Source organism: Quercus lobata, chromosome 5 (genome assembly GCF_001633185.2).
Source record: "Quercus lobata isolate SW786 chromosome 5, ValleyOak3.0 Primary Assembly, whole genome shotgun sequence".
NCBI lineage: Eukaryota > Viridiplantae > Streptophyta > Magnoliopsida > Fagales > Fagaceae > Quercus > Quercus lobata.
The window spans coordinates 74,092,190-74,164,278 of NC_044908.1; the positions used below are offsets into that span (position 1 = coordinate 74,092,190).

A 72,089-nucleotide genomic window follows, 5' to 3' on the forward strand; every position below is an offset into this window, starting at 1 on the left:
GACAATGCTTACTCCTCTTCGGACAACCTTTCGTCCTCAGATTAGGCCCCAGACCCAATATATACATAGATAATGAGTTCCTGGGTCCAACACCCCTACAATAGCCCCTCAAGATTCTTCTTTTTGGCTCCTCGGGAAGAAAGAAGGATTTCGATGTAATGATAGTTCCTCCGCGCCCATTTTGCATCACCTTTAGTAGTACATATGCCATTTTTAACTTCAAGGCCCGCTCCTGACGCTTCGGCATTCAAGACTCTCCCTCATTAAATTTTTACGGCTCCATGTTCCCTAAGTTCTATGGCGCGATGCCAACGGCTGAGGATTTTGCTAGAACCTAGGCGGGAATTTTCTCACTTGTAACTTTCTCTTTGCTATAAATACCACTCAAATCAATCACTCATCTCACTTTAGCATTCATTTCTTTTTAGCACACATACACTGAACCTGTTTTCCCAACTTACTCGTGCCCTTACAAATACCAAAAGCTTGTCCGATGACACTTTTATTCTTTTTGTAAGTCTACATAAACCTTTACTCTTTATTTTTCTATACACGCTCTTTTCTTTGTGTCTTTTCCTCCTCGGCTCTTCTTTCATCTCTTTATTTTCTTAGCACATCCAAGTCTTTCTTAGGAATGGGTAGATTCGCTCATTTGGTAGACTCCGAGAAGGGAATAGAGAGTTTTAGAGCTCTGTATAGGATTCCTCCAGGAGTGTTTATTAGATAATGTAAGGATGGAGAGTGGCACGAAAAAAGGTAAGAGGGAGAAGTAGTGATCCCAATGATTGCCTTCATAAATGGTGGGATAAGAATTCCCATGGGCACCATAGTTAGGGACTACCTTAATGCTCATAGATTAGCTTCCACCCAGTATGCCCTAGACATGTTCAGATTTTTAGGGAGTGTAGATACCCTTAATGAAAGAATGGGTTTAGGGTTGACCCACCATATCGTCTATATAAATCTCAATGTTTTTCCCTAGCTGTGGCTCAAACAACCTAGTCATTATCCTCTGATAGGTAGACCTCGCATTCTTTAGAACAAAGTGTATCACATTGTAGTGGTAATTCCCAATAGGAGTGACAAAAGCTGTTTTCTCCTAGTCATCCAGGGTTAAAGGTATTTGATGGTACCCTTGAAAGGCATCCAAAAAGCTCATTCGAGGAAGGCATACAGTTGCGTCCACTAGCTGATCAATCCGAGACATGGGAAAAGAGTCCTCTGGATAGGCTTTGTTCAAGTTTGTGAAGTCTACACACACTTACCACTTCCCATTCTTCTTCTTTACTACCACTGTATTACCCAACCATTCAAGATAGAATACTTCTTTGATAGCCCCAGCCTACTTAAACTTGTTCACCTTTTCCTTGATAGCATCAGAATACGCTTTGGATGAACGCCGAGGTGGTTGCTTTCTAGGAAGGACAGCTGACATTCAAATGGTGGCAAATGAAGTCAGGATCTATCCTAGGAGCCTCATAGGCATTCCAAGCGAACACATCATTATTCCTCCTAAGAAACGCTAACAGTTCTTTCTTCTCCTGAGGAGGCAACTGAGCTCCAACCTGAAAAAACTTCTCTGAATCACCATCTATAGCAATTTCCTCCAACCTCTTGCACTTTGCCTCTCCTAACACCACATCCATAGATAGGACCGAAATCCTTGATTGCTATGAGCTCCCCTCAATAGAGGTCGAGGACTCAGCCGTAAGCTGATGCATGATGGTAGCCACGAGGCACTACCTAGCCATGGATTGACTCCCTATAAGCTCCTGAATCCGATCCCCTGATGGATACTTTATCTTTAAATGCAGAGTTGAAGAAATGGCCTCTAGGGCATGAAGCTAGGGTTTGGCCACAATGGCTGTATAGGGAGAGTATGCATCCACCACAATGAAGTCCACTTCAACCACCTCTGAACCTGTCTGCACGAGCAACCTAATCTGACCTTTTAGGATGACAACTTTCCTATCAAAACTTACCAAAGGTGAATCATAGGCTATCAGATCCTCAGGCTTTAAGTTCAGCCCTCTATACAAATCAGGGTACATAATCTCTACATCACTGCCTTGGTCTACCATCACCCTTTTCACATCATACCCTCTTATTCTGAGAGTAACCACTAAAGCATCATCATGTGGCTGGATGGTTCCAATTTTGTCTTTGTCTGAAAAACTCAACGCCGGTTGGATCTCCACTCTAGCCCTCTTCGGCTTAGAATTAGAGTCCTCAGCTGGTAGTCGAGCTACAGACATCACCCTGGAAGGATAAGAACTAGTTCTCTCAAGTGCAGCAAAGATGACATTAATTGTGCCTAATAAGGGTCTTAAAGAAGCATTCCCCTGAGCCCTTGACCTCAATTGGTTTCCTTGCCTGTTAGGTCGATATAAAAACTGTTGTAACCTTCCCTCTTTAACCAGTTGCTCCAGATGGTTCTACAGAGTTTTGCAGTCCTTGGTGGTATGCCTCTGTACTTGGTGGTATTGGCAATGGAGGCTCTGGTTGCACCTTAAGGAATTTTCCTCCCATTTTGATTGGTCATTTGAAGTATGGCTTGTTCTTGATCTTCTCCAAGACTTGATGCACTGGTTCTCGAAACACAGTATTAACCACCTGAGGAGCTGTAGATCTAGATTATCCCACAAAGTCCCTTTAGGGTCTATTATTGTTGTATCTGTCTAACCTGAAATCCCTCCTTTCTTGAGGGATAACCTTACCTTTCCCTTTGCCTTGTTGTTGGTCTTCCTCGACCTGCTTGTACTCATCAATACGATCCATAAGCCAACAAACACTCCTTATCGGCTTCTTGGTCAAGGATTTTCTCAAATCATGCTCAGTGGGCAGTCCAAACTTGAAGGTCCTTATAGCCATGTCATCAAAATCCCCATCAATTTCATTAAACATCTCTCAGTACCTATTTGAGTATGTTTTGAGGGTCTCACCTTCTCATATGGACATGGACAATAGAGAGTCTAAGGGCCAAGGAACCCTACTACACGTAATAAAATGAAACTCAAATGCTCGGGTGACTCCTTAAAGGAGTCAATGGAACTTGCACCTAGGCTATCAAATCACCTCATAGCCACAAGCCCTAAATTGGAGGGGAACACCTTGCACATCAAAGCCTCATTCTTGGAGTGCACAGCCATTCTCTGGTTGAAGTGGCTCACGTGCTCCATAGGATCTATTCGACCATTGTATATGGTGAATGTGGGCTGGGTGAACCGTCGAAAAAGTCTCTCTCCCTCAACTCTGGGCGTTAAGGGTGACTTGGAAATTTGGTTGAGTGCTCTACTCATAGCATCATTTCCTAAGCCTTTGGAAGATGAATTTCTGTTTCTGTACTCATAATGGTAGTCCTCATCATATAAGAAAGACTCACTAGGAGGAGTCCTTAATCTGCGTCTATAACTACCATTCTTTTCACTGTTAGAAAAGAAGTCAAAAATGGAGGGAGTTCGCCTTCTCCGTTCATGGCACAACTTCCTCTTTAAATGATCAATCTCCAGCTGCATGTTCTTATCATTTTTCTCATGAGAGATGCGGCTCCCACCCCGAGACTGGCTCCTACTAGTATGGGTAGTATGCACACTTCCTTCCTAGTCCCTTCTTCGCTCGAGATTGACAAAATGATCTTCATGTTGGGACCTCATAGATTCTGCCTGGTGTGGATCTGAACCTACCATAGTTGGATGTCAGACTCACTATAACATCAGAATTTCCCACAGACAATGCTAATTGTAAGGACCAGATTTGAGTTCCTAATCCAAAAGATGGATAGACTAAGGCCCAAAAAGTCCAAAACAATGAATTTGTAAAGAGTGAGTTGGAAAACTAGGTTTTAATGAATCAGATAACCACTAAAGTAGATTCAGATGACAAGAGAATGAAGATAAACAAGTTTAAACTAAAGAAAATCGTTTTCGGCACAGTTCGAGGAGATCAATTCATATATATATATCTCAAGTTTGATTATAGATACAGTTCTTAATTGCTATAGTGTTTTTCTCTTAATTTCTTGATCCCTCTCTCTCATTGCCTCTTTCTCCTTTTATACTCTCTTTCCCTTTCATCTTTACTCTCCACGTGTAGACCAGATTGTTGGTGTTGATACTTGTCCCATCAGTACCTTCTTGAAGTCTTTATGTAGTAGTTATAAGGCTGAAAACCACTGTTCAGGTATCATCTCCACATTAATGCGGCCAGAGGATTAACTACAGAGCATTAAATGTGATGGTAGCAGTTTTCTCCTTAGATATTTTATGACTCCCCCCTATTCTATGTTTCTATAATGCTTATCCGTATCAACAAAATTTCCTAAAACGTTTCCCAGGATAGCAGACCATCTCTCCGGACCTTGGCTTTGGTTAGCCGAAAAGGCATTTATTCTCGGCCCACCCTTCTAGGCCCTTATGACCAAAAATAACTTTCTCATTTACTAACACGGATTTCCTTGACAATACTCACTCCTCCTTGGATGACTTTTTGTCCTCGGATTGGACCCCAGACCCTATATACATAGATAATGAGCTTTTGGGCCCAACACCCCTACAAGATTATTTATGATATATTAGAATTTTTTTTTTCCTATTTTCATTGTATAATTAATTGAGTTATTTTTCTAAAAGTACTTTTTATTTATTTATAAAACTAACTTATTTTCCTATGTTTGGTACCAAGCTTATGAGTTGAAAAAAAAATCTCCTAATTTCCCTTATTTAGCTTGCTGTGAATAGAATTGTTTTCCAAAAAAAAAGAAAAATGGTTGAAAAAAATCTCTAAAAATAAGGGTAGGGACAAAGTTTGGAGTCCAAGCCCAAACTGTATGGAATCCTGGTCCAAAAAGCCCAATACAATGAATTTTGTAAAGTATGGGTCAAAGAACTAGGTTTAGATGAGTTGAGCAACGGCCTGTATGGAGTTAAGAAGCAACCAGACATGAATAAAAGCTATTATGATCAAAGGACCTTCTGTCCGAGGAGACTAGAATTTTAAGAGATAAGACCAATTAATTTTTGGTTCACACATGCGGGAGTGGTTGCTTCTGACGCGGTGTAGATTACGAGGCACTATTAATTACTCTAGGCGGCTTTATGTTCCCCACATCCAATGGCGAAGCACGCATCCAACGGCTGGCATTCCTCCTAGTATTTTGAGCAGGAGCAATCTTTTCCATCCTCTCCTGCTATATAAATCCTTGAAGAAACTTTTTTACGAACATCCAAGAACTTCAGAGAATTTGAGCGCCCAGTCTTCATAAAACGCACCAGACCTTTGAGTTTCCGTAGTCATTCTTGTGAGAAATTTTTCTTTGAAAAGATCTCTAAAAGCTTCAGAGATTATTGTACAGATACTCGTAAGTTCTCATTCCTTTTCATTACCTTATTTTCATCTCGGCCTTCCTCCTCGGCCCTTCAATTCATCTAGATGGGTAAATTCAAGCGTTTAGTAGATACACCAGCCACTATAGAGGTTTTTAGAGCTAGTTACCGCATTCCGCAGGGGGTGGTTTTAGATTATTATCCTCCGGACCGAGTACTGACCGATAGAGATGTGGGTCAAGTCATCATTCCTATGATTACTTTCATAGAGGGAGGAATGACGCTTCCCATGCGTAGGATTACCCGAGATTACTTGCTTAACCATATGTTGACACCTTATCAGTGCGCCCCCAACCTATTTAGGGTCTTGGGCTGCATAGATGCCCTGAACGAGTAGATGGGCTTAGGTTTCACATGGCACGGTGTGGTTCATATATACGATTGTCACAAACTTGCCAACGCGGGGTACTACCTTAAATCTCGGTCCGAGGTCGTTAGGCTAATATCCTGTCTTCCTAAGTCCAATAAGGGTTCGAAGGATGACTATCTGATTGCCTCGGGGGAATGGAGCGACGGTTTTCATTGTCCAACTCGGGTAGGATATCCACGTGCGGTACCTTTAGGATCAATCCCTTGGGAATGGGATTTAACCTTTTAGTTTTATTCCTTTTGCTTGGAATTTCAGATTTGTAGAAAATATCTTTTTAGCGATCTGACCATAATTCCCTTCTTGGCTGTTTTGCAAATAAAGCCCACGTTGCTCCTCGGCTCAGCCATACCAACGTTCAAGCTCTTAACTACCTCCTGAGATCGGAGATCTTTGTTCACGAGGACGGCCAATAGCGTGCCGTTCACCTGATCTTAGGTTAAGAGCCCTTGTCCCGCGCTTTCTTGGACGTTAGCCAATCAATAAGAGCTGGTAGTTCGAGGTTATCTCGGATTGATGTGTCGAAGCCAGGGTTCTTGGCTCGAAGGGACCTTCCGCCGATTACCTTGCCCATTCTTCAGAATCCTTCACTAGTTGCACAACCACCTCCATAAGACCATCCCGAAGCCGCAGCATCTGTTGAAGAGGAGATTGAGTCATCTCGCCTTTCACTAGAGGGGGAGATAGACGAGTTCTATTTTGAGGAAGATAATCCAAAAGCTCCTCTAATTGTACTCTCGGACGCCGAGGGTGAGCCAGATAGAAACTCCACCATTTGCATTTCTCCCCTTGTTATTGCTTGTCCGGACGATTCCTCCAACGAAGAGGTAGACAACATGGCTTCAAACAAAGGCAATAAAAGCTTAAGGGAGCTTATGGCTGCTCGGGGTAAAGGGTTAACCTCGAAGGAGCCTACTAAGTTTTAAGCTCCCTCCAACCTTCCTCTAGCCCCTCCACAGGTCCCCACCGACCTCGGCCTGAAAGTTAATCCCGACTTGAAGAAGAAAAGGCCGGTCGAGTCGCTTGAGGAAGGCGAGGTGGGTCCTCGCCATGGCGCAAAACAACAAAAGGTGACCCGAGAGCCTTGGGACAAAAGGGCTCCATTGGTGGAAAGCCGTGATGAGCTGGAAAGGGCTGAAGTGTGCGTGGCACAGCGTACTTGGAGCCCTTGGCTCGAGGTGGATAGGGCACTAATTCCCTATAATGCCTTGGTCAGGGAATACCAAAGGGGCCGAACAGGGTACATTGCTGAACAGGGGACATGGACGCTTACAGGCATTTTTCGTAGAATGAACTCTTCCTGTCCCTGAAGAGGGACCTTACGATGGTAAGACAACTTATCCTTTCACAGGCATAATTATTGAATCATACTTTATTCTAACTCATGTCGTTTTGTGATCTTTAGGTAGATTACTCAGCAGGTTTTTGTGGTTGAGGAGTGGTATCGCGATGCTTGCAAGCTGGCCGACGCTGAAGCCCTCTCTCATGCCGAGATAGAGAAGATGCTAGGGGCCATTAAGTAGGAACATCATGAGCTGACTGAGAAGTTTAAGGAGGTGGAATCAGGCCGTAAGAGTGCTGAGGCTGGACTAAAAAATGCTGAGAAATAAGTTGAAGACTAGTGCCAGAAGCTGCACGTGACTGAGATCAACCTTGTCATTGAGAAGCAAGCCGTTCTAGATCTTAAAGTCGCGTTGCAGAAGGCTAAGGAGGAAGTCCAACTAGCCAAGGAAGCAGCCGAGGTCGAGAAGAGGGCTGCTTATCAACTTGGAGTGGAGGAGATGCAAGTAAGGCTTACCGAGGAACTGTCAGAACTATGCAGGGACTACTGTGGCATTACATGGGATAAAGTTCTCAACGTTGCGGGTGTCCTTGCAGATTTTGCTTGGAGGCTGCCTAAAAACGTCTTCTATCCTCCAGAGATCCAGGAGGTACCTACTGATGCCCTTGAAACTTCTGAGCAACCTGCGGCTATCCCTGATGCCATCCCAGTAGCCGAAATTACTAAGGGCTTTAGCTAGGTCACCAATCAAGGTGAGGATGCCGAGGGAGAGAAGGGTAAAGGCAAAGGCAAAGGGAAAAAACCCTCTTCCAAATCAAAGGATCCCTCCAAGAAGAAAGTTACTGAGGCCGAGGGTCATAGGGTTGACCCAAAAGCCAAGGATGTTCCTCATTCTTAGCCAGAGCAAAAAGAAGATCCCCCTGCTAAGGCTTAGCACCCAGGGTTTTTCTCTTTTTTCTTTTTGTATCATTTTGAAGAGGAGTTGTATTTTATTTTTGTTTTCAAAGACTTCTCATCCGATAGTATTGTATTATCTTCGTTTCTTAATGTGAATGCTCTTTCTTTCATTCTTTGTTCTTTTGCTTGATGTTGTTTAGATTTTATTGCATTGTTCCAAGTAAATGTAACTATTCCTTCAGTTGATGTTTACAATAACATTTTGCCAATATAACTAAGTTTTAGGAGTAGGATTGTGCAATGAATCTTAGGTAGTGAAGGTTGTCATACAGGACTTAGGTTCTGTTTAAAACTTGGATAGATGCCATAAGTTATTAATTTTCCCTAAGCCTGTGGTCCGAGGAGCCATGTAGGACTTAGGTTCTGTTTAAAACTTGGATAGATGCCATAAGTTATTAATTTCTCCTAAGCCTGTGGTCCGAGGAGCCATGCAGGACTTAGGTTCTGTTTAAAACTTGGATAGATGTCATAAGTTATTAATTTCCCCTAAGCCTATGGTCTGAGGAGCCATGCAGGACTTAGGTTCTGTTTAAAACCTGGATAGATGCCATAATGACGCGCAATTACCATGAAATATAATGTAGGCAAAACCACTTTTATTAATAGTAATACCTTCTTAGGTTATTTACATTCCATGGGCAGGGTACAGCTTTCTCATCTAAGTCTTCCAAATAATATGCACCTATTTCTGCTACTGAAGTGATGCGATACAGGCCTTCCTAATTGGGTCCCAGCCTTCCCCAGGATGGGTTCTTACCGTTACCCAAAATTTTTCTTAGCACCAGGTCCCTTGGCACCAGTGGCCGTAAGTTTACATTGGCATCATACCCTTGCTTGAGTTTCTGGTGGTAATAGGCCAGTTGGATCATTGCCTTTTCTCTTTTCTCCTCGATTAAATCCAAACTTCTTCCTAGCAGTTCGTTGTTGTTGCTTAAGGTGAAGGTGCCTATTTTCAACGTTGGAAAGCTAGTCTCTAGGGGGAGTACAGCTTCGGCCCCGTAAGTCATAGAAAAAGGAGTCTCTCCTGTTGATCGTCGTGGCGTAGTTCGATAGGTCCATAGGACGTGTGACAGCTCTTCCACCCATCTTTCCTTTGCATCATCCAATCTTTTCTTTAACCCATTAACTATGACCTTATTTACATCCTCAGCTTGCCCGTTTCCTTGAGGGTAGGCCAGAGTGGAATATCGGTTCGTAATTCCCAGGTTGCAGCAGTATCTCCTAAAGGTCTTACTATCAAATTGAAAGCTATTGTCTGAGATGAGGGCATGAGGAATTCCGAATCGTGTAATAATATTCTTTTAGATGAATTTCTTTGCATCCACGTCCCTAATGTTGGCCAGGGGCTCAGCTTCGATCCATTTGGTGAAGTAGTCTGTGTCGACCATCAAGTATTTCTTGTTTCCTATTGCTTTTGGGAAAGGGCCTACAATATCCAGGCCTCATTGAGTGAATGGCCAAGGACTGGAGAGGGGATTAAGGACCCCTCCCGGTTGGTGGATATTTGGGGCAAACTTCTGGCATTGGTCACACTTCTTGACATATTCTTAGGACTCTTTTTTCATACTCAGCCACCAGTACCCTTGAGTGAAGGCTTTGTGTGCCAGCGATCTTCCTCTTGTGTGACTCCCGCAAATTCCCTCATGCAATTCTTGAAGCAACAGCTCTGATGCTTCGGGATGTATGCATAATAGGTATGACCTAGAATAGGAGCGCTTGTACAGCTTGTGATCCTTTGATAGCCAGAATCGAGGGGCTTTTCTTCGTATTTTCTCAGCTTCTGATTTCTCTTCAGGCAGTACATCATCCTTGAGAAAACTCACTATGGGATCCATCCAGCTCGGACTCACTCTGACTTAATGGATTCGAGCCATGTCCTTTTTGATTATGTCTGCCTCATACAAATCCTCGACGAGGATGATTTGAGGTAAACCCTGCTCCGAAGACGTGGCAAGAGTGGCTAATGAATCCGCATGTTGTTCTCGCTTCTAGAGACGTGCGTCAAGTTGAAGAATTCAAAGTCCGATTGCAAGCGCTTGACCTGACTAAAGTATTCCTGCATTCTTACATCTCTGGCTTCCAACTCACCCCTTACCTGGCCTACAACCAGTCTGGAATCTGAGAATACTTCTAATGCCTTTCTTCCCATTTTCTGCACCATGGCCATTCCTTGCAATAAAGTTTCATACTCGGCTTTGTTGTTTGTGGCCGAGAACCCTTATCTCAATGACTTTTCTATGATTATCTTCTCAGGGGATATTAGAACCAGCCCTACACTGGATCCCTTTTGGTTTGCCGCCATCAACATACTCTTTCCAACGTGAGGCTCCTTGTGCAGAGATAGTACCAACCGATTTTCCCTCTATGTTTTCCTCCTTTGCTATTGCTTTTATTGGGGGTTCAGCAAATTTGGCTATTAAATCAGCGAGAGCTTGGCCCTTAACGGAGGTTCGAGGCATGTATTTAATATCGAAAGCCCTTAGAAGCGTGCTCCACATGGCAATTCTTCCTGTGTAATTGGCACTTTGGAGTACCGACTTGAGAGGAAGTTGAGTTAGAACAACGACTGTGTGTGCCTGGAAGTAGTGAGGGAGTTTCCGTGTAGCATGCACTATTGCCAGAATCCCCTTCTCCAATGGTAAGTAACGCACCTCGGCCTCATGTAACGATTTACTCACATAGTAAACTGGCTGTTGTATGCCATTGTCAATCTGTATTAACACCAAGCTCACAGTGTGAGGGGCCACCGCGATGTAGGCGAACAGAACTTCGTCGGCTTCAGGGCTAGACATGATGGGTGGCCATGATAGGTATTCTTTAAGTTGCTGGAAGGCTAAGGCACAGTCCTCGGACCACTCAAATCCTTTCCATTTGTTCATTAGGAGGTAGAAAGGACGGCATCGGTCTGCAGATCATGAAATAAACCGATTCAAAGCTGCGATCATTCTAGTGAGTTTCTGGATTTCTTTTGGGTTCCGAGGAGTTTGTAAATTGTGAATCACTTTGTTCTAATCTGGGTTCACCTCAATTCCCCTGTGAGTTACCATATAGCCCAAAAATTTGCCAGACCCGACACCGAATGAGCACTTAGAGGCATTGAGACGCAGTTTGTGTTTTCTAAAGATGCCAAATATGACTCCGAGATCTCTCACATGCTCGGATACCACTTTACTCTTTACTAACATGTCGTCTATGTAGACTTCATTACTCTTGCCCAGTTGTGGTTCAAACATTCTAGTCATCATCCTTTGGTAGGTAGACCCTGCATTCTTCAAACCGAAAGGCATCACTTTGTAGTGGTAGTTTTCGATAGGAGTCATGAATGCTGTTTTTTCTTGATCTCCCGGTGTTAGTGGTATTTGATGATAACCCTGAAAGGCATCCAAGAAGCTTATTCGCGGGTGGCCTACAGTTGCATCTACTAACTGGTTTATCCGTGGCATTGGGAACGGGTCTTTTGGGCATGCCCTGTTTAAGTCTGTGAAATCTACGCAAACTCGCCACTTCCCACTCTTCTTTTTTACCACCAATGTATTCGCCAACCATTCGGGGTAGAAGACTTCTTTGATAGCCCCTGCCTTTTTTAGCTTTGTTACTTTGTCCCTAACAGCGTTGGCATGCTCTTTTGATGGGCATCGGGGTGGTTGCTTTTTGGGAATGGAGGATGGATTAACATTTAGGTAGTGGCAAATAAAACTCGGATCAACCCCTGGGGCATCGTAGGCGTCCCATGCAAACACGTCAACATTTTCTCTTAGAAACCCAATTAATTCTTCTTTCTCTCGGAGGGATAGTTCTAAACCAACTTGAAAGAATTTCTCTGGATCGTCGTCAACAATAACCCTTTCTAGACTTTCGCATTTCACCTCCTCGGCTGGCTCATCAACGGGTATTGCCGAGGTGGTTGATTGCTATAAGTCCTTTCTTATAGAGGCCAAGGACTCTACATTGGATTGGCGTGAGATGGTAGCCACCATGCATTGTCTAGCCATGGCTTGATTTCCTATAATCTCCTCTACTCGGCCCTCTGTCGGGTATTTTACCTTCTGGTGAAGTGTAGAAGAAACGGCTCCTAGGACGTGGAGCTAAGGTTTGGCCACTATGACTGTGTACGGCGAATAGGCGTTGACCACAATGAAATCCACCTCCACCACGTCTGAACCGGTCTGTATGGGTAGTCTGATCTATCCCCTTGGTGTAATAGTCTTCCCTTCGAAACTCACCAAAGGGGAATCATACGTCATTAGGTCTTCAGGCTTTAGGTTCAGCCCCTTGTACAGATTAGGGTACATTACTTTCACAGCACTGCCCTGATCTACCAGTACACTCTTCACGTCAAACCCTCCAATCTTAAGTGTAACTACCAGAGCATCGTCATAGGGTTGGATGGTTCCAATCATATCCTCGTTCGAGAATCCCAGCACAGGTGACCTTTTGGATTCCCGATCGTTGTCCTCGGTGGAGAGCTGAGCCACAGACATTACCCTGGAGGGAAAAGAGCCGGTTCTTCCCAAAGCAACAAGGATGACATTTATCGTGCCTATGGGAGGTCTTAAAGATATGTCTCTCTGGGCTTCTTGGTTTGCCTGACCCAGATGACCACTGGAAGGATGTAAAAGGTGCCGCAATTTTCCTTTTTAGACCAACTGATCCAGGTGGTTCCATAGGTTCCTACAGTCTTCGATGGTATGTCCGTGGTCTTGGTGGTACTGACAATACAAACTCTGGTTGCGCTTTGAGGAGTCTCTGGCCATCTTATTCGGCCACTTGAAGAATGGCTCATTCTTGACTTTCTCCAAAACTTGTTGTACCAGTTCTCTGAATACGACGTTAACCGTTTGCGTGTTGGTTGGTCCAGATTGCCCCGCAAAATCTCTCCTCGGATGGTTATTGTTGTATTGTTCCGACTTGAAATCATTCCTCTTGTGAGGGATGATCTTCTCCTTTCCTTTCCTTTGTAGTTGGTCCTCTTCCACCCTTTTGTATTTATCAATCCGGTCCATAAGTTAACGAACGCTGGTAACAGGCTTACTAGTTAGGGATTTCCTCAAACAATGCTCAGTGGGGAGACCACTTTTAAACGTATTGATGGCGACGTCGTCGTAGTTACCGTCCATCTCGTTGTACATTTCCCAATATCTGTCCGTGTATGCTTTTAAAGTTTCCCTTTCGCGCATAGACAATGACAACAATGAACTTAGAGGTCGAGGAACCTTGCTGTTCGTAATGAAACGAGAGCCAAAGGCTTGGGTGAGCTGCTTGTAGGAATCTATGGAGTCTGTTTTCAAGCTGTTGAACCACCTCATCGCCACAAGTCCTAGACTGGACGGGAAAACTTTGCACATCAAAGTCTCGTTTCGAGAATGGATGGCCATTCTTTGGTTAAACTGGCTCACATGCTCCACAGGGTCTGTTCGACCATTATAAATGGCGAACGTAGGTTGGTGGAAACGCCGAGGTAGTCTAGCCCCTTCTATCTTGTGTGTGAAGGGTGATTTAGAGATCTGATCCAGAGCTTTATTCATGGCATCATTACCTAGGCCCTTACCAGATGGGCTCTTGTGTCTCTGTCCATGACGCCGCTTTTCTTCATAAGAGAAGGTTTCGCTTGGGGGAGTTCTTAATCTCCGCCTGTGACTGACGTCCTCCTCCTCATTAGAGTATATGTCGGAGCTGGAAGGGGACCGCCTTTGCTGTGCATGGCACAGTCTCTTTTTCAAGTCATCTATTTCTCGCTGCATGGTCTGATGGTTGTTTTGTCTTTGGGATATGCGATTGCCTACTTGGGAATGGCTTTGGCTCGTCTGGGTAGTATGCACACTCCCCTCTCGATTCCTTTCATTGCCTCGATTTTGCTCAGGGTCAGGAAGATTACTCTGCCATTGAAGCCCTATGGGTTTTGTCCGCTGGGGATCGGTTTGGCGTGGGTTTTCTTGGTATGGACTTGACCCTACCATGTTTAACCGTCGCACTCACTAACACACGAGTTCTTTCCCACAGACGGCGCCAATTGTAGGGACAAAATTTGGAGCCCAAGCCCAAACTGTATGGAATCTTGGTCCAAAAAGTCCAATACAATGAATTTTGTAGATTATGAGTCAAAGAACTAGGTTTAGATGAGTTGAGCAACGACCTGTATGGAGTTAAGAAGCAATCAGACACGAATAAAAACTATTATGATCAAAGGACCTTCCGTCCGAGGAAACTAGAATTTAACGTATAAATACAGATCATCACATTAGGGTTATTTAGCATGCTACAGTATTCTCTCTCACCCTTTTTTCTGTCTTTTCTTCATGGGGGTTTTTCCACATTATATAGGCTCTTCCTAATCATCTGGACCTTACACTTGTTGATCACCTGGATCCTTACTTGAGTACCCATTCCATCAGACACCCCTTTCAGTCTTCTGTGAGTTGCGGCAGCTAAGGCAGTACTGTTCAGGGGGTCTTCTCCACATTAATGCAGCCAGAAAGGTAGGTGCAGTGCATTTAATGTGGTGGTGGCAGCTTTTTCTTAGATATTTTGAGTTTTCTTCATTCTCACGTGTTCAGGGGGCGTACTTCAACTGTTTGAGTATACACTTGGTCTGCGTTTGCTGTGTCCGAGGAGGAACTGTGTCCGAGGAGGAGTTCCTCCTCGGACCTTCTTTCCTTTGTCTCCCACTGATGAAGCTTGTAATGTAGATCATTCAAGTTGTGTTCCTCTCCTCGAACTTGTTAATGTCCTCGGATAAGACCCAAGGCCCAATACATTATTTTGGGCCCTAGCCCCCACAATAAGTTATACTTTTTCTTTTGACCAGAAATAGTTTTACTTTGACTTATTTTTTCTTATACTACCAAATACTGGAACACATGGAAAATTATCTTTACACAAAGTTTTCTATTGAAACAAACAGAGAGTACATAATTACTTAAGACCAATCAGAACAATAAAATGCCAGTTATGTGAATATTTTAATGTTAAAAACCCTATACAAATATAGCATATTCATTATAGTTGAGATTTTTTTATATGAGTAAGCATTGTTGTACTTAAAACAATTTAAAATCACATGTTATATTATAGTAACCATCATCTAAAACCTTAAAGTTTAACATGAAAACAATATCAAGTTGTGAATATTATATTATATATTTTCAAATTTCATTACAATATACTCATTTTTATAATAATAAAAAAAAAAACAATAAATTATTACATCAACCATTTGAATTTTTAACACTTTTGTAGAGTAACAATTTTTCTTTTGTATTTTTCCTCTTTAAAACTCTTGCATCTTTATTTTCCTTTTTTTAATCCTTATTTTTCTTTTATACAATTTCAACCTTAAAAAACACAATAAATGTCCTAATGCTATTCATAGAAATCGAGCATGGAACTTTAGCTAAGTAGTAGCTTGTTTGCTCCTTAACATTCCAAAGCAGACCTACAAAGGAGCTAAACTTTGCGTTGTACTTGTATCAACTATCAAGCAATTTGGTTCACACAATGTGCCAATTTTACCACCGTGAGGTGTGATTTGGTGGTAGAAATTCTTGTATCACTTCACATGATACTTAATTGAAGTCGAGCAATTCGAGCAATGACACTTTAACGAATGTGTTGAGCCTATAATAATAATTTTATCAAAGTCCTAATGATATACATGGTATTAATTATACCGTCATGTGGAGCGGGGTTCACACTGGAGACTGTTGTGGGGCCAATGGAGATATATGGACTATAATCTCCACATATTTTGTGGAGCCCATAGGGGTCACTCGCTTTTGTCAATCCTCTAAAAGGGTGCACAACTTCACATATTGGCTCACAAAGAGCAAGATTTAGGTACAATATTTAAATGATGTTCTTTAAATTTTTCTTTTAAAATTTTGTAGTGTGGATTCTTTTTCATGAAATGAAAATATATTTTATAATTAAGTAGCTAAATAGCTGAATCTTAAAAAAAAATTTAAAAAATAACACCTAAACTATTATATCTAAATTTTGTCCGTTAACAAATGTCTTAATGCATCCCTTTTTAAGATTTTCAGAACAGAAAACACTCTTGGGTTGTGATCGATGAAGGACAGTGTACTCGATCGTCACTTATGTAGTTATGCCACGGGTCTACCACTCTACCGTGTTGTTTTTCGCTTCCTATATGCTAAGTCATTGATTGCGTAACCTACTGTATACCCTATAACATTAAGCCATTTACTCGCCAAATAAATCAATTCACCGACCCAATGTGTCATTGACCTCAAGTATTCAAACATAGTTATTTGTTTTAGTGGTTCTTCTCTACTCTCTAAAGAATTAGTTTTCTGACAACACCATTAATTCACCCATGGCCCTGCTATATCAGATCGTCAAAGATAAAATATATCCTACGCTACATATAGTTAGTCAAGCTAGCATTCACACATGTCTCTCGGTTCAAAGTTGTCAAGTTGTGGTAATTCAAGGCATAAAAGCTTAGGGTGGTATGGGTAAATTGAAATTTTTTACTGTAATAAATAATAACTAAAGAAAGTTCTTTCCCCTTAGAAAAAAGGGAAAAAAAAAAATGTAAATAGATTAGGCTATTCATTTTTTAGGTTCAATTTCTCAGCTGTAAAATATTACCGGCCCTCTTAGTTCTGGTTTTTGATTTTGTGTTTTCCTAGAATTAGATGTATTAAACATAACAATCATACAATCTAGGGCATCAAGCCATCAACAACACTTTGATGCAAGGAGTAAGTCTCAGCCTTTTGACTAAGATATTTACTAGAACGTGGAAATGTTCATTTGTGTTTTCACTTCTGCAGTTTCTTATACCCTATAAATTAGGTTATTCAACAATTTTGCAATATAAGCTGGAGATGAAATAATAAATGTCCACTTGTTATTAATTAGTTTTGTGGAAACTGGTTACTGCCATATATAGTGAATTGATACATTTCCAACTACTCAAAGAATATTGTTCCCTTATTTTGTTTTTAAAGTTAATGGATGTTCTAGGAATATTGGTTTAATAAGTATTTTTAAAAACGTTTTATGGAAAAATAAAAAAATTAATTATTTTAACAGCTTTTTATATTTTCAATGGAAATGATATCAAAACTTTTTAAAAATATTTTATTAACAATTGTCCTAAGACCATTCATAAATATGACCCTTTGTTTTTTTTTTTATAAGATTAGAAGGAAAAAAAGTAGTTAAGAGTTTTTTCCAACTTAGATTTTAGGGTTTTAATCTCTTACTCCCAAGTCTCAACCAAAAAAGAAAAAAAGAAAAGAAAAGAAAAAAGTCCCAACTATCAAATTATAGATAAAAAAATAGTTTTTTTTTTTTTTTTTTTAATAAATAGAAAGAAAGTAATAAATGAACGTCTTAGAGTTGTAAGAGTCATTAACTTCAAAAAAGGAAGATAGTTATAAGCCTCATATCCGACCATATCTACGACAAACGGACACAATGCTATAGTGTATATACAACGTTGTAGACTTGTAGTGGTGTGACAATGGAGTTATATAATAAGTGATTATGCCATATAATTCTCCGGGTTTGGTAAGGTCGTAATGATGACAAAGCCAATTCGCAATGGTTCTTCTGCGCATTAATTGTAGCTGCAGGGACAGAGCTAGAGGTTTCAGTATTGGGTGGTTTTACTGTTGACTGTATGTATTGATTTCAACATTTGATTTTGCTAGTACTTAGTTGCTGAGATTGATTTTTTTTTTTCTTTTTTGTGTCGATAAAAACAAAATTATTTTTGTTTAGAATTTTTTAAATGACAGGGTTGTTTATTTTAGATAAAATTGGTTAATTGAGTTTAATTTTTTTTTAAGTTTTACTATTGGTAATTTTTGTTGTTGAACTATTTTTTTGGGGCTTGTATATTTTGTTTTAGATTTTAGATCTATAATTTTTTTTATAATCACTAAAATAAGGAAGATACTAGCACTACAAACTTTTTATTATTATAAAGGGTCCGGTTCTTAGGGCATACATTAAGCCATCTATTTTTGGAAAAAATTTCTCGAAAATTGAAAAAGTTGTCAATACTTTTTCAATTTCCGAAATTTTTTTTTCCAAAAATGAAAATTATTGTGTGCCCTCAGGGCACACGTTAGTAAAATCTTATTATAAATTATTAATGTAATAAGTGGTTACTAGTAAGTAAAAAAATGATGTGAATGGTGGGTCTATGTGCGAACCAATAAGAATTTGCTATCAAAACAGTTCGTAAAAATGTTATAAAAAAGTTTGTGAGTATATCATTACTCTTAAAAGAATCAATGATATTATTTAAGGGAAAAAAAATGTAATTTTATAGAACAAAATTGCTAAAATTAGTACACACATAATAATAATAATAATAATAATAATAATAATAATAATATTATTATTATTATTATTATCACTTTTAAAAAAAATTTGGGGGGGGGGGGGGTGTGCATTCCCCCCTAGTCCAAAGCTAGCTACGTCCCTGTGCAGTTGATATGCTTGTAAGCCTGTTCATCGACCACGCATGCATTTACATTGAATACATTATGTTCTAACGTAAGTATTGTACAAGACTCAAAAGCTGGTCTCAAAAAAAGAGTAAGTATTGTACATTGTCTAACATGTCAAGAGTATTGTAGTTGATCAGTGATATTACTTTTTCTCAACAAGAACTTAGATAATTCCGCTTATTCTCACATGGAGGAAAACTTGGATTTGAATCCCACTTGCCTCGCTTAATGTAAATGAAAAAATAAAAATAAAATAAAGAGTAAGTATTGTACATTGTCTAACATGTTTTTGCCATGTGACGTATGTAACTACATCACAAGTATTAACATAGATTGTTTTCAATGAAATTGAAGAAGTTTAAGAAAAATACTTTAATTAAAATTACATTTTCAAGGATTCTAAAATATTATTTGGATTAAAATTAATTAATTGAAGTTTCATTATGTCTTTAGATTATTTATGAGATATTAGTTTTTTTTTTTTTACCATTTTCATTGTTTAATTTTTTTTTTTGAGGAAATTTCGTTGTATAACTTGAAGTAATTTATTGTTATTATTATTTATTTTCTCATTAAATCCAATTTTATTCTTGGATTTTTAAAAACTTTACATATGATGATAAACCCAAATAATTAGTGGCGACGCCACGTTATGGTCAAGGTATTCCCAGGAACACGCTGACTTGAATTTTTTTTTTATATATAATAATTAATTTTTTTAATTTGTTTACCCTTAAAAAAAAATAGGAACACCCTCAAAAAAAAAAAAAAAATAGGAACACCCTCAAAAAAAAAAAAGCCCAAAAAAAAAAAGGAAACTAAATTAAAAAAAAAAAAATTGTAACAGAGCAAAACAACGGACGGCCAGCCCAATATCAAGCCCACGAAAAGCCCAACAGAGCCCAACAGATTACAGAGAAGCACACCCACGGATTTAAAAAAAAAAAAAAAAAAAAAAAAAACCAAAACCCCAATACAAAGCAAATCACTAAATCAGAAACCTCAAATCAGTAAACCAGTACATCAGAAATCACTAAAGCTAAAGAAAACCTAAAAACAGAGCAATAGAGCAAGTGCGCAACGCCTCCCCTTAGAAGTTAGATCGGTCCAATCACACCGTCGCAGTACAGACTCTAGAGCACATCGTTGCCCCTTATCGGAGATAGGTCCAGCCGCAGTCCAGAGCACATCGTTGCTCATCGGAGATCACTCGCACATCGCGTCGTACATCGTCGCAAATCACTCGTAGATCGCTCGACGGTCATTGCCTCAGCCTTCACTCTTCTAGCCTCCCTGCTTGGCTGCTCCGATGCTCTCTCAAGGTATTTCTCTCTGACTCTCTCTCTCTCTCTCTCTCTCTCTCTCTCTCTCTCTTTATTCTTTAAGAGTAACTTTAAGTCTTTATCTAAACTGTGAAGATTAACTTTATCTGAACTGTGATTAGCTGAAACAGTGAAGCTTTTAACTTTATTAATATTTTGCCTATTTTTTGACTTTTTGAATTTGGCTTTATCTTATGATTCTTATTTGTTGGTTGGTGTGTGTAATGTGTTGGTGTTGGTATTGGTGAGTTGGTTAGATATTGTCTTTTAGTGTAATGTTATTGTGATTTGTGATTGTGAAATTTTCTGATTGGCAGTTGGCTCATGATCCTAATAATTAATAATTTAATTAATCAATACATTATAAAAGACAAACAAATTAAATTATGTTAGGCTAAATAACAATTAATAATTTTATAATTAATGAAATAACAATATAACAAATTATAGTTTATAAAAGACAAACAAATTAATAAAACAACTAAACAAAAATAATTAATAATTTTATTAATATTTCAAATGAATTTATAGTTTATTGTACAGCTACCTTTGTTCATTTATTTTCTTTTCATTTTTTTTTCCTTTTGAGGTTTTTTGGGGTACAAAATGCAAATTTGTTTTGGTTTTAAGAACATTTTTTTTTTAAAGCACAAACTTCATGCCAGCCAAATCTTGAATTTCAGCCGGTATTTACTGAAATGTCCCGAAACACTGAAATGACTCGAAATTTTTTCAAAGTGAAATAGGAATACTCTGGACAAAATTCCTGGAGTCGCCACTGCATATAATTAATGTTACATACTAAAAGTTGGGTCTTACATGTTGTTGTCATACAATGTAGCTTAATGTAAGTGTCACATTTAATACAATGTGCTTTTGCTATATGTGACTTATATAAGTTCATTAAAATTTTGATGATAAGTTACTATTGGTAAAGTTTTGTTACTGAAATATCAAGGAGTTTAATATATTAGTCTGATTAAATCTTCATAATTTTTTAAAAAACTTAAAAATGAGTATTATTTATCTACAAATATTTTTATAATGTATTTTAATTTATAATTTCAGACATTGTGATTAAGCTATGTAGCTTGATGAACGCATTGCACACATCATACAATGTGCTTTTGTTGATGTAGTCCTCTTTAATTTGTCTATTGCACATGTAATATCATGAAGGTTGGCGACACAAAGTAAAACAAAAGGACCTCCGGGCCTTGTAGCCTGGTGGTACCCGGTGCTCTATGTTACCGTTAGCGTGGGGTTCTGTCCCCGAAATAAACAATTATCCAGCCAACAAAAAAAAAAAAAAAAAAAGAAGTAAAACGAAAGGATATACCACAATTTATTCAAGGTTCTTGAATATATAGCTAGAAAGTGACAAAATAAATGTACCGTGTGCTTTGTAAAACATGCTAGAGAAATAGATAATATTGATAGTTATGTAACATGGATAAAAGAAAATCCATTGCTAATTGAATCAAATGTTACTCATGATGTATTAAATTTAACTTCTTCTTAATAAAATTACAAGTTTCTCACCAAAAAAATAATACCGTGTGCGTTAGATCTCTTTTCGATTTTCCGTTTCACATTTTGAATAACTTTCATGATTGTTGTCTACATACACAAAGTCTAAACAAATGGTCATTCAACCACAAAATTTTCCACTTGTAACAACGTGTACCTTGTGCTTTAACTCGCTTTTCGATTTGCGTTTCAAAATATGTGTTGTACATGTGATAATATGAATAACATTGCCAACACACGTCGATACTTCACTAATTTTAAAATTTATACCTTTACAATTAAATTTTTTTTTTTTGAGGGAAACTTTACAATTAAATTGATATACTTTTTTGTTACTTGGAAAATTAGATACGAGAAATTATACCACCGGGCCTTGTGCCTAAGTGGTATCCGGGCCTTGTAGCCTTGATAAGTTCGGGGGTTCGATCCCCCTTAACAACAAATTACCCAGCCAAAAAAAAAAAAAAAAAGATATGAGAAATTATATTAAAGGTTAAACTAATTTTTTTAAAGTCACCGGGAAGTTAAAAAATGACTTCCTAGCTTCTTATTCCTATTAGGAGTTTTGTAACTCAATTATGATATTTCTAATGAAAACATAAAAAATTCAAATTCTTCATTCTCCAACTATCAAATTATTAAAAAAAAAAAAAAATTCATAGAGAAAAGAGTTGGTTGATCAATAAAAGGATTGGTGATCACTTCATTAGGGTACTTATATTTGAATTTATCCTTATAAATAGTTTAACTTTTTCTTTTTTGAGAAGACAATGGTCTTGACATAATTAATTTCTTTAATATCAATATATAACTTGGTTTAAATTTCTATATTCAACTCAATTTTTTTTTTGAGAAAGATATTCAACTCAAATTTGATTGAAGAAAATTTTCAATTTCATTATACCGTTGTGGGAGAGACGAATCTCTGACCCCAAGAAGGAATTGTCCTCTTTGGAAATCACTACTACACATGAGTGGGAGGCGTCTCTCCCTAATGTGAGATTGAGCAAAACCTTGAGGATTAAGGTTCAACGCCATTTCCAAAGAGGACAATTCCTTCTTGGGGTTAGAGATTTGTCCCTTCCACAACCGTAATAACTAAGTACTGTAAATGAGTCTCTTTAATTTGAATGTTATTCTTTTGCATCATTATTATACTGTTGTCAAAGTGGAATTGATTTTAGTAAACACTAGCTAAAGTACTATTTAGCCAAAAAAAAAAAAAAAAACATTTGTTGGTGGGGATAATCAATTGGCAATTCAACCTGTGGTTGGCGTGGACATTTAAGAAAAAAAAAAAAGGTATATGCATATAGTACTTCCTCACAAAAAATATATCATGCATTTTAGATTTTCAAAAATATATAAGCTAATAATAAAATTTTACTATGGGTGTATTTAGATACTGTTTATTTTATTGAAACTAAAAAATTATTGCTGAAAGTACTGTAAATAAATATAAAAATTAGTTGAAATAGTACAGCAGGACCATAAATAATATCAAAAAGTACAGCAAAACCCATAACTAATACAAAAAATAAATTGAATAGTGAAATAAATTTAAATTTTCATTCTTAACCAATCGCACACCATGTATCCTACACTTTTCTCTTTTTGGAGAAACACTGTATAATATAGACTTAATAGTAGTGAAATATAGACTTAATAGTAGTGAATTAGGTACAAAGTGCAAACCTTCCTACAAGGCATATGATCTTGTGCCTCATAGTTTCATACAAATAAGCCCACTAGTCTAGTTCCTTTTGTTTTTTTTTTTTTTGTGTATGGACTTTCTTCTCTCTTTACTAAGCACCCAAACACAACCTCCACTAGTATAGCAAATAGTTCTACAAAGCTTATTTTAATGCACTAATTAATACCATTAACCAAACCCTCCCCAAATTAACAAGAATTAATTTATCAAGAATGATGGCAAGCATTAAAAAAAAGATTTAACCTTTCACCCTAGGCAAGATAACAGCTTTGAGAGGGTTCTGCATCACAACAGTAAAAGCAAAAGTCGCAGTCGGGTCGGGCGGAGCACCGGGAACCGGAACCCACTTGAAGGCATGAACCATCCTAGCCAGCAAGAGATTCACATGCAAAGTACCCAAAGTCATTGCTGGACAAATCCTCCTCCCAGCTCCAAATGGCACCATCTTGACCCCTCTATTCCCAGTCACATCCACATCAACCCCATCACCCACCAAAAACCTCTCGGGTTTAAACTCATTCGGATCCTCCCACATACCCGGATCCTCAGTAACCCAAGCAGTGTAAAACTCCACACTTGCATCCTCAGGTATATTGTACCCACCTAGCTTAGTCTCCTTTGTAGCCGCATGAGATAGCACAAAATGACTTGGTGGGTGCCTCCTAAATGTTTCTTTAACCACAGCACCAAGATAACTCATTTTCTCCACATCATTCTCAGTCACCAACCCTTCTTTCCCTACATGTTCAACTATTTCCTTGTACAATTTTTCTTGAATCTCTTGGTTCATCACCAAGTGAAGCAAAGCCCATTCCACTGTTGTAGCACTTGTGTCAGTCCCAGCATTTATCACTTCCGAACACAATGTCACAAGCTCTTCCTCACCTAGCTTGCCTCTACCAGGAACTTCAAGCCCAAAAAGAGAGTCTATATAAGCAGCACCAATAGGACTCGCCATTTCAACATTGGTACCACTACTTTTTCCACCGCTTTCTACAAAAGCTTTTCTCCTTCTCACCAATGGAACCAAACACTCCAGCTGTTTCTTTCTCAACTCTTTAGCTTCTTTGAGTTGCTTACGAAACAAAGGAGTGAGCACTGGCATGAAATCTGGAAGCTTTGGAGTTGTCATCAACATCACGTCCTTCAACACACTTTCAATCTTTTTAATCTCATCCTCAGAGATTTTTGCTCCGAAGCAAAGACATATCAGGACGCTACAAATAGTGAGCCTACAGTTACTCATAACCTCGACAAACCCCTTTTCAAAAGCCTCTTTTTGGAGCCTTTTGATGTGGTTTTCGAGTGCCCATTTACGTATCCAACTGCACTGTTTTACTCTATTAGGGTTTATCAACTCGGTCACGAAGTTACGCCTTAGTGTTCGCCACAGAGGACCGTATACGGCCGAGTTGATAGCACATTTTCCGACACTGAATATGAGCCGGATAGGCGAGTCAGCTGGGCGGCTCGCGAACTCGGGGCCTCGTTGAACTAGGGCTTCATGGATGAGCTCAGAACTGGTGACAATCACGAGTGTGCGTTGTCCCATTTGCATGGTGAAGATTGGGCCATATTTTGCCCGCAAATCACGTACTATAAAGATGAATGGACGGCGTTGGAGGATGATTTGGCCTAGATTTCCGATTATAGGCCAACCCGGTGGCCCAGGAGGAAGGTTTTTGGGGCCGCCGCCGGTGATGGACCAGTAGCGCCACCACAAGCGGAGGAAGATAAGAGCAAAGAAGAGGACAAGAAGGTCTTTGAAATCCATTTTTGTCAACAGGAGAGAAAAGAAGAAAGGAAGTTACTTGACCAAGTTAAAGGTTGTAAGGAAGGGGTATAGTTATTTATAAAAGGAGAAATTTGGGGTAGTGAATGAGTTTGGTCAATGGTAAGTGATGGCATTGAATATTTTGATCAGATGAATTTACTCTTTGAAGTACAGATGCACATGGTAGTGTTTGGGTTTGATGCTGAAATTACTGTGAAGTACAGGTCACTGCTGTACGTATTAATAGAGCTATATTCAGCTAGTGAGCTGTGAAGATTTTAAGAGCATTACCGACAAAGTTTTTAAAAATTTTATGATTTAGTATTTTAAAAAGTTATTTTATCAACCTTAACAACTCATTTTATAATATATTTAATATTAAAGATTTCTTTTTTTATCATTTCATTTAAAATAATATAAATTACTCATTAAAATAATAAAAAACAACTACACAACCAACCTTTTTCACCACAAGTATTAAAATAATAATGTTTTTTTTTTTTTTTTTTTAAAAAAAAGATTTAACCTTTCACCCTAGGCAAGATAACAGCTTTGAGAGGGTTCTGCATCACAACAGTAAAAGCAAAAGTCGCAGTCGGGTCGGGCGGAGCACCGGGAACCGGAACCCACTTGAAGGCATGAACCATCCTAGCCAGCAAGAGATTCACATGCAAAGTACCCAAAGTCATTGCTGGACAAATCCTCCTCCCAGCTCCAAATGGCACCATCTTGACCCCTCTATTCCCAGTCACATCCACATCAACCCCATCACCCACCAAAAACCTCTCGGGTTTAAACTCATTCGGATCCTCCCACATACCCGGATCCTCAGTAACCCAAGCAGTGTAAAACTCCACACTTGCATCCTCAGGTATATTGTACCCACCTAGCTTAGTCTCCTTTGTAGCCGCATGAGATAGCACAAAATGACTTGGTGGGTGCCTCCTAAATGTTTCTTTAACCACAGCACCAAGATAACTCATTTTCTCCACATCATTCTCAGTCACCAACCCTTCTTTCCCTACATGTTCAACTATTTCCTTGTACAATTTTTCTTGAATCTCTTGGTTCATCACCAAGTGAAGCAAAGCCCATTCCACTGTTGTAGCACTTGTGTCAGTCCCAGCATTTATCACTTCCGAACACAATGTCACAAGCTCTTCCTCACCTAGCTTGCCTCTACCAGGAACTTCAAGCCCAAAAAGAGAGTCTATATAAGCAGCACCAATAGGACTCGCCATTTCAACATTGGTACCACTACTTTTTCCACCGCTTTCTACAAAAGCTTTTCTCCTTCTCACCAATGGAACCAAACACTCCAGCTGTTTCTTTCTCAACTCTTTAGCTTCTTTGAGTTGCTTACGAAACAAAGGAGTGAGCACTGGCATGAAATCTGGAAGCTTTGGAGTTGTCATCAACATCACGTCCTTCAACACACTTTCAATCTTTTTAATCTCATCCTCAGAGATTTTTGCTCCGAAGCAAAGACATATCAGGACGCTACAAATAGTGAGCCTACAGTTACTCATAACCTCGACAAACCCCTTTTCAAAAGCCTCTTTTTGGAGCCTTTTGATGTGGTTTTCGAGTGCCCATTTACGTATCCAACTGCACTGTTTTACTCTATTAGGGTTTATCAACTCGGTCACGAAGTTACGCCTTAGTGTTCGCCACAGAGGACCGTATACGGCCGAGTTGATAGCACATTTTCCGACACTGAATATGAGCCGGATAGGCGAGTCAGCTGGGCGGCTCGCGAACTCGGGGCCTCGTTGAACTAGGGCTTCATGGATGAGCTCAGAACTGGTGACAATCACGAGTGTGCGTTGTCCCATTTGCATGGTGAAGATTGGGCCATATTTTGCCCGCAAATCACGTACTATAAAGATGAATGGACGGCGTTGGAGGATGATTTGGCCTAGATTTCCGATTATAGGCCAACCCGGTGGCCCAGGAGGAAGGTTTTTGGGGCCGCCGCCGGTGATGGACCAGTAGCGCCACCACAAGCGGAGGAAGATAAGAGCAAAGAAGAGGACAAGAAGGTCTTTGAAATCCATTTTTGTCAACAGGAGAGAAAAGAAGAAAGGAAGTTACTTGACCAAGTTAAAGGTTGTAAGGAAGGGGTATAGTTATTTATAAAAGGAGAAATTTGGGGTAGTGAATGAGTTTGGTCAATGGTAAGTGATGGCATTGAATATTTTGATCAGATGAATTTACTCTTTGAAGTACAGATGCACATGGTAGTGTTTGGGTTTGATGCTGAAATTACTGTGAAGTACAGGTCACTGCTGTACGTATTAATAGAGCTATATTCAGCTAGTGAGCTGTGAAGATTTTAAGAGCATTACCGACAAAGTTTTTAAAAATTTTATGATTTAGTATTTTAAAAAGTTATTTTATCAACCTTAACAACTCATTTTATAATATATTTAATATTAAAGATTTCTTTTTTTATCATTTCATTTAAAATAATATAAATTACTCATTAAAATAATAAAAAACAACTACACAACCAACCTTTTTCACCACAAGTATTAAAATAATAATATTTAATAATTTTTTTTTTTTTTTTTTTTTTTAGATTGGAGCTCAATTGCCTTTTTTTTATTATTTTTTTTTATTAAATTTAGCATGTTTGTTGTAACTTGCTTTTTGATGCTTTTTATAAACTTGATGTTAAAATTTAACATTTATAGCATTTAGCATTCTTAATGAGAATGCTCTAATGACTCATTGACATAATGTTATTACAAGGAAGATAATGGAAAAATGTTAAATAAATTGGGAATTCAATGGCAGTCTTAGGTGGTATTTATGGACAGGTGGGGTTGGTTGTAGTTGAATTTGCATTATTACAGCTTCGGGAATTAAGGAAAAACAAACACAGAGAGAGAGAGAGAGAGAGAGAGAGAGAGAATCCTTTATCGATGTTATGTATGTATGTATGTATATGAATATAGAAGACTTGTTATGATACCACTGAGCATGATTGATTGCGCTGGTCAGGAGGGTAGTTAAAATTTTTTATTTGGAGGGAACGTATGATATTAATTTATTAGTTTATACAAATTTTTATAAATACGTACAAACATAGATATTTGTACACATATATAACTTAGCATCCTTTTTTTTGGGGGATATAACTTAGCATCCTTTTTTTTGGTCATAACTTAGCATCATTTATAGTGAATCTTTAACGTTTTCATTTTTAATATAAGTTACCAAATTATCAATTAAAGTGAGTAAAAAATTTTCAATTGAACTAATAAAATATTCAAAGACATGAATGATTTAAAATTTTAACAAACACAAGAACACATGTTATAATAAAAACTGAATGTGAGAAAGAAAAAAAAATCTCTATGACACTAGACAAGTTGGACAATTTTTTTAAGAGCAACATTAGACTAGCTCATATATTTGGGGGGCCAAGTCACTTAGGGCAGCAGTTAATAATTCATTTAAAGAAAGTTTTTATAGGAAAAAAAAGCAATTAATATTTTGACAGTTTTTTTATTTCCCATAAAAGTGGTGTCAAAACTTTCCTAAAATGGATTGTTAACTAATATCCTAAGGACACTCGTTAGCATGACCCTTAAAATATTTTTAAAATTTGGGAGGCGACTCCACACACATACATGTAGCTTCGCCCCTAGTGTTGGTTAATAACATAGTATATTAATTTTCTTGATAGTTGTTCCAAAAAATATATATTAAAATATTTAATTTCATTAAAAATTTTAAAATTTCTATTCTCCATTTCAATTGGTAAGGTTTATATAGTAAAATTTATATTCCAAGCATTACTCATTGCAATTTTATTATATAAACTTTACAAATTAATATGTCATCAATTATAAGAAATAATTTAAATATTTATTTGCCAAAAACTTTATAGCTGAATTGACACATTCTCGTGTACAAAGTGCTTGAGAGTTTAGGGGTAAAGGGTTTGAGTTGTGGAGTTAACAATATGTTTTTAAATTGTTCTTTTGTAATTATTAACATATTAATTTGTAAGTTCAATACAGTAAAACTACTCTATTTTCTATATTTAATAGTACTCATTTTTATTTTGTATATTAAAATTTGTAGTAAGTTTCGCTTCTAGCAGCATTACTCAATACCATTTTGGATGGTCAGAGTCAGACTTAATACTTCATAGTTATCAAATCAAAACCGCAGCAAAACTTGCCCAATTATGCTCATATTGATTCCATCACGGAGATCATGCGGCCTGCCTTTCACGATGGTAGCTATTTGAGATTTCCGAGGATGAACGATCTTGGGCAATGACAATTGGCAAGAGCAAGATCACGCGCGAGTAGTACAGCTCATTGGTTAGCTTGTTCGGCTAGTTTTAGCTACTCCTGGCAATGACGAATAGCCCACAACGAAATTCGATGCTAGCATTGCTTGATTATTTCCCAAACAACTTATCCTAAATAATTATTTCCCCAACCACAGCACCAACCACCCCCCCAAACAAAACCAATCATATTCAATCAAGAATCCAAATTATTCCATAAAAAAAAAAAAAGAATCCAAATTATTATTATTTTTAACATTTATAACATAGTTGTTTTTTGTTTTTGTTTTTTATTGGACTTATTTATATTTTAATTGCATTCCAAAAACATTACAAATTTGTATATAATGGATCACAAAAAAATTAATTCAAACATTTTTTACATATATATATATTTTTTAATTAGACTTATTTATTATGTAGTTGAAATAACACAAATTACTTTATTTTGTAAGTCTTTTATTGTAAAATAGATAATAATTTTAAACTTTTTTTTGCTGTAGCTTTAACATTTTTAAATTTCTTAGCAACCAGTACTTTTTTCAGTATTTGTGTAATAAAATAAAATTTGTAATACCTTTAATATCACTTTTTTTAATTTTTCAAAAGTTCTAAAATTCACTCTTAGATGTTAGGAGATGTAATGTATATAGTGCTTCAGTTTCATCTGATGCTAAGGCTAAAAGCAGGTTAGGGGCCTTATTACTCTAGGATCAATCGTACAATCGTATCATTTAGACAGTATTTACCAATAGGAGAGGTGATCTAGTTGTAGAAATTTATTGTGACTAATTATCCATGCGAGTCCAGAAGTTGTGGATTTGAGTAGTGTTAGGTGTCTCATTAGTACTCAAGTGGTCTATACCATAACGCAATGTGTGAATTTAAGTGGTGCAGGGACAATGATTAAATCGAGATGACTTTTTCTTTTATTTAGCAAAGAAAAGAAAAAAGAAAGAAGAAGACTATTTTGTAATTTCAATTTTAATATTTGATACCTTTCATATGTTTGTTTGCACACTCAATTATAGTGTCATTCGTCTATTTGGGTTCTAGTGGGTTCTAGTTAGTATCAAGCGTTTGAGAAAAATAACTAGGAGTCAAACCCTTATGATCTGTTTGGATTGAGGGGAAGAGAGGGGAAGTAGACTCAAAATTAGCTTATTTTTAGCCAACTTAATTCTACTCCCCCTCCTCAATCCAAACCAACCCTCAGTTGCGGCTATAGGCCAGGACCAATAGCCGCGTTTTTAGAAACACGGCTATAGCACACACTCTAGCTACGTTTATAAAAGGCGGCTATAGGGGACAATTATAGCCATATTTTAAAAACGCGGTTATAACCTTCTTCATTTTTTATTTTTTTTTTGAATTTGGCAAAAATGCGGCTATTATTGTTTTATTAATTTTTTTTTTTCCTGGCCAGATGGTTTGGTCTTGCTCCTTTGTTATTCAGTAGCATTTTACTTGCTAATTAGTAAGTATTATAAGCTAAAAATATGATCACATAATAACATGATTCTTGGCTGCATTTAACAAAGAAAACTAATGTAAAAAATTGAATGCGTAAATGCTAATTCACAGATATGACTTATTATTGTCATATATATGGTATCTTATTGTTACTCCATAAGTATTAACAGAGATGATGACAGGCGTGAGGAAAGCATCCTGGTTGAAAAAAGTTATGTTAGCCAAACAGGTTGGAGACTATCCAGCCAACCCAATTCTGTTCTGTCTAAAACTGTGAAGGCCAAATACTTCCCTAATAGTTCCCCCTTTGATGGGAAACTAAAACCTTAGGATTTCTAGTTTTGGAAAAGTCTATGCTCAACACAAATTCCCCTCTAAATCTTGCCAAATGGAGGATAGGCATAGGCAAAAGCATTGAGATAAATCATACAGACTGGTTCACTCCTAAGATTGATAATACTCAGCTGGAAGAGTTGCGTCCAACTAAACTTTGGTTGAAAAGTTTGGGGCGTATGACACTTTCTTTTGAGGCTGAGGTTCCAATTAAATTCACTTAGGTGAGGCCTCTAGAAGGCCATGAAGCAATCACATAATGCATGTGACACAGCATCATGAGGTTCCAATTAAATCCTTCCTTGCTGTTGTTATCTGTGAATGGAAAATTTTAAATTAAAATGAAGTTAGGAAGGAACAAAAGACACTTTATTGGCCAACCAGTATCCTGCAATTCTTGGTCACTAAAGGTATCCTCGGCTACATGTTTAATTATCCAATAATGCATCCTGGAAGACAGCAAAAAGCATGACAATCATGCTAAGGAAACTCATGAACAACTTTTTATTGCAAGCACAACCAGATAGATTAGTTGTACTCAACTTGTACATCTAGGCATATAATGATATAAAGTATGCAACTGTTTCAAAGTTACTATTTCATTTCCTTTTGTCTTCGTATTGTAAATACTTCAGGTTTGCGCATAACTATAATACCAGATAAATACATCTCTGAAACACTTGTTTAGTACGCACCTTGGCCACAAATATATCTTTACACCATTGTGCAACAACATCATCTGTTTCTGGCAAGTCCTTCATCAAATGCCGCTTAATGTGGACATGCATCTACAGAGACTAAGGACAAGTGGCCTTCGGTTGTAGCTAACTCAGTCACTAACAGATTGGTCTAAACTACATACAGCTTTGTGACTTAATGCTAGACTACATGTCGTTTTGGACTCATCTGTACTATGTTTCTGTACGGGAGTCAGCACTAAACCAAGAATTGAAAGGAACTTTTTTCATTCAAACCCCTTGTCACTTTGAGCCTTGAGGATCTTCATTTTATTTATTTATTTATTTTATTTATCTAAATGGGTGGTAAGAATGAAAATGAATTTATTAGTACTACTGAAAAAAAAAAGAGGTGCACGAGGTTGTAGCAAAGGTTAGCCAGCCAAAGGCATAACAATGACAAGGGGAAAAAAAAATTTAAAGAAACAATTAATTAAAAAATAACACCACTAACATTGCATTTTTAGATCATTTTTAGCCAAAGGCATCTCCAATTCACTAGAGCCGTGATCATCTCGTGAAACTGAGAAAGTACATTTCCCTCTTAAGTTTTAATTTCACGATTAGGGTGTACTATGGGTTCTAAGGTATGTTTATTTTACTGTTGTAAGTAAAATTTGGGCAAGCAAAAATTCTCTTTGTAATGCCCTAAAATCATAAATGTAAGGACACGATTTTGTAACGAACCTAAACAGTATTGGGTTCGCACGTAAAAGACCCAGACAATATGATTTTTAGAGCGTGGGTGTAAAGAACTAGGTTAACTGTGGTCTCTCCTCCAAAGATTTACTCTCAAGTACGTTCAAGGTTTACAGTTGGTATAATGAATGTTTTTCTTTTGTGACTAGTGCAACTCTCTTTTTCTTCTCTTACTTTCTTCTTTCTAGTTTATGTCTGTTCTTCTCTTTTCTTTTTCTGTCCCGATCCTTTTCTTCATGTTCTTCTTTTAGTTTATATACTCCCCTTTGCGCTCCATCCTTACCGCACACGTATAGGTTGTGTCCGGATGATTTCTTTCTGTCCCATCTGGCACCTCCTGGAACTTCCTATGGGCAGCTGTAAGGCTGCTTCCTTACTGTTCAGGTATCACCTCCACATTAATGCGGCCAGAGAGTTGGTTGAGAGGTCATTAATGCGGAGGCAGCTGTAGTTACAGATATTTGTTTGCCTTATCTCTTTCATTTTTAGTCGGCTACTCTATCCTTTGCGATGACCTAATTCTGAGATTTGATCGCAGTGAGACCACGTCCTGATCGTCCTCGGACGCATACTGCCGAGGAGCATGGTGTCCTCGGACGGGTATACGGCCTTGGATGGGCCACGGGCCCAACAATCCTGAACCAATTCTGAACCCTATGGGTCCATTAGTCGAACGGTCCCCACAATAGCCCCTCAAAATCCTACTTTTCGACTCCTCAGGAGAAAATGTGGATTTTGACGTCATAAGCCTGCACCTGTGCGCATTTTGGGGCATGCCCCTGACGCTTCAGCACCCCGATTTTGGCAGCATTAAATTCTGACAACTCCTTTGTCTCCCACGTTCAACGGTGAGATCTAAATCAAACGGCAGGGGGCTTCTCTTGTTTTGTGAGCGGGAATTTCACCGCTCACAACCCTCACATGACTATAAAGGCGCTCCCTAATTAAACCTGCACCTTACCCTTGATGACTACGTGGTTCTAGAGCTTTATACATTGAATCTGCCTTCTTCCAGTCTTCGCTATTCTCCTGGCGACTACAAATAATCGTACGTTGTCCGAGGTCCTTCCTTTGAACCTGTAAGTCCTCTTGAAGTTTTTACCATTTTGGTTTAAAGCCAAAAAGTCTTTTCTACTAAGTTTTTTAGAAAAATGGGGAAACAGAGGAATCCCTTTCGGTGTCTCATTGACTCCGAGGAGAGTATTAGAAACTTCCGCTCTAAGTACAAGATCCCACCAACGGTAGGGATGAGGTATGCAGCCCAAGGGGAGTGGGTTGATGCCAGGCAAACCGGGGAAGTGGTTATCCCCATGATCGCCTTTATTGAGGGCGGGATGACCATCCCCATGGGTAGTATCACTAGGGGTTACCTCAATTTCTTTAGGCTGTCCCCCACCCAATGTGCTCCCAATATGTTTAGGGTCCTGGGAAGTGTAGACACTCTGAATCAGAGAATGGATCTAAAGCTATCCCATCACGACGTGAATTGGGTGTACAGCCTTCACCGTCTAGCTGACCAGGACTATTATCTCAAGTCGAGATATCCTGAAGTAAGGCTAATTCAGTGCCTCCCTACTTCAAATAAGAACCTAAAAGAGGATTTCCTTATTTTTTCTGGGGAATGGCATGATGGTCTACCTTGCCCGACAGTAGAGGGAACACCAGGTGGGTGCGAAGTTACAGACCTATGCTACTTAGCTCGCGAACACATTTTACTTACCTTTATTATTTTCGTGTCTTACAACTTTAACTTTAGAATCAACGGTTTTGCAGATAGACGCTACACGAAGCCCAATCTCAGATTAGTCAATAAAGCGAGCCTAGACAGGTTATTGAAAGCTGAAATATACGTGAACGAGGCTGATGGTCAGCTACGGGCAGCACATTTAATTCTTGACTATACCCCCCTTTCTTTTGGCTTTCAGGCGCCGAAGTGCATGATTAGGGCACGCGATCCTTGGCTTCGCCGTATCAGTGTTGCCTACGAAGGGTTTATTGTTCCAGAGGGTATTCCACTTCCCAAATACACACCTCGCACAGAGCCTCTTTTCGTGGCCAGCGTCTCGGCGGGACCTTCTTCACCCTCACCTTCCCTCAAGAAAAAGGGAACCAATAGGAGAAGGAAAAGGGGAAAAGACAAGGAAACCGTTGTAACAGTATCTGAATCCGCGGACGATTTCGAGATTTTCGATCAGCCCACAAGCCCCGAGGAAAATCTTGATGAGATAGGGATACAAAGGAAACCCCAGAAAAGCTTGATGGAGCTGATGGAAGGTCAACCGGGAAAGTCTGCACCTGCCAAAACAATACCATCCCAGGCTTCATCTCTTCCAGCCAGGTCTCCTCCTCCAGTTCCTCGCCACCCTCCTCGATCATCTCCGCAACCAGCGCCGCCCAGCGCTGCCGAGCAGGAAAAACGCAGGGAACAGAAGGGCAAGGAGGTGGCAGATGCGAGCAAGTCTCATCCCACTCGAGAGGAGGATGTCCAACGAGCTGCAAAGCAGCAGAAAACTAGGCACCCCGCTACGCGGGGCCACGAGAAATCCGATTCCCCAAATCCTGATTCACAAGCGTGGCTGCCAGTTCCTATGCTCGGTGGGGAGCCCCTGCGAGACGATGCCTCTATAAGGGACTTTAATGGCGGCATTGGGTGTCATGTAGCCTCGGCCATAGAGGAGGCCTTATTGCTCCCAAAAGATATGGCTGAGATAAAGAATGTGAGGAAGAATCAAATCATCCTTGACAACAAACGATACTTGGGCATGGTGAGAAGCTGTCTTTTACACTGTTTCATTCTGTGACTGTTACTTACTAATGCACACTTTTCATTAACTATAACGCTAACTCACCTCCCCATTTTTTACAGATCATCCAAAATACTTTCAAGCTAGATGAGATGCTCAATGCTTGCTCCAACCAGCTAGATGATGAAAGGAAAAGAAGGGTAATGGCTGTACAGACCATGTCCAAATCTGAACAGGATTTAATCGACGCAAGGAAAAAACTACAGGTCGAAGAAGAAGCTCGCAAGAGTGCTGAATCGACATCAGAAGGCTACCAGAAGCAGGCCGAGGAACAAGCCAAGCTTCTGCGCGAGGCGAATGCCGAGCTGAAGAAGACTCAGGAGCAAGTTCTTGTTCTTAAGAAGCATCTAGAAGAAACTCAGAGGCTAAGGGAGAAAGCTGAAAAGCTCAAAGAACAAGCCGAGAAAGCGAAAATCAAGTCCGAACAGGCAATGAATGAAGCCGAGCAGAGGGGCTACGAAATTGGGATAGCTAAAACTGAGAAAGCTTTAAGAGCCGAGGTTCCGGAGGTGTGCCGCATCTTCTGCGCGAGAACCTGGAGCGAGGCTCTTAACCGTGCTGGGGTTGAAGCCTCATCTGAACTACGTAAGCCAGAGAACGTATATTACCCCGAAGCGATACGCTCCTCAGCTCCTCAACCATACCAGGCTGATACTCCTTCCCCAGCTATTAACCCTAACGAGGAGGTTTTGCCTCGTAATTCCCCTTCAGGAGCTTCCCCAAACAAATCCACCACTGCTTCGAAGGCAGAGACGGCCTCACAGGGTTTTCAACAAGAATTGGACTCCACAGTTCTATCAACTGGGGGTATTACCAATTAAAAGTAAAAAAGTAGAAACTGTTTTGTAACTTTAAATAGACACTTAATAGAGGACTTTTTCGCTTACTTTCTTATCATTCTGATGGCTCTATGTTACCTTCACACTTATTTACTTTGTCGTCGTAATTTTGTATGGGTTCATTTCAACCACCTTTTTCATTGTACGCCAATCTTGCATTCGAAGCTCTCTCTTTCTGACTCCTTAATGAATGTTCATAGGGCATTACTTTCACCAAGTTTATGATTTAGAAAACTCATCACCACTCTATTTATCATTCAATAATTCAATACACAACTTAGAAGGTCAATTTCTACTGAGTTTGTGGTCCGAGGATTTGGCATAACTTAGCCTTTGTTCCACGTTTTAATGTAAATCACAAGATGTTAATTTTCACTAAATTTGCGGTCCAAGGACCTGGCATAACATAGTTTCTGTTTAACAATACAGCATGAATGATAGGATGTTAATTTCCACTAAGTTTGCGATCTGAGGACCTGGTATAACTTAGTTTCTGTTTAACAATTCAGTATGGTAGGATGTTAATTTCCACTAGGTTTGCGATCCGAGGACCTGGCATAACATAGTTTCTGTTTAACAATACAGCATGAATGATAGGATGTTAATTTCCACTAAGTTTGCGATCTGAGGACCTGGCATAACTTAGTTTTTGTTTAACAATTCAGTATGGTAGGATGTTAATTTCCACTAGGTTTGCGATCCGAGGACCTGGCATAACATAGTTTCTGTTTAACAATACAGCATGAATGATAGGATGTTAATTTCCACTAAGTTTGCGATCCGAGGACCTGGCATAACTTAGTTTCTGTTTAACAATTCAGTATGGTAGGATGTTAATTTCCACTAGGTTTGCGATCCGAGAACCTGGCATAACTTAGTTTCTGTTTAACAATTCAGTATGAATGATAGGATGTTAATTTCCACTAGGTTTGCGATCCGAGGACCTGGCATAACTTAGTTTCTGTTTAATAATTCAGTATGGTAGGATGTTAATTTCCACTAGGTTTGCGATCTGAGGACCTGCCATAACTTAGTTTCTGTTTAACAATTCAGTATGAATGATAGGATGTTAATTTCCACTAAGTTTGCGATCCGAGGACCTGGCATAACTTAGTTTCTGTTTAACAATTCAGTATGATAGGATGTTAATTTCCACTAGGTTTGCGATCCGAGGACCTGGCATAACTTAGTTTCTGTTTAACAATTCAGTATGAATGATAGGATGTTAATTTCCACTAAGTTTGCGATCCGAGGACCTGGCATAACTTAGTTTCTGTTTAACAATTCAGTATGATAGGATGTTAATTTCCACTAGGTTTGCGATCCGAGGACCTGGCATAACTAGTAGTTTCTGTTTAACAATTCAGTATGAATGATAGGATGTTAATTTCCACTAGGTTTGCGATCCGAGGACCTGGCATAACTTAGTTTTTGTTTAACAATTCAGTATGGTAATTTCCACTAGGATGAGGACCTGGCATAACTTAGTTTCTGTTTAACAATTCAGTATGATAGGATGTTAATTTCCACTAGGTTTGCGATCCGAGGACCTGGCATAACTTAGTTTCTGTTTAACAATACAGCATGAATGATAGGATGTTAATTTCCACTAAGTTTGCGATCCGAGGACCTGGCATAACTTAGTTTCTGTTTAACAATTCAGTATGGTAGGATGTTAATTTCCACTAGGTTTGCGATCCGAGGACCTGGCATAACTTAGTTTCTGTTTAACAATTCAGTATGAATGATAGGATGTTAATTTCCACTAGGTTTGCGATCCGAGGACCTGGCATAACTTAGTTTCTGTTTAACAATTTAGTATGAATGATAGGATGTTAATTTTCACTAGGTTTGCGATCCGAGGACCTGGCACAACTTAGTTTTTGTTTAACAATTCAGTATGATAGGATGTTAATTTTCACTAGGTTTGCGATCCGAGGACCTGGCATAACTTAGTTTCTGTTTAACAATTCAGTATGAATGATAGGATGTTAATTTCCACTAGATTTGCGATCCGAAGACCTGGCATAACTTAGTTTCTGTTTAACAATTCAGTATGAATGATAGGATGTTAATTTCCACTAGGTTTGCGATCCCAGGACCTGGCACAACTTAGTTTCTGTTTAACAATTCAGTATGATAGGATGTTAATTTCCACTAGGTTTGCGATCCGAGGACCTGGCATAACTTAGTTTCTGTTTAACAATTCTGTTTAACAATTCAGTATGATAGGATGTTAATTTCCACTAGGTTTGCGATCCGAGGACCTGGCATAACTTAGTTTCTGTTTAACAATTCAGTATGATATGATAGGATGCAAGATTGACAGGATGCATAATTGACGTAAGTTAAAAAAGAATACTTGAATTGAAACTTCTTTACTAATAATAATACCTTCTGAGATTGTTTATATTCCAAGGATGGAGTACAGGTTTTTTATCTAGGTCCTCTAGATAGTAAGCTCCTATTCCTGCTACAGAAGTAATCCGATATGGTCCCTCCCAATTGGGTCCCAGTTTTCCCCAATTTGGATTCTTAGTGGCCCCCAGGACTTTTCTCAGCACCAGATCTCCTATGGCTAACAGCCTCATCCTCACATTGCTATCGTAGCCCTGCTTGAGTTTGTGCTGGTAGTGAGCTAGCTGAACCATCGCGCTCTCCCTTCGTTCTTCAATTAGGTCTAAACTTTTTTCCAACATCGCATCATTATTACTCGAAGAGAATGCACTGGTCTTCAACGTTGGGAATCTAGTTTCCAGGGGAATAACGGCCTCGGCCTCATAGGTCATGGAGAAGGGGGTTTCCCCCGTCGAATGTCGGGGTATTGTCCGATACGTCCAAAGCACATGTGGCAGTTCTTCCACCCATTTTCCTTTCGCGTCATCCAGCCTCTTCTTAAGCCCATTGACAATGATTTTGTTAACAGCTTCAGCCTGCCCATTGCCTTGCGGATAAGCGGGAGTGGAATATCTGTTTCTTATCCCCAGTTCTGAACAATATTTCCTAAAGGCATTGCTATCGAACTGGAGCCCGTTGTCCGAAACAAGAGCTCGTGGGATTCCAAATCGCGTAACAATGTTCTTCCAGACAAACTTCTTCACATCTACGTCCCTGATGTTCGCCAAGGGCTCAGCTTCAACCTATTTAGTAAAGTAGTCTGTGCCGACTAGCAGGTACTTCTTGTTTCCTATCGCTTTAGGAAAAGGGCCGACAATGTCCAGCCCCCATTGTGCAAAAGGCCAAGGGCTTGAGAGAGGGTTAAGAACTCCTCCCGGTTGGTGGATATTCGGAGCATATCTTTGACACTGATCGCATTTCTTAACGTACTCCTGCGCTTCTTTCTGCATATTCGGCCACCAATAACCTTGCGTTAGTGCTCGGCAAGATAAGGACCTTCCTCCTGTATGGCTTCCACAAATGCCCTCATGCAACTCTTCCAGGATTGATTCTGCTGTTTCAGGAGGCACACAGAGCAAGTATGGCCCAGAGAAGGACCGTCTGTACAGCTTTTTATCCTCGGATAACCAGTACCGAGGTGCTCTCCTTCGTATTTTCTCAGCTTCCACCTTATCTTCGGGCAATACGTCACTGTCGAGAAATTTTAATATAGGGTCAATCCAGCTTGGCGACAAACTAGCTTGACGGATTTGGCAAACCTCCTTTTCTGGTGAGGTGGGAGTACGCAAGTCTTCGACGATAATCACCAGAGGGAAATCTCGTACTGAGGAGGTGGCAAGGGTCGCCAAGGAGTCAGCGTGGGTATTTTCACCTCGTGGAATATGTAATACGTCGAAAGATTCGAACTCTGTTCGCATACGCCTAACCCTGTCCAGATACCCTTGCATCCTTGGGTCTCTGGCCTCCAACTCTCCAGTCACCTGGCCAACGACCAGCCTCGAGTCCGAGAACAGTTTCATCGCCTTTCCACCCATTTTATGGACCATGCTCATTCCCATTATCAAAGCTTCGTACTCTGATTCATTGTTAGTAGCCGAGAACCCTAGTCTTAGCGACTTCTCGATGATGACCTCTTCGGGGGATATCAGAATCAATCCCAATCCAGCTCTCCGTTGGTTTGCGGCCCCATCCATGTATACTTTCCATACAGGCCCTCCTGGTGCGGATATCGCACCAACCGATTTTTCATCCATGTGATTTTGATTCCTACTAACTTCCTCAGGGCACTCAGCGAATTTAGCTACCAGATCGGCGAGAACTTGACCCTTTACAGAGGTGCGGGGCATGTATTTGATGTCAAAAGCACCCAAAATCGTACCCCACTTGGCAATTCTGCCGGTGTAGTCAGCACTTCTAAGTATGGATTTAAGAGGCAATTGGGTCAAAACAACTACAGTGTGAGCTTGAAAATAGTGCGGAAGTTTACGTGTTGCATGGACCACCGCCAGTATGGCCTTCTTTAACGACAGATATCTCACCTCAGCTTCATGGAGGGATTTACTTACATAATAAACTGGCCTCTGGACGCCATTGTCTTCTCGCATCAAGACGAAACTGACTGCGTGAGGAGCTACCGCCAGATAGGCATACAACACCTCATCCACTTCAGGGCTAGAGGTTTGGACAAATAGTCTTTCAACTGCTGGAACGCCTCAGCGCACTCCTCGGTCCATTCGAATCCTTGCCACTTATGTAACAGACGGAAAAAAGGACGACACCTTTCAGCCGACCTGGAGATGAACCGGTTCAACGTAGCAGTCATCCCCGTCAGCTTCTGCACTTCCTTTGGATTCCGAGGCGCTTGCAAATCGTTAATGGCCCTAATCTGGTCTAGATTCACCTCAATTCCCCTATGGGTCACCATGTACCCCAAGAAGTTTCCGGAACCTACACCAAAGGAGCACTTCGAAGCATTCAGGCGCAATTTGTGTTCTCTCAGTATCTCGAAGATACTAGTGAGGTCCCCCACATGTTCAGTTACTACTTTACTTTTCACGACCATGTCATCAATATAAACTTCAATACTTCTGCCCAGCTGTGGCTCAAACATTTTCGTCATCATGCGTTGGTAGGTAGATCCAACATTTTTCAAACTGAAAGGCATCACCTTGTAATGGTAGTTCCCAACCGGGGTCACGAAAGCGGTCTTTTCTTGATCATCGGCGGTCAGTGGTATTTGGTGATACCCTTGAAAGGCATCCAAGAAACTCATCCTAGGGTGGCCCACGGTCGCATCCACCAACTGGTCAATCTTCGGCATAGGAAAGGGGTCCTTAGGGCATGCCTTATTAAGATCCGTGAAATCCACGCACACTCGCCATTTCCCCGTTTTCTTCTTCACTACCACCGTATTGGCCAGCCATTGGGGGTAAAAGACTTCTTTGATAGCCCCAGCCTGTTTTAGCTTGGCAACTTCACTTCTGACTGCCTCGGCATGCTCTTTCGATGGTCGCCGAGGAGCTTGCCTCCTGGGGAGAACGGCAGGGTTCACATTGAGTCGATGACAAATGAAACTTGGGTCTACTCCTGGGGCTTCGTACGGGTCCCATGCAAAGACGTCCACATTGGCTCGAAGGAACTCCAACAAACTCGCTTTCTCTTGCAAAGGCAACTTGGCCCCAACCCGGAAGAATTTTTCTGGATCATCAGCAACAATTACCTTTTCCAGATCTTCACACTCTACCCCACTGATTGGTACGTCTAAACCTGATGCTGGGGACTTTAATTGCTATGACTCATTATCAGCGGTAGCTGAGGTTTCTGCCTCTGGCCGATGCTGAATAGCCGCTACTTGGCATTGCCGAGCAGCCGCTTGGCTCCCTACTATCTCCAGCACTTGGTTTCCGGATGGGTACTTCACCTTCTGATGTAGGGTGGATGAAACTGCTTTAAGTGTGTGAAGCCAAGGTCTGCCCAAAATAGCCGTATACGGAGAATAAACATCTACGACAATAAAATCCACCTCCACCACCTCCATGCCTGACTGCACGGGCAGCCTGATTAACCCCATAGGAATGACCAACCTTCCCTCAAAACTGATTAGAGGGGAATTATAGGTTGTCAAGTCCCCCGGTTTCAAACCTAGCCCCTTGTACAAATCCGGATACATCACATCCGCTGCGCTTCCCTGATCAACCATCACTCTTCGGACATCGTACCCACTAATCCTCAGTGTTACCACCAAGGCATCCTCATGGGGTTGTATGGTTCCAACCAAATCTTCGTCTGAAAAACCCAAAATCAAGGGGACACGCCTCTTGGCTCTCTTCAATGCTTGAGAACGATCCTCGGCCGGGGATCGGGACACCGACAACACTCTGGTGGGGCAAGATCCAGTCCTTCCCGGGGCTGCAAAGATGACGTTGATCGTACCCCGAGGGAGCCTTGATGAAGCATCCCCACGCACCTCGGAACCTGCTTAGCTCGCCCTTCCCCTGGAGTGATGCAAGAGTTGCTTTAACTTCCCTTTCCGGACCAACTGCTCCAAATGGTCCCATAAATTCCTGCAGTTGTCTGTCGTGTGCCCATGATCCTGATGGTAATGGCAATACAAACTCGGGTTGCGTTTTGTAGGCTCTCCCGCCATCCTGTTCGGCCATTTGAAAAATGGCTCGTCCTTTATCTTCTCCAAAACCTGCTGAACAGGCTCCCGAAATACTGCATTAATAACTTGGGTGTCCGCCGAGGCCGACTGCCCAACAAAGTCCCTCCTCGGTCGGCTATTATTATAACGATCCGACCTGAAATCCCTCCTCTCCTGAGGGATCATCTTGGCCTTTCCTTTCCCCTGAAGTTGATCTTCCTCTATCCTTTTGTACTTCTCTATTCTGTCCATCAGCTGGCGCACACTGGTAACAGGTTTACCCGTCAAGGATTTCCTCAAGTCGTGATCAGCTGGGAGACCGGCTTTGAAAGTGGTTATAGCCACAGCGTCATTCTTCCCCCCTATTTCGTTAAACATTTTCCAGTACCTATCCGAATAGCTCTTGAGAGTCTCGCCCTCTCGCATAGACAAAGTCAACAAGGATCCCAGAGGCAAAGGAGCCCGGCTGTATGTAATAAAGCGAGCACCAAAAGCCTGGGTCAGTGCTTTGAAAGATCCAACAGAATTGGCCCTTAAGCCATTGAACCACCTCATCGCCGTTGGACCCAAACTCGATGGAAAAATCTTGCACATCAGAGCATCATCCCTGGAATGAATAGCCATCTTCTGGCTGTAATAGCTTACATGTTCCACCGGATCTGAATGGCCATCATACAGAGAGAACGTAGGTTGATTGAACCGCCGAGGATGGGTAGCATCATCTATGCTTCTTGTAAAGGGTGACCTGGAAATTTGACTAAAGACTTTGTTCATGACATCGTTTCCCAAGCCCCTGCTAGTTGGACTTTTATGCCTACGCCTATGGCGACGCTCCTCTTCGTAGGAGAAGGTCTAGCTTTGCGGAGTCCTCGACCTCCGCCTATAGCTAGTTCCATCCGACTCCCCGGATGATGGTTCAGAGCGAGGTGGGGAACGTTCCCGTCGTGCATGGCGCAACTCTCTCTTCAAGTCCGCAATCTCACGTTGCAGATCCCCACCATGCTTCGCGTGGGAAACGTGACTCTTCCCGCGTGTATGGCTCCTTGTGGTATGAGTGGTATGTATACTCCCCTCCCGGACTTCCCTCCGTTCGGGACTCCTTCGAGGACCACCATGCTGAGAGCCCCTTGACTCCGCCTGATGCAGGTTGACATCATCCTGATGCAGCCCCGCTGCGGGATGAGGTAGTTCCACTCCTTCCATCGGAAACGTTGTATCAGAGGTTGTACAAGCTAACACAAGCTGTCCCCACAGACGGCGCCAATTGTAAGGACACGATTTTGTAACGAACCTAAACAGTATTGGGTTCGCACGTAAAAGGCCCAGACAATATGATTTTTAGAGCGTGGGTGTAAAGATCTAGGTTAACTGTGGTCTCTCCTCCAAAGATTTACTCTCAAGTACGTTCAAGGTTTACAGTTGGTATAATGAATGTTTTTCTTTTGTGACTAGTGCAACTCTCTTTTTCTTCTCTTACTTTCTTCTTTCTAGTTTATGTCTGTTCTTCTCTTTTCTTTTTCTGTCCCGATCCTTTTCTTCATGTTCTTCTTTTAGTTTATATACTCCCCTTTGCGCCCCATCCTTACCGCACACGTGTAGGTTGTGTCCGGAGGATTTCTTTCTGTCCCATTTGGCACCTCCTGGAACTTCCTATGGGCAGCTGTAAGGCTGCTTCCTTACTGTTCAGGTATCACCTCCACATTAATGCAGCTAGAGAGTTGGTTGAGAGGTCATTAATGCGGAGGCAGCTGTAGTTACAGATATTTGTTTGCCTTATCTCTTTCATCTTTAATCGGCTACTCTATCCTTTGCGGTGACCTAATTCTGAGATCTGATCGCAGTGAGACCACGTCCTGATCGTCCTCGGACGCATACTGCCGAGGAGCATGGTGTCCTCGGACGGGTATACGGCCTTGGATGGGCCACGGGCCCAACAATCCTGAACCAATTCTGAACCCTATGGGCCCATTAGTCGAACGGTCCCCACAATAAATAATAAAAGTTTATTCAATCTAAATAATCCATAAAAAATTTTAAATAAATGCAACCAGCAACCTAGAATCTCATTACAATTGTCAGAGCTCTAATCCCATCAAAGATAAAATATCCTCAAAATAATTCTCCAATACAATATTTAATACCATAATAATAATAATAAAATCCTTAGCTCCACAATATAATTTGTAACTATTGTTTTTTAAAAATTTCTACTTCAATCATCCTTCTAATGTATTTGTAAGGGGGAATAAAATTGGGGGGAGGGGGGTGAGATAACTCAATAAGTGGAATTCACAAACTTTAGGGTGTGGGAACAAACCTTTTAAATAAATAATTCATACAACAAAGTCATAACTTGTAACCCATCAATATTTTAACATCAAATATTTCATATAAAAAAAATATCATTATATTGTGAGCCATTATAATTTACCAACACCATTATACAAATAATTTCTTAGACTTTTTTGTGGTCAACATTTACGTCCCATTGACAGGGTTGTACTGTCTCTTTTTTAGGACTGGAACCCCCTTTTTATCTCCTTTCTTAAGGGTGGTTCCTTTGGAACCTAAATGTGTACTCCTTTACTAAAGAGCTCTCTTTTTGGATCCTAAATGATATACTTCCTTGCTAAAGAACTACCAAATGTGCACTGTCCCATTCTTTGAGACCGTCCCTTGCTAAGGACTAGTTACAGTATGATTGTCCCTTATTAAAGATTAAATATAACATTGAGTTTTTAATCACGACTTGTCATAGGATTCAAAACAAATTCAAGATGCTCACAACAAATAATCCAATCATAATACTCAAAAAAATACAAAGATTTATCCACACATACAAGTTTAAATAAGTTTAGGTTGTCTTACAAGTTTTTCATATAACAAATAGTCAACGTTTTCATACAATATGCACATCAAACATTTATAGAGTATCAATATATTTATATAATATCAACATATTTCTTTGATATAAGAATAGTTTCATAATCAAAATTGTTTTTGGGAAAATCCCTAAATTAGTAAATACCATTTACCTCTTATTTGCAAAAATGAAACCAACCACCTTTGAGTCACAATAAATCAGTAGAATTAGAATCTAGCAACACCAAAAATAGGTCCATCAATATGCAATTTTCTAATTAAAAATCTGTTTCCACGCTTAAACAGCTTCATCCTGGACAACACTAATATTTTCAAAATTTTCCATTTATTTACTGACTGTCCAGTTCACTTTCAGCTTTGATCAGATTGTTCTATTTCACATATTTTCACTATCTATAAATTCACATGAAAGTACAACAATTCTATAGAACTCTAGCATTTCATTATATGTATAACCATCATATAATCTACTACTATTCTTTAGAAGCCTCATATTATAATCTGAGTTGATCAATCCAATAGCCCATTATCCCCTTGATGCCGCAAAACATAAATGATAAGGCTGGACTAGTATTTGAACAATGATAGGTGGTAGATGCATGACAGATTGGTGAACTTAGTTAGCTAGTATATGACTTCTTTATATCTATGTTATAGTGGCTAAATAGATTCAGATTTTTAACTTAAAAGCATTGCTGCATAATCAGATTTTTGGCTTAAAATCATTGCTGCATATCGCAGCGGCTTAGAGATGATAATTAATGTCACTAGAGCGATGCTAAGGCAGGTATCTAATAACCATAATGCAACTTTTTCCATTAATATAATCATAGATATTCATGAAACTAACGCCTATTAGCTCCCTTCCAAGACATATGGCTATATGTTCTATTTTTATCTAATCAATCTTAAAGCCTATAGAGGGCCATACGGCTATGTTCCATGCCTATTTTAATATTGTAACAATAATAGGTCAGCTTTTCCAATAATATAATGATAGGTCAGCTCTCCCAATTATATTCTACTAGGTACCAAAAATAATAGATGCACAGACCCATGTCTTCCTATAAGCGTGGAAACAATTGCTAGCCATTGAATACTCCAACTTTCTAAATATAGAGCAGGAGAAAACCCTACCTGAAATTCTTACGCACAGCCATAGAGAAGAAAAGAAAAACTAAATCGTGTGTTGCGGCTGAAACAAAAAGAAACCTCTTTTATATATACACGTGTAGCTTAAGAGGTAAAAGTCTAGGATTTTTAAAACTTATTAAGACTCATATATTTACTTATGTCATCTCACTTAGATGTCTTATACCATAATAATTATCTTATTTAAATATCTTAGGCCCAAATCAATTAAATCCATTTAATTGTGGGCCTCCTTTTTAATTTTTGTATTTTTGTATAAGAAAGAAATTAGTAATAAAATTATGGGTGTTACACTCTTAAATGCCTAAGTTGATAGTACTTTTGGTGTTTTAAAATCTTTTGGAGGCATTGATGAATATCTATTGATGAATATCCCCCAAAAACTCACACAGTTTTTGTTTTTGACCGAGGATTTTCAAAGGTGACTGGATTGTGGATTTATTTTGTGGCCTCCGAAGGTAGGATAAACTTTGTTTATGACGTAATTTTGAGAGAGAGGTCTTAATAAATATGTATGTAGCTTTCATAATTAACTTTCTCAATATCATTTTATTTTGATAATTTTTTTTTTGAAGCCCTAATATTTATTAGCCCATTTGATCCTTCTCCATAGCCCTGCATTCTGAGTCACAGCTTATGCCAAAGTATGTTAAATTTATTTTGCATATTTAGTTTAGCATTAGAAATTTAGAATTAACCGAAGACTAGATATAATCGTGCTTATAATGGCATCTCCTAAGTCCTAACAGTTTGCTCCCAACAATAATTGAAAGTTCATTGTTGACTATAGAGTATATTACAAAAAAAATATTGCAGACAATACCCAGTTGGAAATTAGTGGGCAGGTTAGTAAACTGCACGATGCATTAGGGTAGCTTTAGGAATATCTTTTCTTTTGAAACCCTAAGTAGTAAGCAGTAGCACCCACAACTGCACTGTGGTACTTGAGAATCATGTTTGGCGTGCCTAGCAATATGGAACGAGATTGACAAGATTAATTCTAAGTTTCTAACCACTTGATCATGTTTTCTTTTCTTTCTCATAGGGTAAATAATTAGTTTTTTATGTGATATTTGTTTAGGTAGACAATCCTAATTAGTCTGTTGAAGATCTATTTCCTATCTAATAGTTTTGAGACAAAGGAAATTTTTATTGCTGTGATATTTTGTTTAGGTGGAGTACCTATATATAACAATCGAAAATCAAACCATATATTGCAGACAGAAATTGCCAAGAACTAAAAAGGCAATTACCTTTGTGACAGGTAACTCGCACCTTATATCATCGAATTTGTTCTGACTAAACATTGAGAAAGCAATGGTAGTAAGCACAACTAACTCCATTATCAATCAAGGTGAATTCCCCTTGGCATATTAGTTGTGTTCTTGCCTGCAGAACATAGAAAAATTTAGGCAATTGGTGTCATTAAGTGGTTAATACAGAGAAATGATCAATTTTTCACAAGATACATATATAAACAGGAGCAAAACTTACATTTTAAGTATTCCAGAAGCATTGTAGTTAATTAAGATGGATTATTTCAAAATTCCTATCACTCTTTGCCGGTCTATTATTGCAAAACTATAACGAAATTGTTGAACAGGACTAATACGTAACGAAACATTAGCTTGCGTATAAAAGTATAGTACTATCTCTAATTAGAGTCTTTCCTTCTATGACTGCCCGATTAGAGTCACCGGCTGATTAGAATCTTTATCAAATTAATGTAGTGTTATGTCAATTGTCAAAGTCAATGCTCGTAATCAGCATTGTTAGATGCACCATTCTTTCTATGACGTGTTCTGCTTTTTATCGCTTTCGTACCCGCACCACTATTTATATCATCTCTCACAATATGTAACCTTAAGTATTCAGCATTAAGGAGATATACACTCCAAATTCTACATTCTTTCTTAAATTATCTGTCATGAAAATTGTGGTTACACAGCCCAAAATTGGACCCCAGATGGTCCAAGAAGAGAAGTATTTTGATTACTCTTCAAGGGCAATATATCTTCGGGCCATTGTCTTGGGAGGTCTCAAAGGGGTTGCATAGGCAGCTTTTATGATAATGATGTGGGGTTACACGTGTGAGTGAAGTCCCATATTGAATAAAGATGAGAAGAATGAGTGGTTAATATAACATAATTGAGCATATACTCATTGGGCTTAGGCCTTTTAGGTTAAAGTGTGTCTCTATATGTTATATTAATTACTTAAGGAATCTCCCCAAGGTGTTTATCCCCCCGACAAGTGGTATCAGAGTCCATGGTGGTGTGCGGCAAAGGTGGTGAGGCGTTCATGGTCCCTACCCAGTGGGGAAAGAAAAAGCCTAAACGACCCACACACAAAGATCTTGGAGAAGAAAAAAAAGAGCACAGCAAATGAATATTGCTAATGGTGCTAAATAATGGTGTGATGCAAGGTTTCCATGGACATGGACGTGCGGGGTTCCCATGGATGTGCGTGCGGGGTTGACACGTGGTTCCCATAGATGGCGTACGAGAGACTCATGGATGATGCATTGATGAAGTGAAAAGCCCATTAGGTGAGGGGGAGTGAGTAGGACTTGTTCATAGCCTATAGAGAGGTCTTGAAACCCATAGAGAAGCAGAGACTCACACGTGAGAGGGAGATTGTTGGGTTACACGTGTGAGTGAAGTCCCACATTGAATAAAGATGAGAAGAATGAGTGGTTAATATAACATAATTAAGCACATACCCATTGGGTTTAGGCATTTTGGGTTAAAGTGTGTCTCTATATGTTATATTAATTACTTAAGGAAGCTCTTCAAGGTGTTTATCCCCCCGACAAATGAGTCCTATACTTATGAGTGTAGGAGTTGTTGCAATTGAAATGAAGGCTATACTTCTCACAAGCTTCATTGGATTGGCTGCAGGAACTTTGCATTTAGCACTTGCACAATATGTTTCTGTTTATACCCAATATTATATATTGACATTCCAAGCAAAAAGGAACATCAGAATGGGCAGAGGTGGAAAAAAGGGGGCACTGCCAAGCCCAACTCTAGTGGCTGTGGCATCATCGGTAACATATTTAGTAGGGGGCTCAGTGCTATTACAAGCAGCTGGTTTTATAAAGCAAAAGGAATGGAGATCTTCTGCTGTGATGACATTGTCTTCTTTATCCCTGTTTTTGGTGGGAGTAATTGGAGCTGCACTTGGAAAGGCACCACTTGCAAGGTCTTGTGCAAGAGTTTAATTAGAAGGATGGCTCACAATTTGCATAATGTGGGGGAAAAGCAAGATTCTTGAGCATATTGGACTCTAGAGAAGAAAAATACCAAGGTTGGATGATTAATATGATATCTCCATTATTAATTACAAACTAATTACTATAGTTAATGAATTATTTTTACCAGGACCAAATTAAGTCTGGTTGAAATATCTCACTTGAGAAAGGAGTTCTTTTTTCTCTTCTTTCCTATATTAATAGTTGACATTAAAGATTCGAATAAGCGACAAATCCTAGCATATGTAGCAGTCAGGTGTTGAACAAGAAAAATGAGAATTGGATAGCAACAGAAATGCCTGTTGTATTAAAGAATTTGTTGCAAGCTGCACGTCCTACCTTTTTCTATATTTATCATCTCATTTAATGTAATAAATGTTATATTGTAGTTCCTTTAAGTTTTCATGTTATAGGAACGAGCTCTTTTATGACTTTCTGGTTTTGATATCTTGTGTGGAACAAATATTACAGTCGCTGTTACCAGGCCAGCTTTAAGAAAATTGAATTCCGTTCAGATATGATCTTTATTTTCAATTGATTCCCACATAAACTATCCCAAACAGTGCATCAACCGCTTGCAAACAAGCCACTGCAGTTATGTTTGTTTAAAAGGAAATCATTTTTTGGAAAATAATCTTAGTTTTTGTTTTATTTAATATAACAAACTATTTGCCATAGTATTTGCAGAAGATAGCTTTCCACGTTTTTTGTATCCAGATCATTAAAATATTGGGGTATCTGTGAAGTCTTTCCGGAACCAGTTTCATCAACAATAACAAGAACCTATTAAAAGCAATAATTTAAGATCATGGACAAAAGTTGACACCTTGAATGAAATGCATTTATATATGTGTGAACAATGTAGACATAATAGAACAAGAAAGTTCTTATATAGATAGTACAAAACATAAACTTATGTGTAAAATACTTCATCGTTGAATGAAGCATTTTACAGGTTGGTGATGGTCAACACATGGGATAACAAGGCACACGTATTCTCGTCCGACCCCGGTGAATGGAGTATGGTGGAGTTTTCAAAGAAATTTAACATCGGTAGCCCTCCTTACAAAGGCGAGCTTTTTTGGTGCGGTAATGGTGGCCGTCTTCTCGGGTTTGATTTATACAACAGCACATGTAGTCGTTCCTTTGAGATTGAGCAGCCTATAGAACTGGGGCCAATGGAGTTTTTTGATTGCGTTGGACTCGGAGTGTGTCTGGGGTGCCTGAGAATATGTCAGATTTTAGTGCAGTCTCATATCTGCGTTTGGGAGCTCAAGGACTATGATAGCCAGGGTGCAGGCAAATGGTGCTTGGAGCACAAAGCGTCTCTCAAAGAATTTGTCTCAGAAAAATCTCTTTGGCCCACACAATATGTTAACCAGATTATTCCTTTGATCACAGTGCTGGGTTTTCATCCAATTGATGGAAATATCTTGTACTTGGGGATTGAATTGAAGGCTGTAGTATGCAACTTGCGAAAGAAAACGCTCGAAGTCTTTTGTAATTTGTCTGGCGATAAACATTGGAGCTCAATGCGCAGTTTCCTCAACTATGTGCTCCCAAGTTGGCCAACTCTCATTCCTTCTTAATGCTACCTAATAGCATTTACCTATTTTTGATTTTATAATTTCTGTTAGTTACTGGTTACAAAGATAATCAATTATCTTATAATCTAATTTTTGTCTATTTGTAGACTTACTAACTCTGCACTATTAGTTTCTGTTCCATAACTATTTCAATGCTGCCTAATTGTTTGTGTTGCTTGCTAGCATTTTCAGCTTTGGGTTCTATTGACAGACTTACTATCTTTGGGTTAATGTTTATTGTGATTTGCCATTAATTATATGTTGCATGATAAAAATCAAGCAAACAAAATTTCTAGTCTTAACCCATGTCCTAATCTTATTGGCTGAGATCGATTCCCAAATCCTAGCATTTAATGTTGAGATTAGTTGAATACTTGAATCTTAGCTTCCAATTGCCATTATCCAAAGAAGCTAAAATGCCCAAAAGCTAATCATACCATTTTCTGTCAAATCCTATGATAAATATATTGAGATTCTCTTGATAATATGATCCTTTTTGATTTTGCTAATTACTCCCTAAAACTTCATGGTAAAAAGAATCCACCATCAACTCCAAAACACACTAATCCCTCATAAAATTTTGCACCCATCCTACAATTTTCAACTCATAAGTCAGCCCTTTAATTCATAAATTAGCTTTCAGTGTCATAGATATCCTTACACACTTACCCATAAACATTCCTTCTCATCTCCTCAAAAAAAAAAAAAAATAAAATAAAAAAAAAAAATAAATAAAATAGCATCATAAAAAGCCATGAACAACCCTTTTTACACCATAGCCAAAAATAACAAAACGCTAGTATAGCTCTCTTTTATACGTCATACATTCAAACATACCTTTGACCTTTCTATAAAGTCACTTACATCACTTATTATATACATATATTGAATATATTACATGGAATGACAAATAGAAATCTTGTTTAGATACTTGTTGCACTAGTTGGATACTCTCTCTCTCTCTCTCTCACTAAATATTTTAAGCCCAACATCGAGTTTCGATTGATCCTGGCCTCCTAAATATTTTATTGGCAACAAAAAACCACAGCACAACACTTTCAATGAAAAATATATATATATTTTTTTATAAAGTGATTTGTTCATGACTTAAATATATTAAGATCATCGACTCAAAAATTACACTTTAAATTGTATCGAATTTGCTGTGTAATTGGCCATGTGCTCATGTTTAAAATTAAATTAAATGAAAGAAATCATGAAATTTCAATATTTAGTTCGATTCATTTATGCCAGCATGAGAAGATGTAATTTTTTATCCCCAACATTGGCCAACAAAACATTCCCAGAATATCTTATTATGCAACCAAAGATGCAGCCAAGACTTGGAGTTTGGGAAGGGGGGGGGGGAGATAGCTTTGCTACTGGCTACGTGTAGTAGCTCTAGCCTTTGGCTCTACCCCTTAACCGTTAAGGGGTTTTATTTATTTATTTTTATGTGTTTTGGATGTGTGTGTTGCTTCTAAGTAAGACAAAATTATTTCATTTTAAATTTTTTAAAAGCTTGGGCTGTTTGTTTTGAGAAAAATTGTTTTTAGCTTTGCTAATGGTAAATTTTTTGTTGGGTTAATTTTTTTGGACTTGCATATTTTGTTTTAGATCAATATATTTTTTATGGCCTTTAAAATGAGGAAAATGCTATAGCTACAATTTTTTTTTTTTCTTTTTACAAATTGGTAAGATACAAAGTAATGTAAATGGTGGGCTTATATGCAAACAAATAAATGATGTAGGAAATTTTGTACTTGTAGCATTACTCGTAATATAATTAATGATAATATTAAGGGGGACGGGGCAAAGTGACAATTTTTTTTTTTTTTTTAATTTTTTTATTTACAAATTGGTAAGTTACAAAGTGATGTAAATGGTGGGCTTCGATGCTAAAAAATAAATGATGTACTTGTAGCTGTAGAGGACTAAATTTCTAATTTGGAAAAAATCAAACAAGTAAAATAATTTCACAAATGCAGTTTTGTATTGATGATTGTGTGGTACAATTCTCTATAATTACAAAAGAGTGATCTTCTGATTCGATCTCCTTAAAAGACTTTGTTGATTGGAATTGTGGTAATATGATTTTGACTTGAACATAAAATATCCTTCAATTTGGTTGAGGGATGGATCGAAGATTGCTGAAACAGAATTACAATGAATCTCTAGCTATGAGCTTGTTAGAAATCTTTTGTTCTTCACGTTTTTCGTGTGTTCTTCGTCTTCGAAGGTTTGTGGTGGAAGTTCTTCGGGACTTTAGAGGCTTGAATCTATAGAGCTTCATTGATTTGTGATTTGTTGATGTTTCTGAAGGCTTTTGAGCTTGATTCCAGCAAACTTTAGGATCTAGGTAGATAGTTTGGATGATTTTGCTTCGAGTGTTCTTCGGTTTTGAGGTTGAAGTTTTTGAAGGTTTTGAGGCTTGATTCCTGTAGAGTTTTTGTACTTCTGATACTTTTGAATCTTCTCTGATGTTGCTTGTGCTCTAGATGGCTTGGTCCTCTTAAAGGCCCTAGGAAGGCTTCTATTTATAGGAGTTTGGGAGTGGGTGAGCGACACGTGACAGAGTCTAATTGGTGACACGTGTCACAGCCTGATTGGTCCGCGTATGTCATCGCTTACACGTGCTGGGTTGCATATGTCATCGCTTATATGTGCAAGATTGCATATGTCATCGCTTACATGTGCTGATGCGTGATTGGTTCTTGCATGAAACTTGACAAATTTCTGTTGGTTTCTGAGTAGTGATAGCAAAACCTAGCAGCAACATGTGGCACTTTGTAATTGACTGTATTTTGTGGACTTGGTAATATGACGTGTCAGCTTGTGATAGGTTGTGAATTTTCCCTCTCTACAATAGCATTACTCGTAAGAGAATTAATGATAATATTAAAGGAGCCAGGGCAAAGTGTAATTTTATAGAACAAAATTGCTAAAATTTGTTCTTATATAATACTAATATTAAAAAAAAAAAAAATAGGGGGCGCCATTTGTCACGCCCCAAACCCAAAAGGATCCAAAGCGTGAGGGAAGTACCATTAAAAGTGAGAACGTAGGAGTTTTTTTTTTTTTTTTTCATTTGATAAAATAAATAAGTATATTGATCTCTCCACAATACAAGTCAGAGCTCTATGATACATTTACAAGCAATACACACTACAAATCATGTCTCCAAATACACTTAACAATCCAATGTTCCAAATAAAATAAACACAAAGCCATGATCCTCTCTAAGGTATGCAATCTCAACAGAAAATCTAGGCCTACCACACCCAAGGCTAACAGACCTCAAGTATCCAACCTCCAATAGAATTGATTTTTGATCTCGTTGGACTTTGCAAGATTGAGTCATCAACTATTAATGGCCCAAATCTCCCAATTTAATATAGCACTCCAATCACCACCAATAAATTAAGCTCCATGCCCGACGTGTAGTTAATTTATCTAAAAAACTGTTGGAGATTGGGATGAGCTAAAGCCCAGTAAGTAGCATATTTAATGGGGGTGGGGTTAATGCAAGTTTTATGATGGTAACAATTTACAAATCATGCTTTTAATTCGGGAGTTTCCAAATAGTTTTTACAAAACCATTTCCCAAAAATAATGTGACAAGAATGAATAAATTGACACAGCACAAAGCTTTTCAAAATGTTCTCATGAGATTACATACTATATATTTCTCAAAATATCTCAACATGGAACTACTTACTATACTGTGAGCAATAACAACACCGTTCCAAACCAGAAAATCTAACCCAAGGCCACATGATAATCGCCGACACAAAGCCGGAACTCATTGCCGACACAAAGCCGGAACTAAACTGCCGACACAAAGCCGGAACTCATCGCCGACACAAAGCCGGAACTAATAACCATCACAAAGACGGGTGCTAAGATACTAATGTCACACAGACTATAGTATCTAGCTAGGTAATCACCGAGTAATCACATGTCACAGCACATGGGTAGAACATAAAGAGCTCACATAACTTTAATTCAAAATACATAATTTCACTTCTAAGTAGTTTCATAAAACATTTGAATGCCCAAGATATTCACAAGGTTTTCAATGCCTTCAACTTATTTCTTGCCAAAGAGATTTTGTATTAACTTCCCAAATAACATAGGCCAAGATAAAGCATCTTTATATTTTTGCAAATAATGCAATAAATCCATAATACGCATTTTCTAGAATTTAATCAAAGATGCTAGTCTTTTCTTTGCTAACAAATCATGCAAATTCCCCATATGCAATAAGAATATGCATTTTCATATATAATCATATATATAGTAGGGTCATAACACAACACCTTTTAGAAAAACATAGTTCCACCATTAATTTTCCAAAATGTGTTTGACCCAAAAACAATATTTATAAGATATGGTTATTTTTCAAAAATACCCATTAAAAAGCTACTTACCTCGGAAGGCCAACCAATTTTACCTCAACCGGGCACCACAAAATCAACTAGTCCAGTCACTAGGTCCATCACCAAGAATATCGGAACCTAAAAACATAATGATCAATCCTATCAATAACAAGGCCTTTCACAAGTACCATCACACTTATCTCCATAAATCGTAACAATACCCTAAAATCAAACCAAAGGCCCTAAAGTCTAGCTTGCCCATCCTAAGACAAGTACCCTTCCCAAGCAGAAACCAAACAAGCATCCAAGAAACTCATAGAGCTTACACAACCAAAACATTTTAAATTCACTACCGCAAAAATGTGCATCATAAGATAAAATAACATACTCCTGAATCTCTTTGAGTACTAAATAGTATATTTAAACTAAGATAAGATCAACCGAGGTATGGAATTAATTCCACAATTTCTCAGCGTTTTAGTCTTACTTTCAGATTCAGTACAAACAGGGCAGCCATTTGTAAAAATTGTTTGGTCAATGAAAAGCTATCCGATTAATTCAAAACTTTAAGGGAACATTCCCCTATATGTATAGAATGTACCACAGAAAATTTAGCCCAAAACGATTTTTCTGTAATTTATTAAAAATCATGCATTGCGGCTGACTCAAATCTGTCATGACAGCTTTAGAAAATTGCTATAGTTATAAGACTAGCCCAAATTATTTGAGAATTCACCTACATTAAAACCACTAGATTTAAAGCATATTAAGAACAAGGAATCAACCCCAAAATCTCATATAAACAACTTATCGAACACTAGGTATGCAAAAACAAAGCACATGCACACACTCCAATTTCAGAAATTCAAAGTTAACACTCTTACAAAAAAATCTACCTCAAACTTCCACAACATCAACTCATACGATTTGCTCAAGGAAACCCAAGTTTTTAACCATGAAGAAACCCCAAATGATCACCATTTGTAAAAACCCTTAACCATTTAACAATTAAGCCCACCAAATCAAAAACCCATATACATAATTACAAGAACATCACCCTAGAAGCTCATAAATCTCATGAACATCATTATCAAAGCTTAGATTAAAATAACCTTAGGCAAAAGTATAAAACCCACTAAAAGATTAGATATTTTTACCTTAAATCAAAAGAGATGAATATGCCTTAGAGGTTCCTAGAGAGCTTTGCGGTGATCATGCCGGAAAAGATGGTGGAGATGGTGGGGAAGGAGGTACACGGTGGGAGAGAGTGAGGGAGGAGTGCTTGTTATGTTTGGGAGGAAAAAATGAACAAAAGAAAAGTGTAGAGGGACACTTACTTTGACTGGCCAAAGAGGGAGAGAGGGAGATATTTTGAGAGAATGTGTGGTGGTAAGTGGGGTCACACATGTGGCTCCTTAAAAATCTGATTCCCTTTTTTTTTTTTTTTTTTTTTTTTTTTTTTTTTAACAAAATTTACAATAACAAAATTTTGTAAGAAAAATATCTTATACACAAGTCATTTGCAGACCGGTTTCTGAATCTAAGTTGGAAAATTCACTTTATAATATTATAAGGCAATCACACACAAAGACTATGAATATATGTTCAATCTGACCAACAAATCAGAAAGAGCATGGAACCTTAAGACCAACCAAACAACGATATGTTAGTTTAATAAGTAAGGACAAAAGTCCAAAGAACACCACCCCCCCCCCCCCCTCTTTTTTTTTTTTTGGGTTGGGCTGTTACACCACTGCCCCCCAAATACAAACTATGTCTCCGTCCATGGATGCAACTTACCAGAAATCTCTCGTCCATACACAAACCTGACCCGAACTCAAAACCAATCAGTCATTTATCAAATTATCTGCTATACTTAAAGAGCTCAGACACGCTTACAAGTAAACCTAAATTTTTTATTATAATAATCATTGTAATTTTTGTTAATAACTGTTAGTTATTGGTTATAAAGATAATCAATTAGTATCTTATAATCTAATCTTATGGCTATTTGTATACCTACTATCTTTGCACTATTATTCATATATAACAGTATTTTTCTAAAAAATTTTGTATTGAACTATTAGTTAAGAATTACTATTTTCTTATATAACCCTTTACTAAACCAACCAAGGGCAAGGATTTTTTTAAATAAAAAAATTGCTTTATATTTTAAGTTTTAACTAAAGAAATTTAGTGTTCTCTAAAAATAAAAAGTTACATATATATTTTTCTTTATTTCTATATTAAATTTTTCATCTACTCATATCATAAGCCTATTCGTTAGTGATAGAATATAGTGAGAATTAAGTTTTTCCAATCATGATAGTTAGAAAGGAAAGAGAAAAAGAAGAAGAAGAAGAGTTTTCTAACAATTCAAAAAACTTCAACTTGCAACCCTCTATTTTAATGTTATCTTTAATTTATACGACCTAATGAAGAACTCATGATCTCAACTTTAAACTGAAATTCCTCCTCTCCCACACAATCAACTTTACAATAAATATGGGTTCCAGTTAGTTCAATTGATAAAGTCTCTAATAGTTGAATAAGAGATCTGGGGTTCAATCTTCGTCTACGCCAAAAATAAATTGCTGTCTTGATGTGATGACAAAGAGCTATTATTAGAAGTGGACACTAGGGGTATTCACCAAATCACAAAAACCTCACAAACCACACCAAAACCGCCCGCAAAATTGCATAATCGCATTGCACTGCAAGTAATAGTGCACCACACCATATGGTGTAGTGCGGTTTGCGGGTTTATAATAAGAAAATTGAACAAACCGCACCGCACCCTCTCTATATATTAATATATTTATTTATTTTTAATATTAAATATATTATGAATAGTTTAATAACCCTAGTTTTCAAAAAAAAAAAAAAAGTTTGATAACACTAGCAAGTGTTGACTAGGAAAGCCAACCCAAAATAAAGAAAAACTAGCTCAATAGTTTCAAACTTGGCCTAAAGCAAAAGAAAAAATTAGTTTTGGGCTGGGTAGGAAAAAACCAAAATTTGAAAAAATACCGACTTCAAACCTTTCAAATCGCATCTTATACACCGCGCTGCACATGTGACTACAAAAATAAGGTATGGTGCAGTTATGATTTAACCTAAACTGTACTGCAAAGTGTGGTACTAAAAATGACCCAAAATTACACTGCACCACAACGCGAACACCCCTAATGGACGCCATAGCTTGAAATCTTGTCAAAAAAAAAAAACCTTCACAATAAATCATATTTATGTCTCCTCCAAACAAACTAAAATAATAATAATAATAATAATAATAATAACAACAACAACAACAACTAATCGCTAACTTGTGCTATGCACAGGAATGAGTCATTCTATCCACTACAATGACAACTTCAAATTCTAAAGCATCATCCAAGATGTTGGGTTTGTGAATGTAGTATTATACAAAATATGAATGATTCTAATCCATGGGCAACTAAAAAGGCCTAATAGATGCGTCTAATGAGGGAAACATGAAAAGAAAAAATTTCAGCTCAAATTTTATTTGTCTTAGTCAAATGAGTTTGATGTTGTTCTAGACAGAGAGACTTTCAAAGGATGTTACAAACCCCAAGAAATTGCACATTGGAGATGGTGAATTAAAAAAAAAATAATGTATGAAATAGGTGGAACATTTTGAACAATGAATTTCATGATTTTATCTTCTCATATACTTGGTTCAGACACAAAAATATTGCTTTATATGCATAGGAGGGGATGTGGTGTTTACCTTCATTGCTAAAGGAACAATGTTAGCACCAAAGCACCCAGATCTGGAAAGACAAATAAGATTCTAGTAGAAAAAGAATTTATTGGCACAATCACAATCCTTAAAAGAAGCAATATAGAAAGAGTTTCTCTATTCCTGTTCCATAAAAGCAATTTTTAAGCTGCAGAGTCCCACTCCATGGTTAGAAACTCTGTGCATAAACCCACTATAGGATATAACTATCAAACTAATGGTTAAAAAAGCCTATCAAACTAATGATTAAATAGAGACAAATAGAAACGCATATCATTAGTTAATTTCTACTTAAAAGACATAATGCTATGATGTTAACTGTTTTATTTGGTCATAACTGGCTGGGTAACAGCATTTACTATAGCATTTTGTGCTACATTAGGGCCAAGGCTAGTCCAATAATTTTCTTAACAGATTTGTGAAGGACATAATAGCTCACACTCATGATTCTTGTATTTGAATTCAGTCAGCTGTTCAACTCAAAGTTTTATTGATTTGGGTAAAAGTGACTTAGAGTAATTAATAATATGTACAATTCCCCTACTACATAGCTAATTTGTCTTTAGTTGTGCATGCTTGAATATCTAAAGCATTTAAAGAATATAGATGTCAGTGGTACTGAACTCTTAACTTCCAAGGATTTGTTCACAAATTATGAAAATATTATACCTGAGCACTTATTATTTCTAACTAATGCATAAATCATTATGAAAATTGTAATTCTCATGCCTATAGTGGTTCTTTTTTAAGAGAACCATTATAGCTCACAATATCAATGGAATACGAATAACAAATTCTAAAAAAATATAAATTATGCAGTAAACAAAGAAAACACCAGATTACCAATCAAAGTGAGTATTGGTTTTGCAATGCCCCAATTTATACTAACTTCCCTTTGCCCTACTCTTCCTCATTTATCGACCAACAATCTCTTCTTTTTTTCTTTTTCTTTTTATATCAATTAACACATGTCAGAACCAAAAAAAAAAAAAAAAAAAAAAAAACAACAACAACAACAAAAAAATTGAACTTTATGTGATATCCCAGAACATTAATAGTTAAACTAAAACAAATCCAAATATTTGATTAATAGTTAAACTAAAACAAACCCAAATATTTAATTAGACTGTAAAAAGGGGAAACTCAATACAGATCAAACCAAAAAAAATCCATCTTTGTTTCTCATAAAAGACCTTAAAACACAACAAATTTTTCCAACATACTCAAAATATGTCTTTACCTGCACATCATAGGGTCCAATCGTATCCTTATGGCCTGTAGAATCTTGATGAGTAATGCCTCCCTAAAATCCAAAAAACCCAATTTTAATTTCTTTACAATTAAACCTAATAATAATCAAGTAATTGAATAGCTTTGTGACAAAGTGTCCCTGTAACATGTATGTGATAGTCAAAAAACCTGTAAAACAGAATATATATCAGAATATACTCAAATTATCATACACAATGAGTCAAGATTAATGAACGCACATAATATCAAAAACAACAATGAGTGCAGAAACTCTATGTGGATGATCTAGAAATCCACCAAGAGGAATCACTGAAATCCATATCAATCAAAGGAAATTGAAATTCGAAAAAGATCAAAATAAAAAATTTTCATACATTAAAAATAGTCAAACATTAGAAGAATCCAAATTCTTCAAGTCAATCCTAAAAATCAAACTTTAAGGAGTGAGAGGAGTGAGGCCTTATTGAAACACCAACCAAACTTTAAGGAGTGAGAGGACTATGGTTGGAGAGGGAGTTGAGGGCGACCTTGGAGGTATTAAGATTTGAAATTATATATCAACAAATAATACACATTGCTTCTGTACTGTTTTTGCAAAAAATAAACCGAACAATAAGGAGGAAAAAATGGAGTGAAACAGAACAAACAATATGAAGAATCACCTTCACCTTTGACTAACTTGAAAGCCCATCCTTCAAGACTTGTAGTGTCCAATCTTCTAAATCTTGGTTGCTTCAATAGATTTTCTTTTGAAATAGAGCAATGTGAGTATTATTGACAACTATAATAAAACACATTGTAGACAATCCATTAAATGATGAAAACGACATCAAATAGTGATATAGATGTGTATATTACAAATTAACAATTGAAACTGAATTTAACTCCAACTATTGAACAAAATTGGTTTATTAAATAGAGGAATAAAAAAACTTTAATACAATCAATCACCCCACTAAAAATCTGGTGTAGTACTCTTAAATTTTACTGATTTAAACAGATCATTGGTTTTTTTTTTTTTTTTTTTTTTGGTGTGGTATTCAAAAACTAAATAAATAAATTTAAAAATTAAAATGAGACACACATGTTCGGCAATCTTGAACAACCATACTAACCAACCCAAACCTTCAAAACAGAAATAAAATCGCCACAAAATGCAAAATAGTAGTAGCCCCAACATAACATTCCACAGTCTAGCATATAAAAAACCGGAAGATTATATTACCCATTAAACTTGTTTACTGTTTCATAATGTACAAAACTAACTTATGTTTACAATGCCCGTATAATAAATTATAGAAAGGGAAAACCAATGTAAGATAAATACAACAAAAAATACCATACATCAAACCAAAACAAACCCAGAATCAAAACCAAATTAAAGAATCCCAGGAAAATAAAAATCCAATAAAAATTGCATTAAAAAGTCGGCTGGGTCGGACTAATGGACGGGCTAGGAGGCGATCGTGGAGGCCACTTTTGCCTTCAACGGTGGTGATGTCAACAACCCTGGTTTAGATTAAGCCCACTTATTTATTGTTGTTAGATTCAGAGAAAGGTGAGAGATAAAGACCGATGGTGGTTCTTGGTTGTGGAGAGAAAATTTACAGTGAAGATGGCAAAGAATCGGGTTTGAGAGGAGAAATTTTTTTTTATATTATTGGGTTTTAGGTATTATTGGGTTTTAGTGAAAAAAAAAAAAAAGAATTTTTTTTTTTAAATAATGCTGATGTGGAAAATTGTGGTGCTAGCAGAGGCTTCAGTTATATATATATATATATATATATATATAGATGATGATGATAATAATAATAATAATATTAATAATAATAATAATGGTCTAACCATCATCAAAATAAAAAATTCATACACCAAACACGAAAGCCCTATGAAATCTTTTTATCCCATTATATTGGGTGAATATTTAAATTGAAAAGTTTTGGACTTCCATTCCGACACCAACACAAATTAGGAATTCAATTCCGATTTGGTCTCTATGAAATCTCAAATCCTTATTTATTTATTTTTATTCCCTTCCGAGATAGTCTAGGAAATCTTTTTTATCCCATTATATTATATATAGACAGCAATATTTTCAATGTTATGTAAACCTCCAAAGGCAAAAGAGAAGAACAACAACAATGGCAATGAGTTTAAACAATCTCCCGGATTTTCTATTGACAGAAATCCTGCTTCGGCTACCTTTAAAATCCAGAGTTCAATTCAAAGGCGTATCAAAACACTGGTGCTCTTTAATCTCTACCCCTTACTTCACTCGCAGTGTTGTTAGGCACTGCCACACAAACCCTCATACACAGCCCTTTATCATGATCTTGGATTACAAAGATAAATATTTAAGTAATCGTCTCCTCGTAATTAAATCTGAACCAGAACTGGAATTTCTCACTGCTTACATATACAAACTAGAAAAGCAACTTTGGTTTGAAGCTTCGTGTAATGACTTGCTCTTGTGTCTGGCAAAACATAGGTTTGATGGCAACAGATGCTATTATTATGTCATAAATCTAATCACTAAACAAGTTTTAGCGCTCCCTCCAATTCCTAAACCTGAAGGTTTCACTATTACTGGGTTTATCTATAATAATAGTGTTAATGATATTGTTGATAAGCAAGTCAGTTTCAGTTACAGGTTGGTGATGCTAAAGGTATGGGCTTCCGAAGCACACATATTCTCGTCAGACACCGGTAGATGGAGTGTCGTGGGGTATTCAAAGGAATTTCAAGTAGCTCGCTTTCCTTCCTCTGCTGTTTCTTACAAAGGCTTGCTTTTGTGGTGCGGTACTAATGGCCGTCTTCTGGCGTTTGATCTATACAACAGCACAGGTAGTCGTTGCTTTGAAATTGAGCAGCCTATAGAATGGGAGCAGCTAATGAAGCAGCCTATAGAACTGGGCCGAATGAATTTTATTGATTGCCTTGGACTTGGAGTGTCTCAGGGGTGCCTGAAAATATGTCAGATTATAGTGCAGTCTCATATCTGCGTTTGGAAGTTCAAGGACTATTATAACAAAGGTGGAGGCGAATGGTGCTTGCAGCACAAAGTGTCTCTCAAGGAATTTGTCTCCGAAAAATCCCTTTGGCTCTTACTAACACAATCTTTTTTTATCACAGTGCTAGGTTTTCATTCCATCAATGGGGATATCTTGTATTTGGGGATTAGATCGAAGGTTTTGATATGCAACTTGCGTAGGAAAACGCTCGAACTCTATTGTAATGCTCCTGAGGCTAACCATTACGCAGCGAGTTTCGCCTTCAACTCTGTGCTCCCATGTTGGCCAACACCCATTCCTTCTTCTTTAAAGAATGCTGCCTACTAGCACTTATTGTGGTGCATGCTTGCTAGCTTGCTTCTTTCAGCTTTGGGTTTGTTTATTATAGAGATAATCAATTATATTATAATCTAATCTTTTTGTCTATTTGTAGAATTACTATCTTTGCACTATTAGTTTGTTTAGTTTGTTTGGGTTGCTTGCTAGCATTTCAGCTTTGGGTTTTGGTTAATGTGTATTGTGATTTTCCTGTATTATGTAGCATAAGGGTTTGATGGCTATAAGAGTGAAGCTTACATAACATACCAAACAGGAAAAAAAGAAAAAAGAAAAAAAAAGAAAAGAAAAGAAAGAGAAAAAAAAAAGGGAAATCCATTTGCTTAAGCAGTAAGCACTACCACCGATTCTCTCAATAATTCATTCATTTCAAACTGTTGAATCTTGAATGATCAATCATAACAAAAGATAAATTCAGCTTAATCATGAATTATACGTCTCACATAACTTCTGTTACCCAAATACCTTTTGGATACCTTGAATCTCAATTAGCACGTTGTTCAAACATAGATAACATGAATAATATTATTGGTAACCTTTAACCTTTTTTCTGAGAAACTGGTAACCTTTAACCTGGTATTGAGTGTTTTGTGTAGTTGGGTTGATGATAGAAATAGACTTCTTGGAAAATAATTTCGTCCATTCTCCTTTTTGCATAGTACTGCAACATATATCAATCCTAAATATCTGCACACAGTCCAACGACCAATGTCACCAATCCCAGCCACATTTTGTAATAATCAAAAACAAAACCTTACCCAAAAGGAAAAAGCTTCAATTACTACAATTTTTTCTGGCATTCTTCACAGCAATACATATACCCCAAAGTGTAACAACCCCATCTCAATTGTGTAGATATTATTTCGATCCTAGACCCTTAAGATTTTGTTCTCTTCCAATGCTCACTGACACCCCAGATCTGATTTAGATATTGTTTTAAGTGTAGGGATGACCAAATCCAATGGATAATGGATAACCTACCCAACTCAACTCGACTGAAAATTTTGGTAATTACTCGAAATGTAATTGGAGGTATAGCATTAAATTATATGTGTGTTGTGTGGTTGTGTGATGTGATGAGTCTCACATCAGGCATTCATTAGGTAGATATGAGCTTTATTAACAATTATAAAGAGTTTCAATTATGACTAGTCTTAACATAGATGTGACTAATGTTTTTCCTTGGATCATTACATAAAGTCTGTCATGCATTTTACATTCAATTATTATTTAAGAAAAAACAGATATAAGTAAATTTATCACTTATATTAGAAAAGAAAAAATACAAGATTTTATAAACATAATTACAATGTAATTTTATCAAGAACTTGAAAACATTATGTTGGAAATGTGACATAATTCTTAATCAAGCAAGTCCTTTTTTACACAAACCTCTCTTCTCAAAGTATCACTAAAGTGGATCAAAATGAACCAAAGTGGATTGAATAGGACCAAAGTTGACCGAATGGACTGAGTATGATCAAAGTGGACCAAAATAGATTGAGTAGGACCGAATAGAATCAAAATAGACTAAATAGGACCGAAGTGGACCAAATAGAATGAATAGACTTGAAGTGGACTGAATAGACTAAACTAGACCGAAAAGGACTGAATGGGAAGAAAATGACAGAATGGACCGAATTGGACTAAATATGACCAAAATGGATCGAATTGAACTGAATAGACTAAATAAGACCAAAGTGGACCGAATTAGACCGAACAGGCCAAGAAGGACCAAAGTGGACCGAATAGAACCAAAGTGAACTGAATAGGAATGAATAGGAACAAAGTGGACCGAATAAGACCAATGTAGACCTAAGTGGAACAAGTAGGACCAAAGTGGACAAAATATGGTTGAATAGGACCAAATAGACTAAATGGATTGAAATGTTATGTCAGCTGATGTGACTCAATAGGAGCTACCAATAATAAATACTAAGGTTCAACCAATGTTATTAAACCTGACTTGGCTCGGTCGGTCGGACTGGTAACCCAGTGACCTAGCATATAAATCGATTTGGGTCATCAATTGGATCGAATGTGCACAAGACCCGGCCGAAATTGGTAAAACCTAGCTGAATCACACAGTTTGCTTAAAACTCGTTGGGTTTTAATAACCCAGCTGAGTTTATGAATTATGTAAAATTACATTAATAGGTCAATTCCATTGACTTCTTTACTATTTAATGTATGATAATATGATAATTTAAATAAGAGGAAATCTAAATAAAAAAATAAAAAATGCAATTTTCAATTTCATGAAGCCAGCTAGCATGTAGGTACAAGTATATCAGTATATGTTATATAATTTATTTAAACCTTCTTTTCTCTTCTTTTGTTTACATTTTTTGGGCTTTATTTGTTCATTGCTTTAAGTTTAAGTCTTTAACTTGTTGTTCTTGTTGTTGTTCTTTTTTTTTTTTTTTTTTTTTTTTTTTTTTTTTTTTTTTTTTTAAATCTCTTTATTTGACCTTGCGGTTCGACTGTTGGCCCATTGGTTGAACCAGTGACCCAGTGAATTGGCTCATAGACCAGGTCAACGTCCAATATGAGTTTAATAACTATGGGTTCAACTTATATATATATATATATATATAAAATTGGTGGGTTTCAACCACCTTACAACCAAATTTTGAATGTAATTGAGATAATGTTCTGCCTTAAAAATTGTGGTAGAGGTAGAATGTTTTCTCCAAAGATACAATTTGACTATTATGAACAATTTAACTTATTAGGATATGATAGACTCAGGATTTCAAATTGTTGTTGTAGCCGGACCTCTATATCTTGTACTTGAGTTTAAACAACTTGGTGATTAGGATTTACGGTGATTGATCTGTTGCAATGCTCTCAAAAACTCAAGGCAAAGGCAGAGGCAGAGGCAAACGCAGAAGAACAACAATGAGTTTGGACAAGTTTCCCGATTATCTACTGACAGAAACTCTGCTTTGGCTGCCTTTAAAATCTGTATTTCAATGCAAATGCATATCAAATCGCTGGTGCTCTTTAATCTCTACTCCTTATTTTACTCGCCGCTATGTTGGCCACCACCACACAAACCTTCAGCCCTTTACATTGCTCTTTGAGTCGGCAGATATCCTATCAAATCGTGCCGTCACAACTGATTCTGACTAACCAGAATTCAAAACTCTCGCTTCTTATGTACACAGATACAATGAGCTTGAAGATTCGTGCAATGACTTGCTCTTATGGCGCAAGTGGCCTAAAGATGAGGTGCCTGGTAAGATGAGCGTTTACTATGTGATGAATCCAATCACTAGGTAATGTCTCGAGCTCCCTCCCATCACTCAACCTCGTGGTCTTTTCATTCAAGCTGGCTTAATTTTCAGCTATGACTACAATAATAATAATATTGATGATAAGCAACTCAGTTACAGTTTGGTGCCCATTCCTTATTTGAGTCACAAGTCAAGAAAATTCAAGATACACATGTTCTCGTCCAACACCAGTGAATGGAGTGAGTTCGAGCCGTTGTTGCCGGCGCTGGAGGGATTTGAATTATGTCACTTTCCCAGGTCTGCTGTTTCCTATAAAGGCATGCTTTTTTGTCCTGGTACTGGTGGCCGTCTTCTAGCGTTTGATCCGTACAACGCCAGATCTTGTCGATTGATTGAGAAGCCTATAGAATATGAGTCACATGGAGGAACTGATTGCGTTAGAGTGTGCCAGGGGTGCCTGAGGATATGTCAGATTCATTGTGGTTTCGTTTAGGTAGTGTTTTACGTGTTTGGGAGTTCAAGGACTATGATAATGAAGGTGGAGGCAACTGGTTCTTGGAGCATGAAGTGTTTTTCAACCAGTTGGTCTCAAAATATGTCCCACTGAAATTTCCCTTTGTCACAGTACTAGCTTTTCATCCTAATGATGGAGATATCTTGTATTTGGTGATTGAAATGAAGGTTGTATTATGCAACTTGAGGAGCAAAACAATGGAAGTCTTTTGTGATATTCCTCACGGCTGTGAAGGTAAGTGCACTATCATCAACTTTGTGCTACCATGTTGGCCAATTCCCATTCCATAATTATGTTAATGCCACCTAATTGATTGTGTTGCTTGTTAGAATCTTCAGCTTTGGGTTTTGTGTTTTTTGACTTGCGTTCATGCTATTATTGTTGATTTTTCTAATTATTGTTACTATTTGATCATCCCATCATCTAATCTTGTGGTTCTTAACACTTGTTTTCTCTACATTATGAAGTGTGTTTCTTTAACTATTGGCATTGGTGATCACTTGTTTTAGTTTTACATTCAACAATATATGGATATTACAAGGCATTACAACTTTCCTAGCAGAGAAACACAACTCCAACTCGCCATAAACAGTTTGATCAAACTTTTCTATTTGGTGATCAACATCCATATATTTACTCCCAATATATGCAGTCATTCCTTTCTCTCCCCTTGTGTATGGACTTCTCTCTAGTTGTATTATACTCCCTTTATCTTATATTGTTGGCCTGTATTCTATTTTGGGCTATCTCAAAAATAATTAAGTCCTCTTTGAAAAGTTAAATATCATTATTTTTTTAACATTTTCATTATGCTCCTGTGGAATTTATCAATACTTGTATTAAAATTAATTTGATTTGAATATTAAGATTGAATTTGGTCAGGCTTGGTTGTAGAATTTAAATTTGAAGATAACTTTGTAACGTTATTGTACTAGTGGTACACCAATAGAGTTTGTAATCTACAATAACTTTGAAAATTGAACATGGTAAAATTTTTATTCTTTTATTTTTGTATGCACAGTTGTTTAAATTTTTGATAAATTTGTTTAAGGGTAAACAATTTTCGATAAATTTGTTAAAGGGTAATTTAGGAAACTTCTAATTTTTTAAAAAATGACAAGCATAGTTAGTAAAATACGGTAGGAGTTTAATACAACAAGTATATAGACATTAATAGTTTGGCATCTTTCAAAAAAGTACGTTTCAAAAATTCGGCTTAAAAATGTGGGAATGGAAAAAAAGGATATGTATATGTTATGGGTATGTTACATTTGTTTTAAAAAAAAATCATAACAAAAATATATACGTAAACATTTACCATATATTTTTTTTTAGATAAATTCAATCATCTCTATATCATAACTTTTTAACTCCTATCAAGTGTGATTTTATCTGTAAAACATACAAATAAAATTTAAATTTTTTGAGAACAATGCCAGTAGAAATTACAAATTTTATTATATAGGTCATATAAATTGATGTCACGATGTGTCATTAATTATAAAAAGTAATTCAAACATTCATTATTATTTTGATAAAATGATACAAATTACATTTATTGTCTCATCAATTATTAAGTTTTTGTAGTAGTAGTGCTACGTTTACAATATTTTTCATAAGAATTTTATAACAAATCCTAAATGATAAGCTATTATTGATAAGTGAGAAAGTAATATTAATGGTGAGCCTAAATTATAATTTACTACCTAAACTTTGTTATGAAAATATTGTAGACGTAATATTTTAATATATTGCACTAGTTTTAGAGTATTTAATAATAATAATAATAATAAACATGATTAGTTGGGCACCAGGAACAATGACACAGACTTGGGATATGTGTTTTGTCAGGTTTATATTTTAAATATATTAAACATGACTTTTAGACTCGTTTAGTGTTCATTTGAAAATAATTTATTTAGTTAAAATTGAAATTTTTTTGTTGAAAGTATGGTAGATAAAGGTAAAAGTCAGCTGAAATAATATAGTGAGATCCATAAATAATAATAAAAAATGCAGTGAAACTTATAGATAGTAGCAAAAATAAATTAAATAGTAACATAAATAGGTTTTTTAAGCCAATACCAAACACAACTTTAGTGTTTGACATGTATTCATTTTATTGAGATTTTTTAATATTTTATATTCCTAATTATCTGACGCAACAACCAACAAGTTTCAATAAAAAGTTGGTTTTTTTTTTAATTAATTTATTTAAAATTTTTAACAATCCGAATGTAACGAGCCAATTTTTACATTGTTTGTATTTAACGCTTGTTGTATGTTTAAACTTAAAGTAATGCGTTTATTTACAAAACTTTGCAAACAGTACGTAAGACGTGAGTAACTTTGATTTTAACAAACGTACGCGAACTGTTCGTGAACTTTACTCGTATTTACTAACTGAGCCTAGAATGCATTCTTGAAACACCTTTTTGTGTCATTTAATTGATAAGCCATTTAATGATGTATCCCAAAATAATTGTATTTTTTTAAGCTGGGCAAACAATTTGGAACGGAGAGAGTACTTCTTTAATTGATAATAATGAAACTGCATAAATAAAATTTTTTAACAAGATATTAGGCATACCAATATCTAAAACTAAAAGAGGGCTAGAAAAAGATGAAGCTACAGGCTACACTTCAACATTCATGGGGTTTTATGCGTAATGACTAATGAGGGCTAGAGACATCATTTTACTGGTCCAGACCAAAAAAAGAAAAAGAAAAAGAAAAAGAAAAAGTAAAAAAAGTAAAAAAAGAAAAGAGGAAAGCTACAGGCTAGTTACAATTTGATGAAGTTTATTCCATTTTTTAATTCATTGTTGTTGTAGGTTCTTCAACTATGTCTGGAGATTGTACACTTCAATCAATTCTTGATGATGGGGAGCCTAATGAAGAAGATGGGATTTTTGTTACAATTGTGGAGGATTAGACATTTTGTATTAATTTAGTAGCCTTTTTAATTTCTTAGACTTGTTGGATTACTTTATTGGTTTGTAATTATTCTAAGCCTTTTTAGCCTTTTTTAATTTCTTAGACTTGTGGGATTTATTTTGTAGCCTTTTAATTTCTTGAACTTGTTGGACTTGTGATACTTAGTTCTTGGACTTGTTGGATTTATTTTATTTTTATGTTTAGCTGGTGATTTTAGTTATGATTTATTGATTTATAGATATATAATTAATAGGTGATTTATTGATTTATGATTAGCCTATGATTTGGATTGATTTGGCTGCCATATAACGTGGCCCAAATGCCAAAAATCTTAATACAAAAAAATCTTAATGGGCTTGAATCTGGCAAAAAAATCTTAATGGGCTTAAAAAAAAAATTGGTTGGGCCAGATTTGGGCCCAAGCTGCGGGGCTCGGCGGGGCGGGTCCGGGCAATTAATAATCAGATCGGGTCTAAGTATGCAAAAACCCGGCCCGTTGCCATTCCTAGGTGCAATACTGCAATCCTTGCAATGTAACTCAACAGATCTAATTGGAGCTTGCTACATCAATTAAACCAAGTAAACTCCACCTTTTGTCAGACTGAGCAACTCAAAAAAATTGATGCTACCGCTTTTCTTAAAGAAAAAAAGAAAAAAAAAAATCAGTCATTGATGAAAAAATTGATTGTTTTAAAGTGTGCCAAGTGTGCCTAAGAATATGTCAGATTTCAATGTTCTATACTCGTATTAGTAGCATTTTACGTGTTTGAGAGCTCAAGGACTGTGATAATGAAGGTGGGGGCAAATGGTGCTTGGAACAACCAATTGGTCTCAAACAAATCTCCATGGCTCATATATACAAGAAGTACAGCACAAATATTCTCTTCCCTTAGTGCTAGCTTTTCATCCCAATGATGGAGATATTTTGTACTTGGCGATTGAATTGAAGGTTTTATTATGCAAGTTGCGGAGCAAAGCGGTGGAAGACTTGTGATATTCCATATATGACCCTGACACTTGGAATGATAAGTGCAATATCACCTTCGTGCTCCTAATGTTGGCCAACTCCCATTCCTTTTGCTCCCTTACAGAATGGCGCCTAATACTAGAAAATAGAAATTATTGTCTGGGCTTCTGAATTATGAATTTCCTTTTTAGTTGTATAGATCATCAATTACCAATTGTCATATAATCTAATCCATTTGTTATTTTAGACCTGCAGTATCTGCACTA

The 72,089-nt window shown here is 37.6% G+C and overlaps 4 protein-coding genes and 1 long non-coding RNA gene across 5 annotated transcripts; 1 reads left to right on the top strand and 4 right to left on the bottom strand.

Moving 5' to 3' along the window:
• Positions 1-12,171: 12,171 nt before the first annotated feature.
• LOC115991110 lies at positions 12,172-12,990 on the bottom strand. The gene is made up of 2 exons (XM_031114855.1): positions 12,707-12,990; positions 12,172-12,589 (listed from the first exon to the last, which is right to left on the bottom strand). Exons 1-2 carry the CDS (start codon positions 12,988-12,990, stop codon positions 12,172-12,174), a joined length of 702 nt encoding a protein of 233 aa, XP_030970715.1.
• A 10,105-nt stretch (positions 12,991-23,095) lies between these two features.
• On the bottom strand, positions 23,096-24,850 carry LOC115992296 (cytochrome P450 77A1-like). Its single transcript, XM_031116451.1, has one exon. It carries the CDS (start codon positions 24,815-24,817, stop codon positions 23,282-23,284), a length of 1,536 nt encoding a protein of 511 aa, XP_030972311.1. The 5' UTR covers positions 24,818-24,850; the 3' UTR covers positions 23,096-23,281.
• LOC115992297 (cytochrome P450 77A1-like) lies at positions 23,096-26,916 on the bottom strand. Its single transcript, XM_031116452.1, has 2 exons — positions 25,344-26,916; positions 23,096-23,286 (listed from the first exon to the last, which is right to left on the bottom strand). The coding sequence occupies exons 1-2, from the start codon at positions 26,872-26,874 to the stop codon at positions 23,282-23,284; spliced, it is 1,536 nt and encodes a 511-aa protein (XP_030972312.1). The 5' UTR covers positions 26,875-26,916; the 3' UTR covers positions 23,096-23,281.
• A 28,125-nt stretch (positions 26,917-55,041) lies between these two features.
• Positions 55,042-57,208, bottom strand: LOC115989282. Its single transcript, XR_004091866.1, has 2 exons — positions 56,963-57,208; positions 55,042-55,943 (listed from the first exon to the last, which is right to left on the bottom strand). It is a non-coding gene; the product is annotated as an uncharacterized LOC115989282 (long non-coding RNA).
• A 5,752-nt stretch (positions 57,209-62,960) lies between these two features.
• Positions 62,961-64,157, top strand: LOC115991111 (F-box/kelch-repeat protein At2g43445-like). Its single transcript, XM_031114856.1, has one exon. The coding sequence runs from the start codon at positions 62,961-62,963 to the stop codon at positions 64,155-64,157; it is 1,197 nt and encodes a 398-aa protein (XP_030970716.1).
• Positions 64,158-72,089: the final 7,932 nt, after the last annotated feature.

Coding starts and splice junctions, on each gene's coding strand:
- LOC115992297 (XM_031116452.1), bottom strand. CDS start 26,874: ATGGATTTCAAAGACCTTCTTGTCCTCTTCTTTGCTCTTATCTTCCTC.
- LOC115991110 (XM_031114855.1), bottom strand. CDS start 12,990: ATGGACCGGATTGATAAATACAAAAGGGTGGAAGAGGACCAACTACAA. Junction 12,590..12,706: donor TCAAAGCGCAACCAGAGTTT/GTATTGTCAGTA, acceptor ACATCCTTCCAG/TGGTCATCTGGGTCAGGCAA.
- LOC115991111 (XM_031114856.1), top strand. CDS start 62,961: ATGGCAATGAGTTTAAACAATCTCCCGGATTTTCTATTGACAGAAATC.
- LOC115992296 (XM_031116451.1), bottom strand. CDS start 24,817: ATGGATTTCAAAGACCTTCTTGTCCTCTTCTTTGCTCTTATCTTCCTC.